Source organism: Onychostruthus taczanowskii, unplaced genomic scaffold, assembly GCF_017590055.1.
Source record: "Onychostruthus taczanowskii isolate IOZ18803 unplaced genomic scaffold, ASM1759005v1 scaffold74, whole genome shotgun sequence".
NCBI lineage: Eukaryota > Metazoa > Chordata > Aves > Passeriformes > Passeridae > Onychostruthus > Onychostruthus taczanowskii.
In genome coordinates this window covers 2235126-2296073 of record NW_024505229.1, presented here as the reverse complement: position 1 = coordinate 2296073, position 60948 = coordinate 2235126, and the positions used below count along the sequence as shown (strand labels likewise).

The 60948-nt window shown below is 56.8% G+C and overlaps 2 protein-coding genes across 4 annotated transcripts; both read left to right on the top strand.

Moving 5' to 3' along the window:
- The first annotated feature begins 9438 nt into the window (after window positions 1-9438).
- Window positions 9439-21763, top strand: SLC6A17 (solute carrier family 6 member 17). Of its 2 annotated transcripts, none has more exons than XM_041422687.1 (11): window positions 9439-9724; window positions 14721-14878; window positions 15158-15284; window positions 15922-16103; window positions 17202-17312; window positions 18305-18546; window positions 18821-19013; window positions 19353-19545; window positions 20157-20316; window positions 20814-20976; window positions 21395-21763. In XM_041422687.1, the coding sequence occupies exons 1-11, from the start codon at window positions 9439-9441 to the stop codon at window positions 21761-21763; spliced, it is 2184 nt and encodes a 727-aa protein (XP_041278621.1). The 2 variants fall into 2 exon arrangements, with proteins under 2 accessions (XP_041278621.1, XP_041278622.1); XM_041422688.1 differs by having other exon boundaries at window positions 18821-19020; window positions 19363-19545.
- Window positions 21764-28779: 7016 nt separating this feature from the next.
- On the top strand, window positions 28780-51930 carry KCNC4 (potassium voltage-gated channel subfamily C member 4). Of its 2 annotated transcripts, none has more exons than XM_041422684.1 (5): window positions 28780-29030; window positions 30743-31489; window positions 35827-36763; window positions 38147-38332; window positions 51190-51930. In XM_041422684.1, the coding sequence occupies exons 1-5, from the start codon at window positions 28857-28859 to the stop codon at window positions 51249-51251; spliced, it is 2106 nt and encodes a 701-aa protein (XP_041278618.1). In that variant the 5' UTR covers window positions 28780-28856; the 3' UTR covers window positions 51252-51930. The 2 variants fall into 2 exon arrangements, with proteins under 2 accessions (XP_041278618.1, XP_041278619.1); XM_041422685.1 differs by lacking the exon at window positions 28780-29030 and adding an exon at window positions 29670-29921.
- Window positions 51931-60948: the final 9018 nt, after the last annotated feature.

Here is a 60948-nt window from a genome sequence, read left to right as displayed (position 1 = left end):
GCAAGCACTGACCACATCCCACCTCACCCAGGTTGTCTTGGTTTGGAAAGACAGGTGTCTGCTAAGGAAGGCAGAGCCTCCCCTAAAATGCAAACCCCCTCCCTCCAAATCGCTAGAAATTTTAGGTCCAAATGTGTTTTTCCTCCTATCAGGGTTTCTCTTGGTACCAGCAAGACCAGCACCAGCAATATACTGGTTGGGAAATTCAACCAGGCTCCATTGCTGAATGTGTGTTTTCAGGACCAGGAGACTTTTCCATGAGATGCTGAACCAGAAATGAGTTCCTCTGAAAACATTTCCCCTGTTTTCCCTGCAGTGAACCAACCCAGCAGCCCTGTGCTTTTCCTGATGAATCTGATTAGAGGTTTTCTGAGGGCAGCACTGAATAGATGGGGAAGGCTGAGCCCTCCTGGTGTCCTGGGCTCTGCTCCCCACACCAAGCATCCTGAGGAGCTGTGGGAAATTTGGCCTAAAAAGCTGGATTTGGGGTTTGCTCACCCTCAAGAGATGTTTGTGCAAGGCATTTCTGCCTTTTCCAGATGTATGTGCTGCTGTATCCCATGTCCTGCTGGGAAGGAAAGGGAAGTGGTGTCCTTTCACCTGAAGAATTTTATTGTCTGCATTAAAGATGGGTTAAAGGTGGAGAGCTCAGAGCAGCCTTCCAGGAGCTGAGGGGGCCTGCAGGGGAACCAGAGGGGGATTATTCCTCAGAAATTGGAGTGACAGGAAAAGGGGAATGGGCTTGCACTGAAAGAAGGGAAATTTTGGTCAGATATTAGAAAAAAATCCTGCCCTGTGAGGGTGTCGAGGCCCTGGCACAGGTGCCCAGAGCAGCTGGGGCTGCCCCTGGGTCCCTGGAAGTGCCCAAGGCCAGGCTGGACTGGGCTTGGAGCAGCCTGGGGCAGTGGGAGGTGTCCCCCATGGTTTGAGGGGGAATGAGAAGGGCTTGAAGGTCCGTTCCCACCCAAACTATTCTATAATAAATGCAAATATCTCCCATATCTCACAGCTGGCTGACACCCCAGCTCAGCCCACTCAGGTCAGTGCTGCTCCCAGGCTCCCCTGGCAGGGGGAACTGCTGTGGCCAGGAATGAGGTGTCCCCTGAGCCCAGTGCTGGCTCTGGGCTGCCCGAGTGTCCCAGGGCTCAGGACCAGCACTGAGCATCCTCACACTGAAGGGGCAGCTTAAGGATTCACACCTGAGTGAGGGGGAGCAGAATTTGGGGCCTGGCCACTCCTCCTGCCTCCCTCCTGTGTGGTCCCAGCCAAAGAAAATCCTCTGAAACACCAAATAATAAAAGAGATATGAAATACCTCTTTCAAATAACAAAATATAGTGGGTTTAGATTAGATTTTAGAAAAAAATTCCTCCCCTGTGAAGGTGAGCAGGCCCTGGCACAGGGTGGCCAGAGCAGCTGTGGCTGCCCCATCCCTGGGAGCATCCAAGGCCAGGATGGACGGGGCTGGGAGCTGCCTGGGACAGTGGAAGTGTCCCTGCCATGGCAGGGGTGGGACGAGGTGATCATCAAAGTCCCTTCCAATACAAACCATCCTACAAGTCTCTGACAATACATCAGGGGAAAGGGGTGCCCAAACCCCCCAAACACTCCCTCCCCCAGGGGAAGCAGCAGCCAGCAGGGCCCTCCGGGGGCTGCTCTTTCGGGGCATTTTAAAGGGGTTTTGTTTTCCCCGCAGCAAAACCAGACCCACCCCTTTGTGTCAGGACTCGATGCTACTTTTCTTTGCCTGCGAGAGCCTCCCTCGGAGCAGGGGGGGTGGCCCGGCACCCCAGCTTTGACGCGCAGCCCTGGTGACTCAAGCCTGCGTCAGGGGCTGCGTGTCCCTTCGCGTTGATTTTTTTTTTAATTCCTTCTTATTTATTTTTTTTTTTTTCATTTGCTATCCCCTTTCGTTGATTTCCCGGAGCCGCGCGGAGTTACCTCCCTCCGGCGAAGGCGAGCGGGGCCGGGCGAGCCCAGCGCGCATCCACCGGGCGGCGGCGGGGCGGGGGGGCACCGGCAGCGGAGCGGAGCCGCCGCTACCTCGGAGCTTCACCGCGGAGCCCTTCCCGAGCGCTGCTCGCCTTTCCCGGCCGCCGCTGCTCCCGTTTGCCCGGCTCCCTGCAGCACCGGCAGCCTCGGAGCGGCCCCGCCGCCGCCCGCACTCGCCCCTGGTGATTTCTGCCGGGAACCTGGGGATTTCTGCCCGGAATTTGCGCCGTTTCCTCCGGGACCGGGCCAGTTTCTCCTGGAATCGGGTTGGTTTCGTCCTCCCAGGGAGCCGCAGCAGCGCCGAGGTGAGGATGCTCCCCCCATCCCCGCCCCACCGGTGGCTGCCGGCCCCGGGTGCCCCCTCCCCAGCGGGGTCTTTTGGGGGGAAGATGCTGCACCCCCATAACCGGGGTGAGGTTAATGCAGGGGACAGCCCAGCCTGGAGGCATCAGGCGTGGCCCTCAGGGTGGTGTTATCCAGGGCTGGGGGGCATTTGGAGGCAGCAGACGGCTTGAGGTACTCCTGGGGCTGGGGGGTCACTGCCAGGGGTGGCTCTGGGTTCCTGCCCGGCTCCTGCTGCTGGGGGGCTCATCCCGTTTGAGGATGGGTGGGAATGCAGCCTCCAGGTTGACCTTGACAATAACATTAGGAGAGGAGAAAGCGTTGGGTTGCAATGAATATTTCAGTCCTGGTCCCTGGAGTGGTGGGGGGTTTTGTCCTTTCTTTTATTTTTATGCTGCTTCTTAAGTGTGGATGGTTGGGTTTGAGGTAGAAAATAGGGCTTGGGGTCCTGGTTTTGTGAAATTCCCAGGATTGGGTGTGGGGAGCCCTTGGCCACCTCTGTGCACTCTGGATACACCCAAAGGTGTGTTTTTTCAGCTGGCCTCTCGGCCAGGTCCAAATTTCCATCATTCTGGGAATGTGTGGCTCAAACCAGCTGAGAAATCTGCTCCCAGCTCTTTGTAGAGGACCCAGAAGGTGAAATCCTGCTTCCTGGATCACGCCTTGTGTCTGAAGTACCTGAGGCTGGAATCCATCAGGAGCTGATGTAACTATTTCTGGTCTTGATAGGAAAAAAACCTGAAGCACCGCGGCAGCTGAGCTACTCTCGGCAGGGTGGAGAGTTCCTTGTGAATATTTCTCCAGAGGTGTCAGGACCAGGTCAAGGAACCTGGCTGGGGGTGTGACTGCTCCAAGGGAAATAAAATGTGGGTCTGAGCTGTCCGCTGGGATGGATTGGAGATGGCTCTGCTGAAACCAGCAGGGATAAAAGGGTTCAGTTTAAATCTGGAGTGACTTCAGCCTTGCAGAGAGCAGGAATCTGGAGTTAAACCAGAGCTGGAGTCACGAGGATCAGATTTACCCCAAATCAGATGCTGACCTGCCCACGTCCAGGTGAAATCATTGCCTTGGGAGGAGCAGTCCTGCTTTTACCCATCCCGGGCTGGGTTTGGATTTGTTTGTTTACAAACGTAGCAGCAGCTTCATGAATTACAACAGGGAAAAGCAGCAGTCACGGCGGGCTTTGGATGCTGCCAGTTCGTTGCTTTTCAGGGTAAATCCTGGCTGGTTTGGGGCTCGTTCAGTAACCTTTGGCTGGAGTGGGTGAGTTACAATGGATCGCTGAGGTCTAAGTGCAAAACGATCATCTGGTGAATCAAACCGAGCCCTGAAGGGATCATATGATGGTTGTCTTTGCTCTGGTGTCACGTTATTGCAGCTGTGTGTGTTTTCATGCTACTGAATGAGACATGAAAGGAGCCCTGAGCCCATGAACCCCCGGGCTCAGCTTCGTGACAAACCCGAGTGCCAGGGCTGCTCCTCCCATGCCCGTCTTGTGACCCATCAGTAAAACCCTTCCGGAGGTTTCCTGGCACCTCCTGGGGACAAGAGACCCTGTAACGTCCCAGCTGTGTCCCTGTGAGGTGGGACAGGCCAGCCTGGGCTGGGCACAGCAGGCAGCGGAGGAGCAGGGGCTGGTGCAGCCCCAGCCTGCTTTCCTCTAGAGGAATTGGGGTTATTTATAACATCTGGGCGCTCACAGCCGCTGGGGTGGGTGTAAGGCAGAAGCGGGGGCAGCTCTGATTCATCAGCTCTCCTGTGTCACGATGCTAAAGCAGGACGGGAAGGACCCGGAGCGGCTCCAGCCCCGCGGGGGAAATGCCGGGCTGCCCTCAGCCCCAGCTGGCCCTGGGATGCTTCTCGCAGGTGTCCCGTGCTCTGTCACCTTCTGACACCGACCCCATCTGCAGTTTGTGCCTCCCCAAGGGTGGATGTGAGGAGGGGAGAGTCATCCCGTGTGCTTTGGCACGGGGTGGGAGCTGGGTGCTGATTAGCAGGGTTCATTTTAACGAAGGGACAATGAGAGCAGCCCTAATGAGCCTAGATGGTAAAACCCTTCCCCTGTGGAGCAGCAGGCTGAGCAGGGAGGAGCAAACCCCAGCATGGAGCAGATTTAAGATGGAGGTGTCTTGGGCCAGCCTGGGCTGGTGGGAAAGGCAGGTTTGTGTGCTGGGGGCCGTGGGAAGGTCCTCGGAGCAGGGCAGGGGTGGGCAGAGCTGCAAAAACTCTGCCTTGGGCAAAAATATCTTCTTGGGGCTTTGAAGAGAAGTTTGGATGCTGCTGGGAGGGTCCTGCCCTTGGTTTCCTGTGGCTTGGAAGAGCGGGACACTTCCCAAAGGACCAGCTCTGCCAGGGCCATCCCCGTCCCACCACAGAGGCTCTCCTGAGCTCAGGGAGCAGCAGGAAGGGCCTGGGCTGGTTTCCTCATGACTTGGACCAAAGTGGATGTGCATCCAGGTCTCCTTCCCTTGGCTCTTGGCTGTGCACCACAGAAGGAGGACGGGAGGGATCCGTGTCCTTCCCTCCCCCTCTGCTTCCCGGTGACCTTGGATCTGTCCCTTCCCCTCCCTGGTCCAGTGTCCCCATCTCACCGAGCAGCCTTGCCCTGGGTGCAGTATTTCCCTGGCTCTGTGTGTGTCAGGGAGGATGAGGAGCTGCAAATTGATGCTCAGATCTCCCAGCCCCAAGCTGAGAGTAGATTTCCACCTCCCGAAATCCCTCGGTCCCCACTCCTCCCTCCTTTCCCTGCTCTGTGACCTTGATGGGGTGAGCTGGACCTTTCCAGGCCTACTGAGCTGGGTGCTTCACCAGGAACATCTCTCCCCTCTCCTTTAGGAGCTGTGGGGGATTTCTGTGGAAGCGGAAGGGAGAGAAATGGTAATGGTGGGGCAGGGAGGGACCAGCAGAGTCCCCAGGGGTTGAAATGCTAATTTTTAATTCACCCAATCTCATCTGGTGGCTTTTCCTGCCTCACTTTCTCCTTTCTGAACCCAAACAAGGGATAAATGTAGAATTTGGACACAGGAGAGGAGCAATTCCACTGCACCCCATCATTTGGACCCAGAGCACGTTTGCTGCCAGTGGCTGCTCTCCTTGGGTTCTGCTGTAAATCCCCATCTCCTCCCTGCCTTCCCCTGCTCTCCCAGGCCCAGCTGAAAGCTTTGCTGACACATTTCCAGCCTGTTTATTGCTCCCCAGCTGCCTTCCTGAGAAAGCAAGGATGGGCAGAGCCGGGACACGTGGCTCGGAGTCTCCCTCCTCCCTTGGCGATGCTGCTGGCAGGGCTGGGGGTCTGGGGGGTCTTCACTCATCCCAAATAACAGCATTTCCCCCATGGCTGCTTTTGGGATCAGTGGGAGCCTCTGAGCAGGGATTAATCCCCTGGGTGTGACAAGGCAGGAGCTTCTCCATCCCGGCCCTTTCCCTGGTGGGTTAAATCCAGTTGGTCCCGTGACAAACCTGTCCCACGTGCCTTGGATCTGCTGCTGTGGTGGTTCCCACGCCAGTCCAAAGGGATGGGGTGCTTGGAGTCCCCCTGTGCCACGGGGACATGGATGGGGACTGTCACTTTGTGCCAGCAGGAGCCCTGGGCACAGGGCTCAGGGAATGGTGGCTGCTGTCTGAGGAGTTCAATGTGAAGGTTTCCACTGGGACCAGGGAAGTGGGAATCCTGCTGAAGGACACATGGAGCAGGATGAGGTGAGTTATTCCCTCCCCTTGTAATGCCTGTTCAGAGACACCAGCCCTGACCACAGCACAACCTGGTCCTTTCCAGGGTCCTGCTGTGGGCAAAGCCATGTTCCCTCTCTGGCTGGGTGGCACCAGCGCTGGTTTTACCTGGGCAAAGCTGTGGGTGCAAGGGCAGCCCTGGTCTGGCAGCACCAGTGAGGTTCTTGCAAGCCATGGGCTCTGAAAGACCCTAATCTGTCTTCTAAAGAGAGAGAAAAAATGCACATTTAAGAAAATTAAGGTCATGGGGACTAAGTAAACAAGCTGAATCTCCATCTGTCGGTGACAAGGGTTTTCTCTCTCGCTCCAGCCCGGAAAGCTCCTGCTTGTCAGCTGATCTGCCTTGTCTTTCTCACAGGGTGGTTGTTATTTTTGGCAGATGATTTTTTGATTAAATTCCATTTTCTACCAAAGCAATGCACAGAAATACCTTTCTCAGATGGGTTTGGACTGTGCTTTTTCATTTGGGGCTGATGCAAAAGGCTGGGGAAAGGAAAAGGAAGAGCCCTGCTGACCTCGCTTTCCCTGCCCGTGTTCCTGTGCTGTGTGGGTTGGTGGCTTCGTGCAGGCTCAGGCTGGGCTCATCTCCCATTCCCAGCAGGGATGGGGATGGTGGAGGCTGGGTGTGCTCATGGAATTGAGAATGATCCTCTCTCCTTGAGCCTGGATCTCTGCCAGGCAGCACCACCATGCCCAGGCTGAGGCTGAGCCATGGGGAGACAGCAGGAACTCCCCAAACCAGCCATGGGACACTGCCAGAGCCATCCAGGATCAAGATCTGGATCTCTGCTGTGGTTTTCCCCTCTAGCTTAGCTTGGGCACGGGCAGGAAGACTTGTACCTGTCCTTCACCCTCCTGCCATGTTTAGAGAGCCCATCCCCATGCCCTTAAAGCAGCCAAGCAGCCCTGCTGATCCCCCACATCCTTTGGGAATGTTGCTCTCTGGAGTGTCCTCTGAGGCTCTGAGAGCCTCTGGAGCTTTGTAGGCGCTGGAAGGACCCTGCTCCTCCAGGATCTGTGTCCTGGTGCCTCCCAGCTCCTCAGAACAACTCGGGGGGACCTAAACCGAGGAGAGGGACAGGCTGAGAGCCAGCGGGATGCTGTGGGGTCTGTGCTGAGCCCATGGTGCTGGCCTGGCTCAGCGCCACCTGCCCTGGAGCTGGGCACCTCCAAGGGCTTGGAGTGTCCCAGAAAAGCAGTTTGGGTGCCCTCACCGTGGGCCACTGCACTCTGGGGCTTGGCCACTACATCCCGGATCTCCTTAGCTCTCTCCCTAATCCTAAGAGATACTTTAGAGATCCTAAAGAGATACTTTAGAGAATCCTAAGAGATACTTTAGCCCCAAGCCCGACTTCTCCTGGTGCTCTGAAGGAGCTGCTGAGCAGACAGGGAGCAGCAAACAACCCGTGGGTGATTTCGCCAGGTCTGCACAAATCCACGCCGAGCCCGAGCCAACCCCGATGGAAATCCTGCCCTTTCCTGGCTGCCGGGTGGGGCCCTTCCCGTGCTCTGTGCCCGTCCCCAGCCCGGCTGAGGATGCTCCAGCCCCGGGCAGCCACGTGCCGGTAATTGCCACGATTGAGCGCTGCGCGGCTGGTGTGAATGAGCCCTCGTTAGGAAATTAAACATCGCTGGCCTAGGCTTGAAAAAAATAACTCAAGCGGCTTCTCCGGAGGAGCCGGATCCAGGAAAGATGTGGAGCCGAGATGGTTGCCTGGCAACGGATGCAGCCGACAGTTGAAAATAGATTTTTTTTTTTTTTTTCATATAGGAACAGGGCCTGGCAGAGGGGGAACTTCCGTCAGGGGTGAGAAAACACCAAGGTGAGGGTGGGTGAGGGGGAGGTTTCCTGCTCCCGGTGGTTTGCTCCTGGGCTGGGATGGGGATGGGCTTTGCTGCCTGGGCTGAACACACTGCCCTGAAAAGGGACGGGATTGTGGGCTGAGCTGGATCGAAAATGTCCGAGAGGAAAGAAGAGCTGGGAATGGCTCCGGAAAAGCTGGGAATGGCTCCGGAAAAGCCCCCAGGTGGGAGGAGCTGCTGCCCAGCTGGGGTGGGTCAGGTCTCTGAGCACAGCACCACCATGGCCCAGCCTCCAGCCCGGTGTCCCCTGCGAGCAGAGATGGAGAGGACAGGAAAGAAGAAAGTGCAGCTCAGCAGGAGGGTCGCTTTCCAAGCTGAGGGGTTTATTGTGAGAGTTCTGTGTTTTCTCCCCAGCTGGTGTTGCACCATGGTCCAGTCTAGGGTGGGCGTTGCCCATCTGACTCCAGTGCTCCCAGTATGGAGAGGATGGACATGCTGCTTTCCCAGTCTGGGGATCCCCAGCCCAGTGGAGCAGATTTCCACAATGTCCCCAAGATTTCTGAGGCAGGGGGAAATCTGCAGGGCTGGGCTGGGTTCTGAGCACCTCCTGAGGCACTTCTGTGCAGGATTGCTCCTCCTGACCCATGCTGAAGGCTGGAAAGTGAAGGTGCCAGGGTTGATGGCTTTGCCTTGGCTGCTGCTGGTTTTGCAGCTGTTATCTGTTGTAAAGCTGCCTGGGGAGATTTAGCATCAGGCTCCAAGGCTTTTAAGTCACTCCTGATAACTTCGTATGATGCACAGATAGCCTGGGCGTTTGTCACTGCTTCCAAGCTGTCATGGAGCGAAGCCTGGGCTGTGCTGATGGTCAGGAGGGGAAGGAGCAGGACAGGCAGGGCAGAGGCTGGATTTGGTGTCAGGCCTTGTGAGGTTCAGCTGCTGGGCTGGAGGGGTTAGATGGGAGAAAGGTGTCACAGTGATGTGACCTGTCATCACCTGTCACTGTCCCCTGGAGCCCAGGGAAATTCCTCTCTCTGGGACACAGGAGGCTCTTCTCCATGAATGAGAGCAGCTGTGGCTGCCCCTGGATCCCTGGAATTGTTCAAGGTCAGTTGGATGGGGCTCGGAGCATCCTGGTCTATGGAAGGTGTCCCTGGCTTGTTCAAGGTCAGGTTGGATGGGGCTCGGAGCATCCTGGCCTATGGAAGGTGTCCTTGCCCGTGGCAGGGGTGGGGTTGGATGAGATTTAAGGTCCCTTCCCACCCAAACCACCCTGGTACTCTCTAATTCTCAACCAGAACGTGGCTCCTGGTCCATCATTCCTGGAGCAGGAGACCCTCCACGTTCAGGTGAAGGTCCCAGGACACGGTGGGATGGACACCCTTCTCTCCTGGCGCTGCCAGTCCCACCAGCTCACTGGGGGTACGACAAACCCAAGTCACCCCAGCTGACCCCTTCCCCACGCAGGTCCTGCTGATGAAGAGGAGGTGAGTCCCGAGCTGTAGCTCCCACTCTGTGCTGTTCCCTGCGGGACGTTCACCCTCTTCCCTCGCCCGTCGTGCCCCGGGCCGTCCCGATGCCGAAGAACAGCAAGGTGACGCAGCGGGAGCACAGCAGCGAGCATGTCACCGAGTCGGTGGCCGACCTGCTGGCCCACCAGGAGCCCGTGGACTACAAACGCAGCGTCCTCAACGTGACGGGGGAGGCCTGGGACAAGCAGAAGGAGGGAGATGAGGAGCTGGACGCCGAGAACCGGCCGGCCTGGAACAGCAAGCTGCAGTACATCCTGGCGCAGATCGGCTACTCCGTGGGGCTGGGCAACGTCTGGCGCTTCCCCTACCTCTGCCAGAAGAATGGAGGAGGTGAGAGAGGGGCAGGGACGGGATCAGCCCTTGGAGAAGGGGGTGTGACCCAATCCTGCCTCGCTGCGTGTTGGGGTGTGGATCCCCGGAGAGGACAGGGGTGATTTGGGCTCTAAAATGGGTTATTTGGTATTGGTGCTACGATGCCCAATGGGTGAGAAGACTGCTGTGCAGAACTCCATGATATCAGAGGTTAAGTAATTATTTTATTATATACTATGTTACACTATATTACATTATATACTATATATATACACTATATATACTATATTACACTAACAAGAGCTATTACTAACTAACAAACTAAAAAACCAGTGACTCTCTGCCCAAGAGTCCTGACAAACACACGTGGATCCAGTTGGTCAAGGAATCCAAAACACCATCACCAGAATCCAATCAAGCAATCATCTTGAGTAAACAATCTCCAGAAAATTCCACATGGGGACAAACACAGGAGCAGCAAATGAGATAAGAATTGTTTTGATTATTCTTTTCCCTGCTTCTCTCACAGTTTCTCTCAGGAGAAATTCTGAGGAACTGCTCAGAGGGCATGTGAATGCCACAATTTGCACTCTAAAGTGTGTTGTTTGGGCTCTGAAGCGGGAAAGGGCTGCCAGAAGTTGTGCTGAGATGTGGAGATCTCCAGGATGGCCTCTTCCTAAAGATTGTCCACCTCCAAAGTCATGGTGAACCCCAGGTTGGGAGCCAGGATTTCTGGCTGCTCCCCCTGATTCCTGTTGGGAATATTTAGTTGCAAGGAACATCAGCCCCAGTATCCCTAGAGCTGTAGGCTTTGTGGTTCTCTGATCCCTCACCCCAGCCCTAGTGGCAGCTTGGGGCTGTGGCTGAGGTCCCCAGCGTCACGAATGACCCAGATTGCAGTGATGGGTACATGGCAGTTTTGGCACAGTGCTGTGCTCCCTTTGGTGTGCTGTTTTCAGCCCCACCACTCTAGAGCTGTGTGGTTCTCTGACCCCTAACCCTAACCCTAGTGCCTAATTTGGAAATTAGGGCTAAAAATGGAAGAGGGAGCTGCTCCATTCCTCTGGGTCGTCAAAGCCACATTTTGTGGTTCCATCCCATTCCCAAATCCTCCTTGCAGCCAGCCCATTCTCTCATCCCACTCCATGCCTCCTCCTTGGGTTTCCAAGAGCAGCCCAGAGGGTCAGGTCTCTCCAGCTGTGCTGAGCCCCACCACCCTTCATGACACTGAAGAGAGGGTGGGCTCCTCATCACTAATCCAACCCCAGTCCCTTCCCAGGCCTTTTGGGGGAGCCAGGACAGTGCCCCCATCCCCTGAGCTCTCTGTTCCCAGTGTTCCATCCTTTGCGTGGCCCCAGCCCTGCAGCTGCCGAACCTGCGGCGCCCTCAATAATTCAAACATCTCCGGTGTCACTGTCAGGATGAGTCACTCTGCCCTGTGCAGTCAGCACTCCCCTCCTGGGGCTGCTCAGCCCCATTCCCTTCCCTCCCATCTGGGATGGAGCCAGCTGTGCCTGGCTCCTGCATCCCAGCACTTCCCAGTGCCCTGCTTCAGCTCCAGCTCGGCTCGGTTTTGGCACAGCACAGCTCTTCACCCCAAATTCAGGGCTGGGAGAGGTTGGTACAGCCCAGCTCCTGCATCCCAGCACTTCCCAGTGCCCTGCTTCAGCTCCAGCTCGGCTCGGTTTTGGCACAGCACAGCTCTTCACCCCAAATTCAGGGCTGGGAGAGGTTGGTACAGCCCAGCTCCTGCATCCCAGCACTTCCCAGTGCCCTGCTTCAGCTCCAGCTCGGCTCGGTTTTGGCACAGCACAGCTCTTCACCCCAAATTCAGGGCTGGGAGAGGTTGGTACAGCCCAGCTCCTGCATCCCAGCACTTCCCAGTGCCCTGCTTCAGCTCCAGCTCGGCTCGGTTTTGGCACAGCACAGCTCTTCACCCCAAATTCAGGGCTGGGAGAGGTCAGTACAGCCCTGCTGGCTTCATTACAGCCCACAGCTGGCCTCTGATTGCCAAGAAAGTTTTCCCCACTAAATGAGATTTAGAACCAGATTTCCCCATTAAATGAGATTTTTTAAACCAGATTTAGAACCAGAGATTGGAGAACCAGCATCCTTCTTCTCTACAAGGATTAGCCCAGCTGTGCTTCAGTTTCCCCATGCCACAGCAATCCTTAATTAACCATAATTAGTGCACTCAATGAAAAATCCTCAGCTTAGGCTGAGCTCTCTGCTGTCCTGGGTATTTGGGGGGCTTTGGCCTCAGCTGAGCAGTGCTGGGTGATGGGAGGTGCCACTGGTACTCCCAGGCTGGTGTATTCCTCAATTCTGGGGCTGAACTTGCTGTCTGTATGTGGGGAGCATTAAAGGAGTGGTTTTGGACACAAGACCAGATGGGATGTGGAATGGGGATGGGGGCTGAGGCAGCACAGCCCTGGCACTGCTGCAGCAGAGGAGATGAGCAGTGGGTTTGACCCACCCTGTGCTGGGACCCAGGGGCACCGAGCCAGGCAGGGACTGGGACAAGCAGCTGCTTTTAGGAGCTCCTTGCTGCAATAGAACATCTTTCTGCAGCAGGACTTCAAATAAAAGCTTTACAAGCTGCCCCAGCCATTACCACTATTCCATGGATGGGGAAACTGAGGCACACAGCTGGGAACTGGCTTGAGCTTTAGATTGCTGGGCTTTGCTGGGTTTTTCTTTTGCCCAGGTAGCACCATCTGTCTGTCCCGCGGGGCAGGCACCGGTTCTCTGCCTTTTCCTCCTGCCATGTTTAACCCTCTTGGCTGGGGCTCCCACCAGGCCGTGAGCTGCTGCCAGCAGGAGTTTGGGAGGGTTGGACAGACCTTTCCTGGCACTCTGAGCAGCTCCAGGATGCGATGGCGGTGGCTGCTTTCTCTCCTGCTCCCCCAGCAGGTGTCTGCGGGGGAGAACGGCTGCGTGCTGGAGGCAGGATGGGCTGGAGCCAAATTCCCAGGACTCGGAGTGCCGGGAGCCAGCAGGGACTGGCAGCTCTGCTCTGGTGCTGCACAGCCGTGAGCTGCTGCTCACCTTTCCAGGCATCCTGGCAAGAAAATCTCCAATACTGGACAAATTTGCATCTGAATCTGTCTGGTGTCCAGCTATCTGTAGGTTGAGATAGCCAGGAGAGTGCTGCAGAGGTGGGATGCTCGTGGTCCTTCCTGAACTTCCCTGAGCTCCAGCTCTGCTCTCTGCCTCTCCTTTTACCCTCCCACTCACCCTGGGCTGCTGCACCTCAATTCCTCTCCCTACCCCCATTTTTAACACACCATTCCCCCCATGCTGGGGCTGATCTGCTTTGCAGAGTCTCTGCTTGGAGCAGCACCCCCTGCCCCAGGTCCTGCCTGGGCCCAGCTGTCACCGGGCTGTCAATCCAGGCAGGAATTTCGGTTGTCTTTGGACCGTCTGCTACCCTGCAGGAGCCAGGCACATTCTCCTGAGCCCATTCCTCAGCTCCTGGCAGGAGCTGGAGCCGTTCCTCAGCCGGGCTGCAGCGTGAGTCATCGCATCCCTCACGGTCATCGGCTCTGCTTCGGGAAGCACCAGCTCCCCTCCAGCCCCAGCGTCAGGTCATCGCATCCCTCACGGTCATCGGCTGTGCTTCGGGAAACAGGCATTAACCGAGTTTCTAATCCGAGTTGTTTCCAGTCCTTGGCCGTGCAGGGTGGCACATGGCACGGTGTTGCTGCAGCTGGGAATGTGGGATGTGCTGGGATAGGGGGCTGGGCTGTGTCTGGGGGAACAGGATGGCTCAGGAATGTGGCCGTGTCCCCAGGGGTCAGCTAATGGGGGTGGTCATTTGCACATGGTGTCTGGGTTTGGAGAGACAGGTGTCTGCTAAGGAAGGCAGGAGCCTCCCCTGAAATAGAAAATGCAAACCCCCTCCCTCCAAATTGTTATAAATTTGAAATTAAGGGGCTCTCAGGCAAAAATAAGGGAGCAGGAATAACAGCTCTTTAATAGGGAAGAAAATAAAAAGATAAAATAAACAATGCAGTAAACCAAAACAACACTGCCAGAGTCAGAACACACCTGACACCCTGTGGGTCAGGGTGCTGGCAGCAGTCCCATTGGAATTGTGGCTGCAGCCCTCCTGCAGTGCCAGGGGTGGTTCTGCTGGAGCAGGGATCCTGCAGAAGGGTGGAGTCTTCCTCTGAAGATCCAGTGGAAGAGGCAGCTGCTCCTCTGGGAATGCAGTGGAAAAGCTGCTCTCCTGTCCCAAAATATTAGATTGGATCCAGGTAGGAATGCTTGGCTCCTGCCCTGGGCGGAGCATCTCCCCATGGGATGCTGGAATTTGATCAGCCCTGCAGGGACACTCAGTGGCCATGGACAGCAGAGATCTGCTGGAGGGAGGATTGGCTGTGGGAGAGATAAAGAAAACTGCCCCATGAACAGAAGAGAACTGCCCCAGCTCTGACAGATGGGAAATAGAATACACATTGCCTTGCAATCCAGGACACGTGGAGATTTGTCTGTGTGGATTGAGGGAGTCCTTGGAGGCCTTGGTGTGAATCCCACATGATCTACACTGGCAGGGAATGCCACAGCCTTTGCTTCCACACACATGTTTGCTCCTCTTCACAGCTTCTGCTCTGGCCAAGCTCTGATCTGCATTCCTGGATCACAAAATCATGGAACATTTAGGTTGGAAAAGCTCTCTAAGATCATTGAGTCCAAACATCAGCCCAGCACAAGGCCACCACTAGCCCCTGTCCCCACCTGGCACACCCACACGGTTTTTAAACCCTTGCAGGGATGGGGATTCCCTGCTGCCCTGGACAGCATGTGCCAGTGCCTGACCATCCTTCCCATGAAGAAATTTGTCCCAATATCCAATCTCAGCCTCCCCTGGTACAACTTGAGGCTGTTTGCAAATGAACTGATTGACCAGGCAGAGCGTGCCCCAGCTCTGTCCTGCTTGTCCGCCCTTGTCCATCTGTCCTTGGCTGCACTGGAGCAGGGAGATGTAGAATGGCCTTTCTCTCCCTTCCAGGTGCCTACCTGGTCCCTTACCTGGTCCTGCTCATCATCATCGGGCTGCCCCTGTTCTTCCTGGAGCTGGCAGTGGGGCAGCGCATCCGCCGGGGCAGCATCGGCGTCTGGAATTACATCTGTCCCCGCCTGGGAGGCATCGGCTACGCCAGCTGCCTGGTGAGCGTGCCCAGGGACCCTCCAGCCCTGCCCTGGGGACCTTCCAGCCCTGCCCGGGGACCGTCCAGCCCTGCCCCGGGGTCAGCGGGGTGAGGCAAACCCCGAGGAGCCCCAGCGGGAGGTTCGAGGGGCCAGGAGTTGTTGTTCCAGCTCCATCCATGGCTAGAGGGCTGGTTTGGGGATGCGCCCACCCCCTGATTCCTGCAGCCCCGGAGGTGCCCTGGGGATATTTCACTGCCCTGTGGTTTGATGCCATGTCCTCCTCCTTGCTCCCCCCAGGTCTGTTTTTTTGTTGGTCTCTATTACAACGTCATCATCGGCTGGAGCATCTTTTACTTCTTCAAGTCCTTCCAGTACCCCCTGCCCTGGAGCGAGTGCCCCATCGTGAAGAACGGCTCCGTGGCCGGTGAGGCACAGGGGTCGGCTGGGAGGGAGCAGCTCCAAGGGAAGGGGGGCTGTGGGGCCCTGTGGGACTCATCTTCACCCCAAGAGATGGTGGGGCCACAGCAGGCAGAAGTTCCTCTCTGGCCCAGCTGTCCTGACCATATGAAGAGCTTCCCCTTGGGTTGGATGAGTCTCTCCGGTGCTCTCTCTCCCCACTGATGGGATTTGATGCCAGTTTGGGAATCCAGAGTCTCCACTGATGGGATTTCCAGGCTGCCTCAGTGCTTGAGGCCAGGATCTGACCCAGGACCATGGAGGGAGGCAGCGAGAGTCAGGCAGGGGCTGCTCCACTCCCTGCCTGAGACACGGATGGAGCTAATGCTGTTTTAGAACATCTGAGCATCGGCTTGGGACTCTCTGAGAGGTTTTATAGCAAACGAAAATGTCTCTCCCCGTATTTAACATCTCATTTTCACCTGGCAGTAGTTTTATGTCCTGTCTCTTCTTTTCCCTGCTAAGAATGAGCCCCATTAATTTCTGCCCCTCAGTTTCCAGAGGTGTCTCCCTGTCCTGGCTGGCTCCAGCAGGTCTTTGATGTTTGATCAGCCCAGGAGACAGTGGATGACTCCCCCTCATGCTCTCCTGCCTCTCTCCTGCAGTTGTGGAGACCGAATGCGAGAGGAGCTCAGCCACCACCTACTTCTGGTACCGGGAGACCCTGGACATCTCCAACTCCATCTCTGAGAGCGGGGGGCTCAACTGGAAGATGACCCTGTGTCTGCTGGTGGCCTGGAGCCTTGTTGGCCTGGCCATGATCAAAGGCATCCAGTCCTCAGGGAAGGTGGGTGTTGGTGGCCACCTGAGCCTGGCTGGGCTCTGTCCTGGAAGCAGGAACCTGCTGGACACACTATCCTGCCCTGCTCTGGGGTACCAGTGGAATGCTGTGTCCCCTGGGATGGTCACACCCGCTCCACAGCTGGGGTCACCTCTGGAAGAATGCAGAATAAGATCAAAAGAGGGTGTAGGGAAGAGGTTTAGTTCAACTGACACGTGCAGCCAGGCCTTGGCCACACCAGCACAGAGAAGCCTGAGCTCCAGCACTTCACAGAATCAGTTAGGTTGGAAAAGGCCTTTGAGGTCATCAAGTCCAACCTGTGACCCAACACCACCCTGCCAGCCAGGCCATGGCACTGAGAGCCACATCCAGCCTTTTATTAAGCACTCCTGGAATGGTGACTCCACCAGCTCCCTGGGCAGCCCCTTGTGATGCCCAGTCACTCCTCCTGTGAAGATCTTCCTACTGTCCAGCCTGAAGCTCCCTTGGAGCAGCTTAAAGCTGTTTTCTCTTGTCTTGGGAGCAGAGCCCGACCCCCCTGGCAGGGCCCTCCTGTCAAGGAGCTGTAGAGAGGGATGAGGTCACCCCCGAGCCCCCTCTTCTCCAGGCTGAGCTCCCTCAGCCCCTCCTCACAGCACTTGTGCTCCAGACCCTTCCTCAGCCTTGTTGCCCTTCTCTGGCACACCCCAGCACCCCAGCATCTTTCCTAAATTGGGGACCTGTAACAGGACACAGCACTCGAGGTGCTGCCCAACCAGTGCTGAGCACAGGGGAAGAATCACTGCCCTGCTCCTGCTGGCCACACCATTCCTGATCCACGCCAGGAGCCATTGGCCTTCTTGGCCACCAGGGCACACTGCTGGCTCATGTCCAGCCTACTGTCCATCAGTGTCCCCAGGTCCCTTTCTGCCTGGGCAGTGCCCAGCCACCTGTACCATGCTGCCCCGAGGGGTCCCACAGTTCATCCCTGGGGAGCCAGCCCCATCCTGGGGAAGGAAGCGCTCCCTTCTCCCCGCTGTGGGCTGTCCATAGGTTGGATGGGAGGGTGGCTGGGCGCAGGGGGCAGGAGCTGAGGCTGTGCTGTGTTCATCCCTCTCGCTCCAGGTGATGTACTTCAGCTCCCTCTTCCCATACCTGGTGCTTGTTTGCTTCTTGGTGCGGGGGCTGCTGCTGCGTGGGGCAGTGGATGGGATCATGCACATGTTCACACCCAAGGTGAGAGTTCCAAGCCCAGCAGACTCCAAGCAGGTTCCCCTCCTGGCTGGTCATGTCCTATTTTCCCTTATTCTCTTACTATTCCCCTTATTTTGCTCCCCACCCCGAAAATCAAAGTACCAGCCCCAAACATGGGGATCCTGATAGATCATCAGGATGTGGAATGGTTCCCAAAATTCAGGGTGTGGCCAGGACAGCCATGAGCCTCACAAGCTCACCATCCTCAGCTACCCAGATGCCAGGGTGGGGGCCACAGAGGTGCCCAAGGCAATATGTAAATACAAAGATTTAATGGAGAGCTGCTGGCTGGCAGAAAAACCTCTGCTGGTGGTATGCACTTATTAATTAAGCAGCTAATTAATTAATTAAGCAGAGATGTAGATGCATCAGCTCAGCCGGCGAGGCTGTTAGAAGACATTAATTATGGTCTCTTGATGAATGATGCTGGGAGGTCTCCAGGCTGCAGCTCTGGCTCCCAGGATGGGGAGTGTGGCTTGGAGGGGACCACAGCTCAAACACCCCCCAGCCAGGATGTTTGATTTCAGTGCTCCAGGTGCTCTGGAAGCAGGAGATGGCCAGGGGAGGATGGAGACCCATCCCTGGGAATGTGGTGGTGCCCTGGGCTGGGGGGACACGGACTGGGGAGCTGCACAGAGAGAGATGGAACCCCCAGTTAGGCCTCCGGGGCAGGTGGAGCAGGCAGAGACGTGGTCAGGTCAAACCTTGTCCTGGCCTCTCTGTGCCTGTTTCTCCCTCTGTGTGAATGAGGAGAAGGACCTGTGAGTGCTGGGTAAAGCCAGACCTGAGCACGGCAGATCATGGAATCATGCAGTGGTTTGGATTGGATGGGGTTTTAGAGATCATTTCCTTCCACTGCCCCACCAAAGCAGCTCACAGCTGCCCCAAAACCAGCTCAGCCCTTTTAATGTAGCTCTGGGATGGGCTGTGGGGCCACCAGGCCACCTAACTTCTTCTTCTGTCTTCCCTCCAAGCTGGACAAGATGCTGGACCCCCAGGTGTGGCGTGAAGCAGCCACACAGGTTTTCTTCGCCTTGGGCCTGGGTTTTGGGGGGGTCATTGCCTTCTCCAGCTACAACAAGCAGGACAACAACTGCCACTTCGATGCCACCCTTGTCTCCTTCATCAACTTCTTCACGTCTGTGCTGGCCACTCTCGTTGTGTTTGCTGTGCTGGGCTTCAAGGCCAACATCATGAATGAGAAATGCGTGGTGGAGTAAGATTTGCTTTTTCTCTGTTTGGGGCAGGTCTTTACTGCTGCCACTTGTGGTGGGTCTGAAGCTGGATGATCCTGGGGTTTGGTGGACCCAAGTCCCTGATGGTCAGGCCCTGGATTTCCAGGGATGTACCTCTGTAGCTGAGGGAGTTGGACATTCAGCTCCTCCGAGCTAAAATCCAGCCCCAAGATGGGCTCTTAATCTGCAGCTTGGGTGTGAATCCAATGTGTCTCAGGTGCCCTGCATCACCTGAGAGGTTCTGCTCTCCCTTAGGAACGCTGAGAAGATCTTGGGCTACCTGAACACCAATGTGCTGAGCCATGACCTCATCCCACCCCACGTGAACTTCTCCCACCTCACTGCCAAGGACTACCACGAGATGTACAGGGTGATCATGACGGTGAAGGAGGGGCACTTCAAAGAGCTGGGCCTGGATGCCTGCCTGTTGGAGGATGAACTCAACAAGGTACCTGGTGGCACTCCTGGTGGGACCAGCAGGTCACCCGCCCCATTGCCTCTCCCTGTGTCAATCCTGGGCACATGGATCTGGAAAAACAACTTTAGAGACCCTCCAGGGATGGAGAATCTGAGTCCCTATGGTTTTACCAGCAGGCAGGGGTCCTCCTGGGGTGGGAGAAGCTCTGTCTAGTACAGGTTGAGCAGGGTCATCACCAGTTCATCTCCAGTACCAGACTGGGGTTTTCTTTCCTTGAAGAGGGTTTGGTGAGGGAAACCTGAGAGGGGCCGAATTCTGTGTCCCTGACAAGTTTCTTCCCATGTTTTGGTCCTCTTCCCATCTCAACAGTCGGTGCAAGGGACTGGCCTGGCCTTCATTGCCTTCACAGAAGCCATGACCCACTTCCCAGCCTCGCCCTTCTGGTCCGTCATGTTCTTCTTGATGCTGATCAACCTGGGCCTGGGGAGCATGATCGGGACCATGTCAGGCATCACCACGCCCATCATCGATACCTTCAAGGTGCGGAAGGAAGTGTTCACAGGTGAGGTCTCTTCTCCTGCCACCTCCTTGGGAAGGGGTGGGAGGTCCCCATTGCCTTGAGGAGTCACTCCAGAAAAGTGTGGACATGGTGGGGGGTGAACTGAGCCGTGCCCATGCAGGGAATGAACCTTCTAGAGGTCCTGGTGTACCTCAGGAGGCTCTGCTGACCATGCCCATGCAGGCAATGAACCTTCTGGAGGTCCTGGTGTACCTCAGGAGGCTGTGCTGACCATGCCCATGCAGGGAATGAACCTTCTGGAGGTCCCGGTGTCCCTCAGGAGGCTCCATTGATCATGCCCACGCAGGGAATGAACCTTCTGGAGGTCTTGGTGTCCCTCAGGAGGCTCCACTGACCATGCAGTGAATTAACCTTCTGGAGGTCCTGGTGTCCCTCAGGAGGCTGTGCTGACCATGCCCATGCAGGGAATGAACCTTCTGGAGGTCTTGGTGTCCCTCAGGAGGCTCCACTGACCATGCAGTGAATTAACCTTCTGGAGGTCCTGGTGTACCTCAGGAGGCTGTGCTGACCATGCCCATGCAGGGAATGGACCTTCTGGAGGTCTTGGTGTCCCTCTGGAGGCTCTGCTGACCAGGCCCATTTGCTCCCCACAGTTGGTTGCTGCATCTTCGCCTTCGTAGTGGGGCTGATCTTTGTGCAGCGCTCTGGAAACTACTTTGTCACCATGTTTGATGATTACTCAGCCACGCTGCCGCTCACCGTCGTGGTCATCCTGGAGAACATCGCTGTGGCCTGGATTTATGGCACCAAGAAGTAAGGAATTTCTACAGCAAAAGGAGTAACTGTGGTGTAACTCTTTCCACCTCTTTTCCATATGGGCTTTTTCTCCAGGAGAAAATGTTCCAAGGGCAGTTATAGAGGCAGGAATTTGTTTCACTTTGATCCTCCTGCCCTGTCCTGGTGTAATGCAGCCCCAGGAGTGGATCCTTCTTGTGGGTATCTCCTCTTGGTTGTGATGCTCTGTTACTTGTGATGACCCTTTTTTTCTGAGGTTTCCAGGTCCTTCTGGAAGGGGAGGCTGTTCCCCAACAGTTCTCCTTGTTCAGAAGTTGTCCAGAGCAAAGACAGCTCTGGATAATGCTCAGATGGTCTTGTCCTGAGGAGTTTTGCACAAGTTCTTCAGGCTTGAGGGATGCTGAGATGGTCAGCTGGGTTCTTCAGGCTCTACCTTGAGCAACAGTGGGGCTCCTGGGAGGTTGTTTCTCACTGGAAGCTGGGGGATATCACAATTCCAAGTCTTTCCTCGGCAGGTTCATGCAGGAGCTGACGGAAATGCTGGGTTTCCGGCCCTACCAGTTCTACTACTACGCCTGGAAGTACGTGTCCCCCATCTGCATGGCCGTGCTCATGACAGCCAGCATCATCCAGCTGGGAGTCAGCCCCCCGGGATACAGTGCGTGGATCAGAGAGGAGGTGAGCACAGCTCCCTCCCCTTCCCCACCCATGCCCCAGCACAGCACGGGCAGCTCAGAGCTGCAGACCACTCTGGTCATCCCAGCTCTGCTCATTCCTCCTTCCTCTCCTGCTGGGTGACATTCCCACCCTGCTCATCCTCTGGGAGCAGTTTGTTCACACTGCCCAGATATCTCCAGGTAGATATTTCAGCCCTGCCCGTGGGCTGAAATTTGTGTTGATTTTGGTTGGCTCCCACAGCTCCATGCTGTGCCCAGCATTCCGTGTGAGGATCCTTTCCCTCGACCTGAGCCCACCTTCACGTGGTGTCCCTGGTCTGGCAGGAGGCAGCAGGAGCTGTCTGGTGTTTTGGAGACGTTGTACCTGATGGGCATCACTGCTGCAGCAGCCTCGAGACGTTAATGTCTGTCTCTTCCAGGCTGCTGAAAAGTTCCTGTTCTACCCAACATGGGCCATGGCCATCCTCATCTCCCTGATCATCCTGGCATCCCTCCCTCTGCCTCTGGTCTTCATCCTCCGGCAGTTCCACCTGGTGTCGGACGGCTCCAACGCGCTCTCCGTCACCTACAAGAAGGGTCGCATGATGAAGGACATCTCCAACTTGGAAGACAACGACGAGACCCGCTTCATCCTGAGCAAAGTGCCCAGCGAGACGCCATCCCCCATGCCCACGCACCGCTCCTACCTGGGCCCCGGGAGCAGCTCCCCCATGGAAATGAGCAGCGCTCCCAACGGACGGTACGGGAGCGGCTACCTGCTGGCCAGCACCCCCGAGTCTGAACTGTGAGGGTTGCCTGCCCACCACCCCCACCGGGAGAGGAGGGCACTGGGGAGTGGATCCTGGCTGTCCAGGCAACAGGAAAATTAATTACTAAGGGTGGAGAAGAATTTATTACTAAGATGAAGAAGAAACCCCTCTTAAAATCGTAAGCAAAGCAGCCATTTCTGAGATGACATCCGGAAGAAGGGATTGCAGGAGGGGCAGGACTCCTCTGACAACCCTCGGTGGAAAGGCAGGACCCCTGGACTCACCTCTGGGGAAGGAACGAGGAGTAAGAGACGCTGCAATACCTTTTCAAGAGTTGTTCTCGTGCAGCTCAAATCCGAAGCAAAGAATCTCTCTCTTTTCTAAGCAGCTGATGGTTGGAACAAGGACCTGGCAGCAGGTGGGAAGCCAATCACACTTCCTCCTGTCACCCAGAGCTCTTCCCTCCCCGTCTGTTGTCCTTTAGCTGGGAAGAGTCATGGCCTTATTCCAACGAGCACAATTAATCATCGATGTTCATAGCACAAAAAGGTGCTCTTGTTGTCACCATCGTTGTTGTTGTTGTATCTCCTGTAGGTTTTTATAGCTGTGGACACACCCAAATAACCCCCCAAATTCTGACCAGGGTTGGCAGGGAGCAGCATGGGGCTGGCTGTGGTGTTGGAATGTGTGAGACAGGGCAGGGTGAATCCCTGGAATCTTTGTTGCCACCAGCACAGGGACGGTGGCTGGGAGTTCTTTGGAAGCACGGAGATGTCACAGCCATGGGATGGAGTAGCTGGGATGCTCCATGGGTTGGTGGTGATGGTGCTGAGTGGCAGGAGGACCCCTGAAGTGACAGTGGTTTGGGGGTGTGAGGCTGTGTGGGGTCTGGGTGGGGTTGGTGTGATGGGGGTCAGGAGTGCTCTCCTGGAATTACTCCTGATGTGGGGGATGCTCTGCTGAACCAAAATCCCTGGCATGGTGATCATCTCCTCTCACTCCTCTCTCTTCAGATGTCCCAGAGGGACAAGCAGAGGAGCTGTGGGACATGCAGTCCTACCACACTCCTGGTTTAGCTCTCAGGAAACCACCCCTGACTTCCCACCCGTGCCCCCCTGCCGAGGTGAGCTGGGCAGTGGTTCTCTCTGGATGTGCCTCCTCATTTCTCCTCGTGTCCCCTCCGAGCCAGGGGTTTGGCATTGCCTCCTGTCACACCCCACAGGGGCTCAGCAGCCTTTGGATGGGGGTGACCAGCTCTTGGGGACCACAGGCATCCGAGGGGCAGTGGCTCCTGGGAGCCAGTGCCGGTCCCCACTAGCTCTTGATCCAGGCTGGGGAGCCCTTGTGAGAGTCCAGGGGCCTCTATTGTGCCCATCCGTGTTTTTGGGGGATCTGACTGATGTGACCTCATGTTGTTTCTCCCCCAGCTGTTTGGAAAGGTGGGATCTTCTAGCTCTAAGTCCCACTGGGACTGAGGGTCATGTCCCTGCATCCTACCTGTAACCAAGCACTTTCTGCCAAGGGTGTCAGGATAGCCTGGCATCGTCCCCCTTTTCCTTTGGGACACGGAAGCAGCACACTCTCTCTCCTCTGTTGCCTCCAAAGGCTGGGGGAGTGCCTCACCCTGGGTCCTGCTGGGCTTAGGTTGTGCAGGAAGACCTTTGAGGCCGCTCTGAAGGCCACGTTTGTGGGTGCTGGTTCATGAGCCCTTCTCTCCTCTGCTTTTCTGTCAATTGCTTTTCTTTCACCTTGGTTCTCCTTTTGGCTGGAGGTGAAGGCAGGAAGCAGCTGGTCCATTCACCACACCCCTGACATCCATGGGGCCAGCAGGTTCCCACAGTGACATCTCTTGTGGGTGTGATCCTTCATTCACAGTCTGCTCCATGGACTTGGCTGGTGACCTGGAGACTCTTCCAGGACAATTAGCTCAAGCCCTTCGTTAACTGTTTTTCTGGGGGGAAGATGGAGGAGTAGAATGAACCAAAGCAGCTCAGTGATGGTTCCAAGATCTGTGAGTCAGGATCAGCCATGCTCCTCCAGAAGTTCCCCCTTCCTCATCCCCTCCCATCTCTTTCTCCTTCCTCTGCCCATGCAAGAGGGACACAGAAATGTCCCTATGGCATCATCTCTGGAAGGGAGAGCCCCAAATCCGGTGGCATTTCCCCATCATTAGGCAACATTTTCCCTCCCATTTCTTATGGGGTCCATCCTCACTGACCAGCAGGACAGAGGATGAGTCAAATCCTTGCCCAGCATCACCTCCCCAACGCCCCCGAGCCTGGGGCTGGATTCCCACCGTAGCTCCCATGGAGTTAATGGAGCAGGACACCTCCCGTAGCCAGAACGCTCAGTCCCATGTGCTCCCATGGCATGATGCTCCTTGAACCCCGGGGCGAAGGATCCAGCCCTCCCTCTCTCCCACCCCTGCTCCCAAACCAGCCGGGGAGGAGCTCGCTTTCCTCTCTTCTTGCAGCATCAATAAGAGGCAAAGTCAATAAGAAGGTAACAAAGAAGCTATATTATATATATATATAAAATATATACTGAGAGAGGAGATGGAATAATAACCTAGAGATTCTCTATTTCTATTGTATATTTATTCTGTAAATGTCACTGTAAATGCTGTTAAATGACAAATCGTATTCCAAAGTGGCCCATGACCTATTTTCATTCCCAGTGCTGTACAGATCAATTCTCATTCTATAGCAGGGCATATTTTTACCTTTTTATTTCTTGTGTCTGGTGGGTGCACGCCCCCTTCTCCCCCCAGCCCCATGGTGCCCAGCTGCCCTGGGGATCCAGCAGAGAGGAGGAGGAGGGACGACACCTTTACTTTTATCTGTGGAAATACTCGTGTTTTGTCGTGGCATTTGCTCGGTGTGACACACGGGGTTTTGGGGGGTGTGTGTGTGTGTGTTAGGTGTTAGGAGCTCCGTGTTGTCGCCGTGGCAGCGTGCGCGTGTTCGTCCGTAGATGCCGTGCGTGGGGTGCGCGTGTCCGTGTGCGTGGCTGCCTTTAGCATTCACTTCTGGCTCTACTCGCTCACTTTTGGAGCCTGTGTGGGGCTGTGGGGGTTTCTCCCGCTCGCCGGGGCAGGTTCTCCCTCCACACACCTTCTCGGGGTGCCAGGCTGCGGATTGGGCCGACCCCCAGTGGCTTTTAGCCCTAAAAATCACTTCTTTTCCTCTTTTTCTGCACAGAGGCACAGGGAATAGCTGCTAGTTGTGAGCACAGGCACTTTTCAGTTTTCCTTCAGGCGGTGGGACAAAGAGGGGGGAACCGCTGCCGATATCCCTGTCCCCCCACATCAGCTCCTGGAGGGGTTCCCAGCCCGGATCCTGCTGCTCAGAGCAGCGGGGTGTCCCTGCGAGGGGTCCGAACCCGTTCCCTCTCAGGGGAAGGGTGTTCAGTGGGTCTGCAGAGGGCACAAAGGAGGTCGCTGGGGGCACACCCTGTGCTGCTGGAGCTGCAGGTCCGGCCTGCAGGGCTGGAGTTGGGGTGCTCTGTTCCCCAGCACCGGCCTCTGCTGCAGGGAGCTTGGCCCCGGTGCAAGGCAGAGGGCACGACTGGAGCTGGGTCCCCAGGGTGTCCCACGGCTCCTTCCCCCCAATCCCTCCAGAACAGCCCCTTCCTCACCTCTCAGCTCCTGCCCAGACCCTGACAGGTCACGTTCAGCCCCAGCACCTCCCAGAAGCAGCTCCCACTGCCTTCTAATGGCCCCCACCCTTCCCGACGCGGGTCTCGCTGGCAGGAGCGGGGCCGGGTGGCCTCGGCGGCCGGGAGGGACATGGCACAGCACGGGAACACGCAGGATGCGGCTGCTTCCCCTGGGACAAGCACAACACTGGCGAAACCCTCCTGTACAGTAAAGCACAGAGCTGGTAGTGGCGTGTCCCGTGTCCCCGGTAGCCGCAGTAGTTCCCACGTGTGCCGGGCGGGGCCGGGCTGCGCCGCCCGGGCTCCTCGGACACCGAGAGAAACCCTGTAAGAGCTGTATCAGAGTCTGATTAAAAGTCTCTTCTTACCAAGTCTCTCCTCACCGAGTCTCTTCTGTGCCTCTGTTTCCTTCCTTGGGTGGGCTTTGGGGTCTCTCTGAGGTTTAGGGTGGCAGAGACAGAAAGCGAAGGGCCCACGGGTGTCGAGGTCTGTCCTTCCCTGTCTGTCCCACTGTTGTCCTTCTGTCTCCCCTCATCCCTTCCTCCACCCAGCATCTGCCTCTGCCTGGGCCTTGCTCAGAGCCAGCTGTGTGTGGGTGCTTCAGGAGCGTGTGGAGGTTCTTTTCCCTGCTGGGCCAGTTTAACCAGTAGCCCTTGGCTTTCCAGGGCACTGGGACTGGTCTGCTCCTCTGCACAGTGCCCTGCTAGCAGTGCTGCTGGCTTATCCTGAGTGCTGGGAGTCTGGAGAAGGACCTGGGGTTTCCAGCAATCCCAGATGACTCCAGCTGCTGGGAATTAGCTCAGGTTAGCTGGGAAGCAGAGCTGCTTCTTCCCTTCCCTCCCATCTCTGCTGGCTTGTTTGGCTTTGCCGGGGCTGCTTCAGAGAGCATGAGGAAGGAGGGAAGAGATGGATGCAGAGGAGATCCCTGCCCTGGGGATGCCACCACACATGGGGACACTGCCACGGCCATGAGCTGAGCCTGTCCCCACGCAGGGGCAGCTGTGGGGAGGCAGGGAAGGTCTTTTGGGCACCATCTGGAGATGTTGGTGCAGCACTGACAGAACCAAAGGTCACAGCCTCAAGCTGCAGCAAGGGAAATTTAGGTTGGATATTAGGAAAAAGTTTTTCATGCAAAGGATGATAAAGCTCTGCAGTGGCTGCCCGGGGAGGTGGTGCAGTCCCCATCCCTGGGTGTGTTTAACAAAGCCTGGATGTGGCACTGGGTGCCAGGGTTTAGTTGAGGTGTTGGGGCTGGGCTGGACTCAGTGATCTTGAAGGTCTCTTCAACCTGGTAATTCTGTGATTCTGTGAATTCTGTGACTGGGGTAAGTGTCTGACATGGCTGGAGGAGCAGCACTGCCCAGGGAGGGGACAGGAGGTGGCAGAATGTTCTCCGTGTCCCAGAGGACATCCAGGACCCAGCTCTGAGGGAAACATCCCCCAGGAGTGTTGACCAGGACAGTGGGACACGTGGGGCAGCTCTGACCCCAGCACAGCCCAGGTCTGGGGGAGCAGGGATGGAGATCCCAGCTCAGGGCAATGCCAAGTGCTCCATGGGACACGTGTGGTGTCACTGCTGTGCTGAACCAGCTGAACTCAGCCCATCCTGTGCTCCCAGGGGCTCAGAGGGGCCAGAAAATCCCAGCACCAGGGCCTTCCTGAAAACAGGTGAGAAAAACAAACTGGAGGGGTGATTCTGGCCCCTGGGGGATGGAAAATGACACAGAAATGGGCCCAAATGTGGGACTTAAGCCAAATACACTCTATTTTAAAAACCCCACAAATACTGAACTTCCTGTGACAGTGAGGGAGAGAGGTTTCAGAGCCTGCTGGGAGGTGAAGGACATTGCTGTGGATGTGGGGGTGGGTTTTTGGGTCTCCCATCTCAAAACAACTCTGGACCAGGCTCCGGGCACGAGGTGTGTTCGGACACGAGGTGGAGCTGCTACAGCAGCATCTGCTGTGATTCCCTTGGCACCTCGGGAAGGAAAGGACATCCTGATGCTTCCAGACAGGGAAACCGAGGCACGGCCCCCCCGCACGAACCGCTCTGGCTCATTCCAAAGCCGGACCATGCCCACCGCTGTCCTCGCTCCAGCCCAGCCCCCTCCCGGTCCCAAGCCGCTTTTACGGAGTGAAATTGCGTCAGCGATGCCGAGGATGGAGCCAGATTCTCCCCAGACCCCGCCAGGCTCCGGCGCCCGTGTTTTGCCTGCCGGGGCTCCAGGCGGAGCGCAGGACACGAGGTGGCACTGTGTGACAGAGCAAGGGACGCGCCAGCAATTCGGGGAGCGCTCCCCACCCGGGAATGGTGCGAGCTGCCCTTCCAGGCTGAGCTCAGGGAGGGATGGGGCTGCAAACTCTGTCAGTGTAACCTGCACTGCTGAAATGAGGAATTGTAGCTGAAAAATTCACCTGGCAGAGGCAGAGAGGAGAGACAGAGCTTGTCCATGGCTTGTGACAGCTTTTTTGGGAAGAGCCAGCTCCAAGAGAGAGACTAGAGAGGTTTCTTGGGGATCACACCCTGGGGAGGGAAGTGCTGTGGGTGCCACGCACACAGATCAGAGATGAATCTGTCCCACCAAAAACCCGAGGGCAGAGAGCTCGTTTGGAGCATCCAGGGGTTCCTGAGGACAACATGTCTTTCATTAATGAGATTCTGGCCTAGAAGGACCTGGAGAGTTTGGTTTGGCTATTTCTGCACCAAAACAGGATTGTCTGTCCCTAAACTGCTGCACTCCACCCTCCTCCTCTGTCCTTCCATGGACAGAGACCTTGAGGGGTCCCAGTGTGCCCCCAGCCTCTCTGTGGGGCCACTCAGCCCCCTGAGCATCCCGTGCTCTCTCCTGCTGCTCTCTCCCCACCTCTGGGGATGTGCCTGATGTGCAGGACCTTGGGCCAGGCTCAGGTGCTGTGCTGGGTCAGGGGAAGAGGCCATGGTGACCCAGAGACCCCTTCTCATGTCCTCAGGACCCATCCAAGGCTTTCCAGGCTAGAGCTGATCCTCCTCGAGATCTTCCAGGTCCTGCTCTTCATTCCATCCTTTAGATGTTATCTGAGATGCCTTGAGCCTTGCAGGACATCACTGCAGAAGTGACTCCTTGCTCCAAAAAGCCCCTTATTTATCCAGCTCTTTCCAATTTTTTCTCTCCTTCTCTCTCTCTATTTTCTTTTCTTTTTTTTTTCTTTTCTTTTTTTCCCATGGACATTAAAAATCAGAAGGCATATTTAGAGAGCAGACAGCTTTGGGCGGGTGTTGCTGGCTAAAAGATCTCTTCCTTCCCCAGAAACAACTCATTTGTCTGCTTGGCCACCTCCTCCCACCCCAGGAACGGCCGCGCTTGGGTGCACGGAGCTCTTCCTGGCGGGATGAAAGTCGGCAGATAAAATATTAGCCTCAGGTCGCAGCATTCCTCCCTCCTGGCCAAACCGGCATGACGGCGATGAGGAGCCGAGCCGCGATGCCTGGCCGGTGATGCAAGGCTCGATCTTTCCAGCACGCTTTTCCCTCGGGCTCCAGGCTCTCCCGCGGGGGCAGCTCGGGCTGCTTTGGGTGTGGAGCTCCGGCAGCCTCCACCCGCTCAGGATCCGGCCCTGGAAGCCGTGGAGTTGCAGCCACACTTGGAGCTTTCTTGGGGCTTTCTTGGTGGTAAGATTGCAGCGTGGCTCTCGTGCCTCGTGGGTTTTTTTAGGTGGAGCATTTCCCCCCAGTGCTCCCTGGATTTTGGGGACACATCACAAACAGAGGGGACAAACCTGGGCAGGGGGTGAGGAGGGCCCTGGTGGGGTGACAGTGCACAGCCCAGGGAGGGGTGCTGAGGCAGCATCCCCACTCCTGTCCCCTCACCCTGCACCAAGAACTCCCTTATCCAAGTGCTGCCCCTCCTGGATGAGCCCCCACCCCAATACCAGGCCTGTGCTGGGCTTGGATCCCTTCTATGGCCCCAAAGCATCCCCCACGCCCTCGGTGCAGCAGCACCGGCAGTGCCGGTGCAGAGGTAAACAGCGGTGAGTGCCTCAGGTCTCCACCTGGGGGGCAGCCTCGGCCCCGGGGCACCACAGCCCTTCACCCCCTCCCCAGCCCCGGGAGCCGGGGCTGAGCACCGCCAGCGTCCCGGGGGGCGCGGAGCCCCCCAGGAAGGGGGTTTAGGGGAAGGGCCCCGGGGGCTGGGGTGGTTGGTGCCCCCAGCCCCGGCAGCCGCTGCGGGAAAGGGGCATCTCGCACGCAGGAGCAGAAACAGGGCGGAGAGATGCTCGGGGAGGGCGGTGGGAGGGAAGGGGGGTCAGCTCCGAGTGCAGCCTCCCAGCTCCCCACCGGCCCCGGGGTCGGTCTCTCCTGACCTCTCGGTGAGCGAGGGATTGCGAGCCAGGGAGGGATGGGATCTGCGGGAGCCTCTGCCAAGAGCTGGCTCCAGATCCGCAGGCAGCTCTGGGCTGCATTTCCCCTCCGGCGCGAAGAGGAGCTGGGGTGTCCGGGGTTCACTCCTCGCTGACACCGACCCCCCGAGACCCTCACCGGCACGTCGGGCCCCGCGGGGAGGTGAGCCGGTGCCGGGGGGTGCGGGGGACCCGGGGGTAGGCGGAGGGTTGGGCTGGGGGTGGAGGGGATGAAGGGATGGATGGAGGGAAGGGAGGATGGAGGGGAGGGATTGCTGGGGCGGGGGGTCCCCGGCCCCCCGGCGGGGCGGCGCCGGTTCTCGTAACCCCACCGCTCGCTCCCAGCCCTATAAAATCCCCGCCGAGCCCCGCAGCCGCTCCCGCCGCCTCCCTCCCGCAGAGCCACGCGGGGAGGCACCGCCGGGGCGCAACAGGCCCCCCCGGGCCGGCCACGCGTGAACGGGGACCGCCGGGGAGGGAGAGCGGGAGGGGAGGCCGAGAGGGCGCATCCATACCCCCTTCTCTGCCGGCAACCGGGGAAGAGCCCCCCGGCCGCCGCCTCCTCCCCGAGCCCGGCCCGGGGGGGCGGAGGGAGCGCAGAGCCGCCGGAGCGGGAGGGGCGGGCGGCGGGGCCCCCCCGCGCCTGGCGCTGCAGGTACCGGGAGGGGGGGACACACCGCCCGGCCGGGCTCAGCATCCCCCATCCCTTCTCCGGCATCCTCCCGGCCGGGCCCGCATCCCCCCCGGCTGCCGCACCCCCCCGCCCACTGCTGGCCCCCTCCATCCCGCACTTGTTGCTGCCCGGCGGGGCTGGGCTGGCTCCAGGTTTAGGGCGGTTTTATTTGGGGGGGGGTGGCTTTGGAGGGGGTGGAGGTTGCAGCCTCCCCTGCTGTCCCCCCGGCAGCCAGCGGTGTCCGGCGCGGCTCCAGCTTGCTCCCCCCGAGGCCAGGGCCAAGGCTGAGCCCCCCCTTTTCCCCTCCCCAGTCCCATCTCTGTCCTCCCCTCCCGCCTTCGCTGAGCCCCAGCTCCTCGCCCGGAGGAAGGGTGCACGTTGTGGGCATCTCCCATCCACCGAAATCTATGATCAGCTCGGTGTGTGTCTCCTCCTACCGTGGACGCAAGTCTGGGAACAAACCACCCTCCAAAACATGCCTGAAGGAAGAGATGGGCAAAGGGGAAGAGTCGGACAAGATCACCATCAACGTAGGTGGCACCCGGCATGAGACCTACAAAAGCACCCTGCGGACTTTGCCGGGCACCCGCCTGGCCTGGCTGGCCGACCCCGATGCCCAGAGCAACTTTGACTTTGATGGCAAAAGCAACGAGTTCTTCTTCGACCGGCACCCCGGGATCTTCTCCTACGTGCTCAACTACTACCGCACCGGGAAGCTGCACTGCCCCGCGGACATCTGCGGGCCCCTCTTCGAGGAGGAGCTGACCTACTGGGGCATCGACGAGACCGACGTGGAGCCCTGCTGCTGGATGACCTACCGCCAGCACCGCGACGCCGAGGAGGCCCTGGACATCTTTGAGAGTCCCGAGCCTGGCGGAGGGGCTGGTGGAGAGGAGCCTGAAGAGGAAGGGGGCAGGGAGATGGCCCTTCAGCGCCTGGGCATGGATGACAGGCCCCCAGGGGCGGCAGGGGCGGCTGGAGGGGGTGGCTGCTGCCGGAACTGGCAGCCCAAGATGTGGGCGCTCTTTGAGGATCCCTACTCGTCCAAGGCGGCAAGGGTAAGCTCCCGAAAGGCGGCGGAGGGAGGTGGGATGGATGGGGCTGTGCTGGGGTTGTGTCTTCACCTCCCATCCCCGAGGGCAAGGCCCATCCTGGTGGGTTATATGAGGCCCTCCCATAACTGTCCCACTCCGACTGTGGGGCACGTGAGCCATGTCCCATCCTACAGGACATCTCTTCCATTGTCTCCCAATCGCCTCCCAACTCATCCCATCTGGGAGAGCTGGGCTGAAACTGGGGGCAAGAACAATCCCTGCCCCCTTTGCACCCTCAAGCACTCCCTAGGCACCTCCTGGGCACACGGAGATGAGGGATTGTCCTTGGCAGGGCTGACTCCTGGCAGAGTTCCAGGATGCTCTAGGATAGAATGTTTGGGTTCCTCCTGCTGGGCTGCATGATGCCAAAACCCACACTGAACAGCCCAGGTGTGGAGTGGAGGTCCGGGCTGGGGGTTGGGTTCTGCAGCAAACGGGATCCTCACGGCTGTCCCCAAGCAGCTCGTCCTCCTCACGTGTAGGGCCCACAGCCCCAAAGGACACCCCGTGCCCCTGCACCCCACCAGGGCCACCCCCACGTCTCACAGAGCCCATCAGGCACTGCTGACACCCCAGCATGGTCCCACAGCCCCCTCCCCACACATGGTCCTAGTACCGTGTGTGTGCACACAGGAGCTCATCCACACACCAGAGACCCCCCCACCCTCCCTGGGCACTTGGGCTGTCCCTCCCCACAGGCACTGACATGCCCAGGATGTGTCCCCCAAAACCCAGGCCACCCACCCTCCCTGGGCACGCTGGCTGTCCCTCCCCATGGGCACCGACGTGCCCAGGACGTGCCAGGATCCCAGCCCGGCGCTCCGGCGCTGCTCTGCGCATGTGTGTCCTCTCCCAGCTCCTCACAGATCATCCCCAAAGCTCTGCCCTGACCCCCCAATACCCACCCAGCCCCTGGCACGCCCAGTTTATAAATCTGCCACACACACCCAGGCAGGCAGTTGGGAAGGAGATGAATCCTGGATGCATTTAGAGGTGTAAAAAAACCCCATCAATGGTAAGAAATTCTGCAGGCATTTCACACCCACGAGCAGCACACAGGGCAGGGGTCAGTTTGGCAAGGAGCTGTTTTTGCAGCAAATGTTAGAGCAACATACACAGAGAATGCTCGGGCAGCAAGAGCTGAACCTATTTTAAAAGGGTACCCCCTCCTCTGCCCATCCCTGAGGGCTCTTCACCTTGGAGAGATGCTCTGAGTGGTGTAAAGCTCCAAATAAAAAATTAAACAAAAGTAAAAATAAACCCAAGCACAATAATTCAACTCCTTTTTTTCCCCCTGGTGTCATTTGGTTCTGCTTTTCCTGTGTGCTGAGCTGGTCCTGGAAAGGCTTTAGCAGGAGGAATGTACTGGAGGGAGCAGAGATGGTGGTGATTGAGGCCCCGCTGGGGCTGGAGTGGGACCAGTTTGCACTGGGATCTCCCTGCTTCCTTCTCAGTGCTCTAGATAAGTGTTCAGCTCAGCAGTGCCATGGGAACGATCAACTTCCAGAGGCAACAGGAAAAAATACCAGTGTAGTTTTGCCACAGCTTAGGAGAACTGCTCTGGCAAGAGGGGAAACTGAGGCACAGAGCAACGCAACCAGCCCAAGTTCCTGAGTGCACCCAGTTCCTGGCTGGAGTCATCATCCAGCACCAGGATGCTGCAGGACTCGTGTGGGTACAACATTCCTGGTGCTGCCCTGCCTTTGGTGGTGGGTGAGGTTTGCAGTGGTTGGGATTTCTTTGACACCCCATTTTGGGGTCTCCCCCTTGTCAGAGCCACAAACAGGGTGCTGCTGGCTGAGGGAATGTGCTGGAGCAGCTGAACAGCAGGTTGCCAGACCTTGGGAAGCAGCAGTCCCAGGCTGTCCATACAAACTCTCTCCTCTCTGTGTGCCAGCCGTGACTAAGAGTCTCAAGAGCTGAATTTCTCTGGTCAGTCGTCGCTCCTCCTCTCCATGGAGCAGCCCCTCGGGCCCTGACTCAGTTGGCTCCTCGTTATTTCCATCTTTCCCTCCCTCCAGCACTTCTCCTGAGCTGGCAGCAGTGTGAGCACATGGTTGGAAATCTCTCCCATGTTTTAGCCTCTTTGCCATGCACCATCGATGGCCACGGGGTCCCTGGCTCCTCACTCAGGGAATGTTTGGTCCCTGGTGCAACTGCTGTCCCAGCTGGAGCCTGACACTTTTCCTCCCCATGGGAAGCTGCCCTGGCTGTGATTTTACCTCTATGTCCAAACTCTTCTTACATGCAGCTCCTCATTGTTTTTTCCCTTTGCAGCCCAACTCGGAGAGTCCTGACCTCACTTTCATGGGGACTTTCAGGCTCATGACCCTCTGTAGGGTCATGGATTTTTTGGTGACACCTATGGCAAGCTGTTGAGTGCAGGACAATATTGTGTAGAACATCAGCAGGTTCTGGAGGACTTGTTTGGTGTGTATTGGTGGTACTGGATTTATACATAGATTTTATTTCATTTTAAAGACAGTTTTGGAAAAGGACTTGAGTTTGGAGCAGAGACTGTGGCTGAGGTGAGACATCTTGGGTCAGACACAGAAGTGGAGCAGCACTCTGGGGGGGACACGATGTTTGGCACTGGCTGTGAACCCAACTTCTATTTTTAAAGGCTGATTTTGCTCCTTGGGCTAAATCAGGTCTCACCTCACACCCAGCAGCAGGGCTGCTTCATTACTCAAGTGTTTTCATGGTCTCACTCCCTTCCTGGGTGAGTTTTTTCTTTCTACTTTTCTTTAAGTCTAAATTTTTACTCTTCAGGTTTTCCCAAGATTCCCCATACAGGGAAGCTCAGGAACGTGACTCAGCCCTCAGCTGAAAAGCAGATTATTTTGGCTGTGCCACCACTGTGTAGAGACACTTGTCTGGTTAAGCTGGCCTTGCTTTAAGATCCCAGTTTTTCTGGATTTGTTTCCCAAGTTGCACTCACAGGTCAGCCTTCAGAGCCGAATCCCCAAGCGCGGTTCAAAGGGGTCTGACTGAGGGGTGAGGAGCATCTCACTCCATCCCCGAGCAGGTGTCCCTCACTGGGGCAGGAGAATCATCTTCCACAGGTTTCTCCATCATTTAATTCCTGGTTTAAATGTCACACCAAACTCCTGCAGGGCTGGCGCTCTGTGGCGGACCCACGCGGGTCTGCCCTTGGGGACAGCCCTCAAGGACGCTCCTGGCAGGCTCGGGGCTGCTGGCAGGGCACGGCCGGTGGCGGGGGTCGGGTGTTTCTCCAGCGTGACTCAGGCTGCCTCTGCTGCTGATTCACTCCGGCCGAGGATCAGGGCTGTCGCCCGAGCAGCCTCGCGGTGCGGCTCCGCCGGGCGCGGCCCTTGGGTGGCTTTGACTGCAGAAGGTCACGTCCTGCTCGGGGCAAAGGGGCTGCAGCAGGACCTGCTCCCGGGAAGCTGAAACCACCGTGCTGTTGTGCTGCAGGGAGGTAGAACAGGAGTTTTTCTGCTCCGAGGCTTTTTTGTTTTTGGGGGGGGTTGGCTCTTGGAAACATGCTCCAGGTAATGGGCTCGCGAGGAAGGGAGGCGGGGAGCTGAGCAGGGTCAATGGGAGCACAAGGTGGAACGTTGTGACACAGCCTGTGACTTCCAGTGCGTGCTGCTGGCCCTTCCTCACCCACATCCGAGGCGAGGAGAAGGGAGGAGGAGGTGGCATGAGGGGGACAACGATCTCCCTTCTTGGGCAGTGTGGAGAAATGGGAAGATCTGGGTGCCACCAGCTCCAGGCATCAGCAGGAGGCTGAGCTGTGCCTGCTCCTCTCCTCATCCACCCTAGCAGTCCTGAAGCTTCTGTGGGCACATCACCCACCACTGACCCTCAGGGAGGGAGTGAATGATGTCTCTGACACATCCAGACCCCAAAGCTCATGGCTGTGAACAGTGTGAACCTGTCATCTGGAGGGGTTTGTGATGAGTGTGGGGGAAAGCCCTTTGAATTTGTCCTGTCAAAATTCCCTTTTCATGTCAGTTCCCATTGGAAGATTGCTCCAGTCCCAGACTGTCCCAGTTGTCCCTCATCCCCACCACTGCACATCTCCAGGCACAGCTGGAGCCCAGCTCCACACATTCTCCTGCACAGATCATAGCACTTGGAGAAAGGTCCTGGACTGACAGCCCCAGGCACTGAGGTTTGCTGTCAACCCATGGGAGAGGTCATGGGGTCCCTCCTCATTCTCCACCCTTGGTTTTGGGGCAGTGGGTGGCAGCATCCGGAATGTTTTGTCCTCCTCCAAACAGAAGAAGTTGCCCCACATCAGCTCATGGCCGCTGTAACTTTGACTTTCACAGGTGGTTGCTTTCGCCTCGCTTTTCTTCATCCTGGTCTCCATCACAACCTTCTGCCTGGAGACACACGAGGCCTTCAACATCGACGTCAACGTGACGGAGACCCTGGTGGTTGGCAACACCACGACGGTGCTGCTGACCCACAAAGTGGAGACGGAACCCATCCTCACCTACATCGAAGGGGTCTGCGTGCTGTGGTTTACCCTCGAGTTCCTGGTTCGCATCATCTGCTGCCCAGATAAGCTTCTCTTCATTAAAAACCTGCTCAACATCATTGACTTCGTGGCCATCTTGCCCTTCTACCTGGAGGTGGGTCTCAGTGGCCTGTCCTCCAAAGCTGCCCGGGACGTGCTGGGCTTCCTGCGGGTGGTGCGCTTCGTCCGCATCCTCCGGATCTTCAAGCTGACGCGGCACTTTGTGGGTCTCCGGGTGCTGGGCCACACGCTGCGGGCCAGCACCAACGAATTCCTGCTGCTCATCATCTTCCTCGCCTTGGGGGTCTTGATTTTCGCCACCATGATCTACTACGCCGAACGGATCGGAGCCAAGACGTCCGACCCCACCGGGAGTGACCACACTCACTTTAAGAACATCCCCATCGGCTTCTGGTGGGCCGTGGTGACGATGACGACCCTGGGCTATGGTGACATGTACCCCAAGACCTGGTCGGGGATGGTGGTGGGGGCCCTGTGCGCCCTGGCCGGGGTGCTGACCATCGCCATGCCCGTGCCCGTCATCGTCAATAACTTTGGGATGTACTATTCCTTGGCCATGGCCAAGCAGAAGCTGCCAAAGAAGAAGAAAAAGCATATACCCCGTCCGGCCCCGCTGGACTCCCCCACCTACGGCAAATCCGAGGAGAACTCGCCCCGGAACAGCACCCAGAGCGACACCTGCCCACTGGCAGTAGAGGAGGGGGCGACTGAGCGGAAACGGTCAGGTGAGACCCCAAAGGTGGGGCCGAGGGAGGGGGAGACCTCCGGGAGCCCTCAGGGCAATTTGTTTGGTCCCCGAGTCCCCGGGGATGGTGCAGGATGTGGCCCCCAGCTCTGGGTGGGGCCCCTCAGGTGTGAGGGTGGTGGGGGCCATGCTGGTGGAGCAGGGCACTGCAGGTCAAATCCCCCACCCAGGCAGGGGGGAAAGGCCACCTGCTTTCCCAAAAGCCATATCCTTCCCTCCTAATGGCACAGATCAAGTCACTGTGGTGGCTTTCAAGGTGTCCCTGCCTAACCCACCTCCCTCACAGTGACAGAGGTAAGGCCACTCGCCCTACTCTCATGTTAGCCTGGTCATGCCCTTGGCACAGATTTTTCCTTTGCTTCCTCCCACCATAAATCAGGGTAACTTTCACCAAAATTGATAAATCCAGGAGCATTCCCTGGGGCTTGACCCCACGTCCTCATTCATCTGCTGGTAGACAGAATCCCTGCACTGCTGCTCCAAATCCTGAGCAAAACCAATCCCTGGACATTTCTCTTTCTTTTGGTCTCATGCATTGAGCTGAAGTTTGGGGGTTGGCCAGTTTTTCCTTAGGATCAGCAGAAGGCACAGCCCCAGCCGTGGGCAGCTGTGGGCAGCACCCCTTGGGCTACCTTTGGGGGTCTGTGTGAGCCCTGCCCCACTGTCAGTGCTGGCCATGGTGGCTGCTCTGCCCATTTTGCCTTGCTTTGCTGCCAGTGGCACCTCTGGGGTGTCTGGAACACCATGGTGGGGTTGTGTCCTGCACCAGCACTGAGGGGTTTAACAGGGATGGGGATTTCCCTGCTGAGGAAACAGGGAGCTCTGGGTGCCCCAAAGAGCTCTTTCCCTTTATAAATCCTTTTCCACATGCCTGCGAATCCCATCTGCCCAGGAGCCCTGGCAGCAGGGAGCCGTTAGAGCCAGGAGCCCAGGCCAGGCCCTCACATGGCAGAGCATCCTCTCAGCCAAGCAACCAGGGAGCCAGGGGACATAAATTAGCACTTCCCACCACCCTGAGCAGCCCGTTCCTCAGCAGTGTGAATTTTGGAGAGCTAATTCCCTCCGATTAGGTGGGTGGATCTCAAAAACCTGGGGTGTTTCATCCCCAGCTTTGGCTTCATGCAGGTTTTATATCCCTCAGCAGGACTAGAGCTGCTTGGAATCATATCTGTGTTTGTCCTGCTCCCCTGGCTGCTCTAAATGAGCATGTCCAGGCTGGGATCAGCACCTGAATTGGTCGGTGTTGCTCACCTGCAGCCTGCTCTTGTGCTTCCTTGCACGGTCTGGCCAGCCCCTCCTGGCCACCCTGAGCACTTTCTGCTGTGGCTTTGTCAGCTGCTGATGGGTCTCTGCCTCCCTGCAGACTCCAAGCAGAACGGCGAGGCCAACGTGGTGCTGTCGGACGAGGAGCAGCCGCTGTCCCCGACGGACGAGGAGAAGCGGCCGATGCGGCGCTCCAGCACCCGGGACAAGAACAAGAAATCCTCCACGTGCTTCCTGCTGGCCACGGGGGACTTCTCCTGTGCAGCAGACGGAGGCATCCAGAAAGGTACGGCTGGAGGGTGGGAGCAGGACCTGGCTGGGGAGGGAGAGGTGGAGGCTGAGGGCGGCTTTGTTGGGCTGATCCAAGGCTGGTTCATCTCCATCCATCTGCCTGGCTGTCCTCTGCTCCCCAAACCCACATCTTCCTGCCCCTCCATCTGCTTCACCTCCATCCAACACATTTCTCCCCGTGACGGCTCCACATTTTGTGTTCTCCTCCCCAGTCACCCCTATTTGGGGTCTGTGACCCCCATTTGGGTTCTATGACTGCCATTTGGGGTCTATGACTCACATTTGGGGTCTATGACCCCCATTTGGGGTCTGTGATCTGTGTTTAGGGTCTATGACTCCCATTTGGGGCCTGTGACTCCCATTTGCATTCTGCAATCCGTGTTTAGGGTCTGTGTTCCCCATTTGGGGTCTGTGTTCCCCATTTGGGGTCTATGACTCCCATTTGGGGTCTGTGACTCCCATTTGCGTTCTCTGATCCGTGTTTAGGGTCTGTGATGCCCATTTGGGGTCTATGACTGCCATTTGGGGTCTATGACTCACATTTGGGGTCTATGACTCCCATTTGGGGTCTGTGAATCCCGTTTGGGGTCTGTGATCCCCATTTGGGGTCTGTGATCCCTGTTTGGGGTCTGTGATCCCCATTTGGGGTCTGTGACTCCCCATTTGGGGTCTGTGACCCCGTGCTGGCTGCACTGCCCTCCCGGGGGGCAGAGTGCTCCAATCTCCCATTTGGGGTCTATGACTCCCATTTGGGGTCTGTGACTCCCATTTGCGTTCTCTGATCCGTGTTTAGGGTCTGTGATGCCCATTTGGGGTCTATGACTGCCATTTGGGGTCTATGACTCACATTTGGGGTCTATGACTCCCATTTGGGGTCTGTGAATCCCGTTTGGGGTCTGTGATCCCCATTTGGGGTCTGTGATCCCTGTTTGGGGTCTGTGATCCCCATTTGGGGTCTGTGACTCCCCATTTGGGGTCTGTGACCCCGTGCTGGCTGCACTGCCCTCCCGGGGGGCAGAGTGCTCCAATCTCTGTCCCTGCAGCTCTCCTCCCTGGGTTTCAACACCCCATCTCTGTCTGGTGTGAGTGGGACATCTCTCCTGGGGACATGGTGGGGTTGTGACTGAAGGTGACCAAAAGGTTTTCAGTAGGGAAAAAGAAATCCAGAGGCTTTTCCCCTGCTCTCCCCTGTGGTGGCTTTCGGCGGGTTCGAGTGTGGGGAGCTGCGATGTGTCAGGTGCTGCCTTGCCAGCAGCTCAGGGCTGCCAGAAAGGCTCCTCTGGCTTTGGAACAGGAGCTGTGCTAAGTGTTGAGGCTTTCCATGGGAAACTGAGGGGGAGATGAGTCAGGAAAACACAAAACTCTTCTCCCCGTGACAAAACAAAATCTTTTTCAACCTGGTCCCAGAGTTCTCTGCTCCTTTGCTCATATCTCAGCACTCCAGCCCCAGAGAGGGTAAATCCAGTGCCCCAAAATCCAGCTGCACCCTCGATTGCTGGGATAACTCTTAGGGCACAGCTCAGTTTCCCAGTTGTGCAGTGTTTTGTGTGTCCAGGGTGGCGTGGGATGCTGTAGCTGCAGAGCTGACCTACTTCTACCTCCCTGGTACCAAGTGCTGCCCGTTGCTCACGGGGAGCTGGCACCAGGCAGGAGCAGGGATAATATGCTGCATCCCTGAGCGCTCCCCAGGACCTGTTGGTGCTCTGGAGAGCCTCAAGGGTTTGTTCCTTTTGGAACTGCTTGGCATGGCACAGACTGAGTGGGACACAGGGACGTGTTTGGGTGCAATCACATTTATCAGTAGTAGAAGCAAGTTGGTTCTTTCCTCCTGGGAAATCAAGGATTCCCTTTGGCATTGCTGCTCAGCCTCAGAAAGAGGACAAAGAGGAAAAGCTTTGCTCATCCTTGGGGTACCATCAAATATCTGCTTGAAATGCCTGATGTTTTTTCCTTGGAAGTGCCTTTTCCTGTGAAGTATGTCCTGTTAATGTGGAGAGGGGAGGGAGGATTAGTCCCATTCCAGACTGGGAGAGGGAATGCTGAACTGGAGGGGTGGAGGAGACGGATGAAAGCCAGAGCTGATTTTCCTCCTCAGAAAATGCTGAAGCCAGGCTTCAGCTGAAGCATTTGAATCTGGTCCCACTGAAGCCAGGAGAAGTGGAGCAGCTCTAAGAGTTGAGGATCCAGAGCTGCTTTCACTCACTCCCAAATCCCATCACTGGATCAAGGAGACCAGGAGATTTCTGTCCTTGTGTGGTGGCACAGCAGCCCTTTGAAAGGGCGCTGTTGGTGATGGTTCTGCGGGGGCTCTGGTGTCTTCCCTGCAAATTTCAGAGTGCCTTTTACACTTTAAAACAGAAGGTGTGCACGGGTCACTCATGCCCATGTTGCTGAAATGATGTTGCACCTGGAGAAAGCTGGATCTGCGGTCCAGAGGGGCTCCAGAGATGCTTGAGACCTTTTGGGAAGGGGAACCTCAGTGTCCTGCTTGGCTGTGGGACAGACGGGTGGGAGGCTGTCCTGGGAGGCTCTGGTGTCTTCCCTGCAAATTTGAGAGTGCCTTTTACACTTTAAAACAGAAGGTGTGCACGGGTCACTCATGCCCATGTTGCTGGAATGATGTTGCACCTGGAGAAAGCTGGATCTGCGGTCCAGAGGGGCTCCAGAGATGCTTGAGACCTTTTGGGAAGGGGAACCTCAGTGTCCTGCTTGGCTGTGGGACAGACATGGGAGGCTGTCCTGGGAGCTCAGGGCTGGCCTAGTGAAATGCTCTGGGTGACCAGAGGTGACCAGAGATGACCAGAGGTGACCAGGGGGCACTGTGGGACAGACGGGTGGGAGGCTGTCCTGGGAGGTCAGGGCTGGCCTAGTGAAATGCTCTACGTGACCAGAGGTGACCAGAGATGACCAGGGATGACCAGAGGTGACCAGGGGGTGAAGCAGCCTCCAGCCAAAATCCGCTGGGAGCCGCAGAGGCGCCTCTTCCCTTGGTCCTGATTTATCTCCTGCTGAGGCTGTTTGTTCTGGTACTGGGATGTTGGCAGCCCTGCAAATTGAGATGAGCTTGGTTCTGAGCCCGACTCTCTGATGGCCATCTGTCAGATCCTGGGACAGGTACTGGTGTCTGTGCAAGCTGTGGAAATCAGGAGAGGGAGCTGGTTTGGGAATAAGCTGCAGATCTCGGTATCCATCGTGGCTTAACCCCAACTCCAGGTCGGTCTTGTTGGGGTAGCTCAGAGAGAAGAGCTGCTCCTGCCCTTGGAGCTGAGCCTGGAGCAGATTGAGCTGGATTGCTGGGGATTCCTATGTGGAATGTGTTTCTTGCTCCTGTAGCTGCCTGCAGTGGTATTGCTCTGCTCCCTGGCTGCCAGGGATGGCTTCAGAGCCTTTATCTCCCCTCAGCCCTGGGGTCCTGCTCAGCCCTTCCCAAAAACGTGTACTGCTGGCTGCAGACACTTGCCATGGGGCTGCCTTGGCACAAAAGCCCTGTCCTCTGCTTGGTGGAGGGATATGGAGGCAGGGTGAGTCCAGCCAGGGAGACTGGTTGGGATGGAACCATGGAATCACTTGGGTTGGAAAAGAGCTCTACGAGTCCAACCTTCCCCCAGCACCTGGCCACTAACCCGCGTCCCCAAGTGCCACATCTGTGTCTCTTAAAGAACTCCACCTCCTTTATCAGCACATTAAAATGGCACAGCAGCAATTTTTGGCTCTGTAGAGCACGGTGCAGCTGATTTTCACTCTGTTTCTTGCTGCCAGTGCAGGGCCATGATCCTGAGCATGTAGGATGGGATCAAACTAGGAACACTCACGGGAGCATCCCCTGGAGCTGCCTGGCTGGGGGGGACCGAGCACCAGCCCACTTTGCACAGGGACACGACCCCACAGGAGCTGTGTGCCAGGACTCTGTCCCCAGCAGCAGCACGCTCCTGGGCTCTGCAGCCTCCCTGCTCTGCCCCATCCCCTCTGGCACATCTCCCAGCCTCACCCTGAGCCTGCAGGAAGCAGGCAGTGCCACGGCCCGGGAGGAGCCCCCGGGGTCACCCAGAGCTCTTTAATTCCTAAAGCAATCCCAGTGGCTCTGGGTAGCCCCTGGGAGAGTTACTGGGGCTCCAGCTCTGTTTATCAGCTGATTAGCAGAGCACAACCCCCTTGTCCAGTTGTGGCTGTATCTGGCCCTGGGTGTGGTGGGAAGCCACGACAGCCGTGAGGGACTGAGTCTGGAGCCCCTTCCCAGGTGCTCCTGCAAGTGTGGCTTGGGATAAATTCATGGACAGAACAAAGTGCTGGGCTTGGGGCAGGTTTGCCCCTGGAGCTCCACTGCAGAGGGTCCCTGGGGAAATCAAACATCTTTATGAAGTTCTGTCCCAAAATGTGATGGTTGAGACTTAATCAGAGTGAGCAGCGGGTTTTGGACCCCGTTTCTGTCCCTGTTGGCACCTTTTCTATTCAGGGTTCGGAGCGGGAGGCAAAGCCCATCCCCACAAACCCCACCAGCCCTGCCTCGCTGGCAGCTCCCAGCAAAGCCCGAGCCCGTAACACCTCCTGCCCCACGGGGCTGCTCGGGGGCTGGGGGCTGCCCCAGGCTTTCAGGGACCACTTGGATCTCAGCACAGCTGCTTCCCACACAGCTCAGGGCAGCGGGAAACGCCTGAGCTCTTCCAAGAGCCTCAGCGCACCCGGAGAAAAGAGCAAGGGGAAGGAAAAAGGAGTTTTTGGGAATGTTGTGGGGAGCAGGGTGGTCTTTGCATCAGCTGCTGTGGGTGGGGAAACTCCCAGCTCCCCCCCAGCTCAGGGCTGTGCTCACTTCCCTCCTCACTCGCTGGGTGGATCCGTGCCAAGATGTAAATAAGGAAATTGCTCTTCTCCTCAGGCCTGCTGCTGCTCCCGCTTCCACTGCAGGGAGGGAAAAGCTTTGCTGGAGTCAGCAACAGGTTGAGGCAGATCCCTCTGTGCCCTGGACCTGCCCCTGTTTCACTGGAGGAGCTGAGTCTCCTCGGGGGGCTGAGGGGTGGGGAGGGGCTGAAGAATCCCTGCTGGCTGCTGGGGCTGGGAAAAGCCACAAACAGGGGACAAGCCCCGGAATTGCAGAGGCAATGCTCTGGAGCCTTTCCCAGGTGATGCTGCTGTCTCAGCACCCACCTTGGGGGTGATGCTGGGACTGCTCTGCTGTGAGTCTTGATCCCTGACCCAAGCCCAAACCAGCGGCAGCAGAACCCAAAGATGTGCCACGAACTCCTGGGGCAGGACGCAGGGAGGGATTCCAAGCCTGGCACTGCTGAAGGAGCCATCCATCACCTTGTTTTTCTGCTGTCAGGAGCTGCCTCCCTCTGCTCCCCCCACACAAACGCTGCTTCCCTGGTCTTTGCTTTCCCTGGATCTCGCTTGGGAAGGCTCAGGCTTGGCTGGGTTTGCTCAGCCAGGTGCTCTCAGGGAAGGTCCAGGCGCAGGGACATTGGGCTCATCACAGCTGGGAACATCATTAATTTTCCATGTTTTGGCAGCAGATCCAGGGAACAGACTCATCCTTAGCAGTTCTGCTTTGTGGATCTAAAAATCCAATTTTCAGTGCAAAGACTTTGTGTCTTCCCAGCAAGAAAAGTGGCTTTTGACCTGCAAGAACATTTCCTCTGGCTGTTGCTTTTTCAATAAAAGCTGGAGAAATTCCTGGCTCTTTGTGGGAGCATGAAGGGTCCCCATGCTTAAAGAAACAGAAATATTTGCTCTTTAATGCAATTTCTTATGGAAAATAATGAGCGTGTCTACCTGCTCCATTCCACACAGAAAGGTGTCAGCAGCAGCCTGCTGCTACAGGGGTGTGAAAACCAGAGCTGGGGGAATCACTCCTTCCAGATCCCATATTTGTTTGAGTTCTGCTGCTTTTCCCCGTCTGCTTCAGCCCACAAAATCCCCAGACTCATTCCTCATTCTGAGCAATTTGGGAAACAGAACCCAACACCCTCCAGGAGCAATTTGGTCTCTTCACTGATGGCTGAGTCCTGCCTTTGGCCGGCGCTGCTCCATGAAGGGAAGCTCTGGAGGAGCCTGCTTGTCCCCAAAAAGCCCTTCCTGCACTTTTTTTGGGGGTTGCTCGGGGTGTGGGGCTCAGCCCGGCGCTGGCAGCCTCCTGAGCCTCGGGCAGAGCTGCTGGGCTCTAACCTGTGTGTTTTGTCCCGCTGCTCCCCCGTGCCCTCCGTCCTCTAAAGGACCTGGCTGTGCCCCGGGTGTCCCTCTGGTCCCCACCACGCCGAGCAGCCCCAGCTGGGACATCTCCATCCCCCAGGAGCTGGTCTGAGCCCCTCCAGCTCCCCCTGTCACGTCTCCGCTGACCTTGTCTCGTGTCCATGTGGATGGGCAGTCCCTGGAGGAGGTGTTGGGGTGCTTTTCCCCTCTTTGAAACCTTATTCATCCTAAATAAACCCTGCAATTCCCTCTGGTGTCGAGCCCTCCCTCCCGTGGGCCGCCTGTGTTGGGCTAAAGGGTGGTGGAAACACAAGGAGGACAAGTTGACTCATAAAATTATATCTCATTGTGCTGGAAATGGCTGAATTCATATATTTTTAGGTTTTATTTTGTTTGGTTTTTTTAAAACCAGCCTCAAGTTTCCGGAGGCAACAGATGAATAAACCTCTATTCCCTGCCCAGCAGTGGCTCCCCTCTTGTTTTGTGCCTCTTTCTGCCTAAATCCTGCTTGTTCTTTCCCAGATTGTGTCTGCTTCTCCTTCCAACATCAGGATGGGCCTGAGGGCCTTGGAAACCAGCCCTAAGATCCCTTGGAGGCTGGAGGGCCCTGGGAGAGGGTTCAGGGAGCACACAGAGGCTGGGATCATAGGGATGGGTACTCCCATGAAGAGCTGGGAAGTGGTGGCAAGAGGAATAAAGGTCCCTGGCAAAGCTGCTGCTGGTGTGGAACAGAGGGGCAGAGAGAGATTTGAGGCAAAATGATGCCTAAATAGATGGGGGATGAATCCTTGTTTGGGATGGACATGAGGTGGTGATTCCAGAACATTCCCACGGGGATGGGAGCTGGGTTTGAGCCAGGCTCTCCCCATCCCTGGGAGGATGAGGCTGGAGAGTCAAACTCCCTGTGGCACTGCTGGTTTTTGCTCACCTGTATTGGTTTTTGGGATGATTTTGGATGATCTCAGGTATCTTCCCAAGCTAGAACAAAACCTTCAGTCCCTGGCTCATTTCAGTTCTGTCCAGCCCAGCCTCCCTGGAGGTGTTTGGACCTTGGGTGGCTGCAAGGGGCTGGTTTGGGGTGTCCAGCCCTGGTCTGGAGTCCCCTCGGTGCTCTCTTGGCCTCTTCCCTCACTCTGAGCAAGTCAGGGCTGGAGCCTGGGGACTTTTCTGGGAGGACAGCTCAGATTTGGATGTGTTTGAAAAGCAAAGAGCCCCAAGAGCTTTCCTGGGATCAGACCCTTCCCCTCCACCATGGCCAGCCTGGATCTGGTGCTCAGGGAATGGTGATGTTGGACTTCATGATCTTGGAGCTCTTTATCAACTTTAAGGATTCTGTGATTCCATGGTCCCTGCACCTGAAAGAAGCTGGGATGGATTTTGGCAGATCCCACAGCCAGGACCCTCCTGCTCCACCCCAGGTTTCCTGTGCCTCAGTTTCCCTTGGTGTGGAGAAGGATCTGCCAAGAGGAGCAGCCAGCACATATCCAAACCAGACCCCTCTGAGTTTATCCTTCCTTCCTCCCTCCCTCCCTCCCAGCTGTGCAGGAGCCAAAGGGAAGCAGAAAAGAGGTGAAAGAACTTGGTGCCTTGGGATGGATGAGAGGAGCTGGTGCCGGAGGCAGAATTGTTGTGGATTTGGGGAGGAATTGGGATGAGCTGCATCCATCCTGTGCTCAAGGTGTGCCATGCTGGGCTCTGGTGCTGATCCATCCCTCACCAGCAGCACCTGGGTTTGTGTGTTGGGTGCAGCTGCATTCCTTGGATTCCTACAACAGATGGAGGGGTAACAGGGCAGGTTCATGAACCCCCCAAAATTCCATGAGCTGGCAAAGGGGTGGGAGCAGCAGCACCATGCAGGTGCTTCTCTAGCTCATCCTTCCCTCTGGAAGCAGGAGGAGCTGGAATATCCCCAGCCCCTGCCAGAGGGAAGGCCACACTCCATGGCTTCATTGTCCTTTGGATCATAAATGATTTATCCAAGGTTGTGAGCTGACTTTGGGATGAGCCAGGTATGAAACCCTTTCTCTTGCAGAAGGATCAGATCAAAATCCTTTGATTTTGACCCCAGACTTTGGGGTTTGAGTCTCTTGGCGGTAGAGGATTAAACCCAGAGCAGCCACAGATCCCAGCAGATCCCATCCTTGCCTTTGCCCCCTCAGCTCCCAGAGCAGCTCATCCCAATGCCAGAGTGGCTGCTTGGGGTGGAAAACCTTTGGTGGACCCCCCAAAATCCCATCCCCACCAGAGCAAGGAGGGTTGGGCAGGAGCTGCCACGGAGCCGGCAGGATGCAATTTTTAGCTGGGGCGTTATGCAACCCAGAGGAGGGATGACTAATGTGCAAAAAGCTCCTCTAAAACAGCCCAGCCCCGAAAGGGAGATGGAGGGATTTCAGTGGGAGGCACCAAACTGCTGCAAAACCCATCGCATCTTCTCCCTCTTCCTCCCCGCCTCCTTCTGAACAGGACTTGGGGGATGCAGGAGGGAGAAAACAGCTTGTTGTTATTTTTAGGTGGGGTCTGGGTTGGTTTTGGGGGCGAGCTAGCACGGGTTAATCCCTGGGTAAGATTAGAAGAGGAGCTGTAGTGGATCAGAGCAGACCTCTAAATATCTCTGGAGCCCAGGTTTTTATCTCAACCAGTGGCCAAAATTGGCAGCCTGGAGAAGAGGATAAGAATAGAGCAGGAATATACGATCCTTCCCCTGAATATCCTCGCAGGACTTATCTGTGTTTAGGGATCTGTAGGAGCTCACGTTCCAGCCCAGGCCAAAGGAACCGAGACAAAGCCAAGTTGTTGGATTTATTCCCAAGAAACTGCATAAATCCACAGGAGTCCAACTGCCCCTGCCCAGCCCCTAAAATGGCATTTAAAAAAGCCCAAAACATCAAGGGGTGTGCAGTGGTCGTGGGGGCACGGCAGCATGGAAAGGAGACCTGGGGATGGGATGGGATGGGATGGGATGGGATGGGATGGGATGGGATGGGATGGGATGGGATGGGTGTGCTGGGTCTCCTTCCTGGCAGGGTGATGGGATTGAGCAGGAATCCAGGGGTGAGCACTGGGTGTGTTATAGGAATGTGTCCCTCACCTGTGGAGCAGGGGATTTGTCCTGGTGGCTGTGAAAAAATAATCACAGAGTCAGGGAATTGTTTGGGTAGGAACAGACCTTAAATTCCATCCCATTCCAGCTCCTGCCATGGCCAGGGACAACTTCCACCATCCCAGGTTGTTCCAAGCCCTGTCCAGCCTGGCCTTGGGCACTGCCAGGGGTCCAGGGGCAGCCCCAGCTGCTCTGGGCACCCGTGCCAGGGCCTGCCCACCCTCCCAGGGACAATGGGTGCTCGGCAGGGTGAGATGCCCCAGAGCTCCAGTGCCCCGTGTCCCTCTCCCCACCATGGGGACACGTGTGATGCTCAGCAGTGGGAATGGGACCAGAGATGATGGAGCCATGGAATGGTTGGGTTGGAAGGGCCGTGGGCAGGGACAGCTTCCTCTAAACCAGGCTGCTCCGAGCTCTGCCCAGCCTGGCCTGGAACACTCCAGAGGTGCTGGGTGACACCGGGCTGTCCTGTGGGGTCCTCGCATCCCTCTGCCCACCTGGGACATGGATCAGCACTGTGGGACATGGATCTGTCACCAACCCCTGTGACCACCCACCCCTCTGCAAGGAGCCAAACCAGAGCAGCCTTGGCTCAGGGGATTTGGGAGCAGTTTCCTGCTCCAGCCTCAGCTCCTTCCTTCTCTTTTCCTGCTGGAAGACTCGCGGTCCAGCACTGCATGGAGGCTGCACCGTGATCCCGGGCTGCTTGCACAGTATTAATTTTTATTGTTGCAACAACTGCTCTGTTTCTTGGGAGATGCCTGAGAGAGCTGAGGAAATAGAAAGGCCTGTCAGGCAGCCGGGCAGGAGGTGAAGATGTCAAGAGAGTAATTGCTCTACCCAGAAGGAGCCTGTTCCTGGCTTCCCCGGCTCTGCCAGGAAAAATCCTCGCTGCTTATTTGATGACAATAAAGAAAAACAGAAAATAAATAGCAACCCCATGGCTTGCCCGTGCTGACGAGGAACAGGGAGAGCAGAGGCAGATGCAAAATAGGATGCAGGGGAGCTTATAAATAGGAGCCTCCCAGCTCCCAGTCTGTTACTTCCTTACCTCCGCCCGGGCAACCGAGCCGAGCGTTTTACCCACGGGAAAGGTAAATGGAGGCTCAGAAAGGATCTGTGAACTCCTGGCAAGAGGGTCACACTTCCTCCTGTGTGGGACAGGCAGGGGCAGGGTTTGTGTCCTGGTGGCTGTGAAAAAATAATCACTGAGTCAGGGAATGGTTTGAGTAGGAAGGAACCTTAAATTCCATTCCATTCCAGCTCCTGCCGTGGCCAGCGACACCTTCCACCATCCCAGGCTGTTCCAAGCCCTGTCCAACCTGGCCTTGGTCACTTCCAGGGATCCAGGGGCAGCCACAGCTGCTCTGGGCAGTGCCAGGGGCTTGTCACCCTCTCAGGGAAGAATTCCTTCCCAATATCCCATCTAACCCTGCCCTGTGGCAGTGGAAAGCCATTCCCCCTTCTCCAAAGTCCCTCTCCAGCTCTCCTGGAGCCCCTTTAGGCACTGGAAGAGGCTCTAAGATCTCCCCAGAACCTTCTCCTATACAGGTGAGCTGTGGCAGTGGAAAGCCATTCCCCCTTCTCCAAAGTCCCTCTCCAGCTCTCCTGGAGCTCCTTTAGGCACTGGAAGAGGCTTTAAGATCTCCCCAGAGCTTTTTCCTCTCCAGATGAACACCCCCATCTCTCTCAGCCTGGCTCCAGAGCAGAGGAGCTCCTCCTGAAGGAGCCCAGGGCTGGGGCAGCTCTGCAGGTGGGGTCTCACCTGAGCAGGGCAGAAATCCTCCTCTGCCCTGCTGCCCAGGCTGGGGGATCACCTGGGGGGTTCTGGGGGGTCAGAAACATGCCTGGGGAAAGTTGAGCTGCTCATCCCCCAACACCCCCACATCCTCCCCCTCAGGGCTGCTGGCAGAGCAGAGCAGAGTCAGCGTGGGACCTACCCAAACATTGTGCTGGCACAGCTGGCACAGCTGGCACAGCTGGCAGCCCCCACAGCAGCACTTCAGGCTGCTTGAGGAGATGCTCACAGTGAGAGGGCAGGACTGGGTGAACCCCCATGAGGAGAAATTTGGGGGTGATGGCTCTGGGAGCAGCACAGCAAACCTTGGGGTGTTTGGAGCTGAGTTGTGCCAGGCTGTGCCAAGCCTCCTGCCTTGCTCAGGGCAGCACTCTGTGGAGGCTGGTGGCAGATCTGCACCCAAAAATAGGCTTGAGGAAAGGATAGCACATCACTGAGGGGCCGTGAGGGCGAAAGCAGAACAGAGCTGGTACCTGTAAGCCAAGACAGGAGGGATGTTTTGATGTTTTCTCATGGTGCCTTTGTCTGGGGGACAAAAAAATAAAAATCTGGGCTGATGTTATTTATTTTTAGTCGTGCTAATTTTTTTCCTAGGCTGGGAAGCTGCTTTCCAAGGCAGGTCCCTGGAGGCTGTGGGCAGCAGGTCTCGAGCTCACACACAAAATGGCTTTGAACAGGGAGGAGGAGATGGGAGTTAAAAGCCAAGTCGTGCCCCTGGTAAATCAATCGACCTGATGGGGAATGTTTCTAGCAGGACACAAACCCTGCCAAGAGCTTTTAGCTGCTTGCAGGAGTGACTGAACCAAGACCTGGGGTGTTTTTCAGCAGCTGCTGCATGTGTGGGCACTGCTGGTCCCCAAATTGCTGCAGGGGGATTGTTGGGTCCCCAAACCCTTTTGTCTTTGGAGGTGGGGAGCTCTCCTGCCAGCTCAGGGAGGAGAACTCCTGTAATCCCTGGGGGTTTTATGGGATGTGAGGTTTGAAAAGCCTCCGTGCCTGGGCATTGCTCACCCAGCCTGTGCAGTGATGCTCAGTGGAGACAAGACCTTTCTTTTGTGGGAAAGGAGGTGTTTTTGGAGCTGTGTTGGGTCTGCAGGGGAGGCAGCTGGGTCAAACTCATGAGCAGGAGCTGGGGATGAGGTTTGAAGCAGAATTCCATGGCTTATCAGGTGGATCAGGCGCTGTCTCCCTGCCTGACAGCCCCTTGCCTGGAAACTGGGCCCTGGCACATGGGGAGAGGCGGTGGGGTGACTCAGAGCTCCAATCAATGATAATTAATTCAATGATAACAAATGAGAGGGAGAGAGGGAGAAGAAAAAACACGGAGAGATTAATGCACCAGGCTTGGCTTTGGGACACCTGGTTTGGGGTTGGCTTGGGAAGTTTTGGGCAAGAGCAATTTTCTGGGAGGAGAGGGTTGAGAGGGATGTGGTGAGGGTGATGTTTTTCCCCCTGCTTTTTATTTATACCCTCAAAATCACCCTGATTCCATGCATGGTTTCTCATGGAGAATCATTTCCCGAGTCTTCATCTCTGCCACCATCCTGAGGCTGTTTTAAACCATTTTTCCCTGACTTACAGATGCAACAGCAGCATTTTATCCCTCTGAAAAAGGCCACTTTACATTGTTTTGTTACTCTGTTTTCTGCATCCTACTAAGTCGGCGTCCCCTGGAAGCTCAGTGTCCCTCTCCCTCTCCTATTTCTCCCCCTACATAGCCATGGGAGCAAATCTCTAATGCTGTGTTTAATGTTTATGTCTTTAATTGCAGATTCCTGCCAGGACACCCTCGCTTCCAGCTACCCCCAGGGTGAGGTGGTCACCTTCTCCTGAGCCCCAGCTGGACGCAGGCACTGCCCTGGCGAGGGATGCCTTCCCCAGGGGATGCCCTCCCCAGGGGATGCCTTCCCCAAGGTGAAGGAGGCTCTTCCTGGGGCCAAGGGATGCTCTTCCTAAGGCTAAAGGATGCATTCCCCCAGGGCTGCTCTCCCCAAAGCCCAGGGATGCTTTCCCTCAGGCTGGGACATGCATTCCTCCAGGGATGCTCTCCCCAGGGCCAAGGGATGCTCTTCCCAAGGGAGATGCTCTCCCCAAGGCTGAGGGATGTCCTCCCCAAAGCCCAGGGATGCTGTCCCCAAGGCTGGGACATGCATTCCTCCAGGGCTGCTCTTCCCAAGGAGCTTTCTCTCCCCAGAGCTCCAGCTCCATCCCCGGGGGGTTGGCAGCTGGGTCCCCCCGAGTGGTGTCACAGAGCAGCAGGGCAGGGAGGGAGGTTGGGGACAGCCCCATTCCCCTTCCTGGTGCCAGCCCTGCCACGGCCACGCTGCCCCTGCACCCCCTGGGCTGCCCCCTCCCCTTGCCCACGCTTCTGGCTGCACCTCACCCTCCACCTCTGGAGATCCAGCTGCTCACCAGGACATCTCTGCCCGTGGCTGCGCCCGTGCCCTGACCCCTCCATCGTCACACGGCCACTGGGAACCTCCTCCAGGCCCTGGAGGCTGCCAAAGGCTCCACTCTGGGTGCCACTCCAGGGTGCCAAAAGCGCCACTCTGGGTGCCACTCCAGGTGCCAAAGGCTCCTCTCTGGTGCCACTCCAGAGTACCAAAGGCTCCAGTCTGGGTGCCACCATCGCCCCCTCCCACAGGTGCTGAGCCCAGGGGCCCAGGGCCCAGCAGGGGGGTTGGGGCAGGGATGGGGATGGGAAGCAATAGGAGACCGAGGTGTGGGGATCCCGGCTGGCCTGGAGGGGTCAGGGTCCTTCCAACGCTGTTCCATATCTCTGTGACCAAGGCAATACTACTCCTGTCTCCGTCTGTCCTGTTCGCATGCCTGTCCAACGTGTAGAGTTCCAATAAAGTCATCCATGAGCTGAGTCAGCTCCCCTACCCCTCCTGCCTCCTTGCCTCTGGCTCTCCATGGAGAACGAGACCTTGTTTTGTGGGAAAAGAGGAGTTTCTGGAGCTGTGTTGGGTCTGCAGGGGAGGCAGCTGGGTCAAACTCGTGAGCAGGAGCTGGGGGTGAGGTTTAAAGCAAAATTCCATGGCCCCTGTTTCCCTGGAGTCCTGTTCCAGCCCCGGGTGTCCCCTGGAATGGGGATTTTGGCCACGGCACTGCCTGGATGTTGCATGGATCACCTTGAGAGAGGTGATTCTTCCTCTCTACTCTGTTCTCATGAGATCCCATCTGGAATGCTGCATCCAGCTCTGGTGCCCCCATCACTAAAAGGATGTGGGACTGTTGGAGTGGGTCCAGGAGAGCCCATGAACTTGATAAAGGAACTGGAGCACCTCCCCTCTGGAGACAGGATGGGATTGTTGGGGCTGTTCAGCCTGGAGAGGAGAAGGTTGTGTGGAGACCTCAGAGCAGCTTCCAGGACCTGAAGGGTCTAAGGGAAGATAGAGGATGACTGTTCATCAGGAACTGGAGTGACAGAACAAGGAGGAATGACTTAAAACAAAAAATGGGAAATTTAAGTTTGATTTTGGGAAGGAATTGTTCCCTGTGAGGGTGGGCAGGCCCTGGCACAGGGTGCCCAGAGCAGCTGTGGCTGCCCCTGGATCCCTAGGAGTGTCCAAGGCCAGGCTGGATGGGGCTTGGGGCAAGCTGGAATAGTGGAAGGTGTCCCTGCCCATGGGGAGGATGGGACTGGATGAGCTCTGAGGTCCCTTTCCACTCAAACTAGTCTGGGATTCTGGGACTCCATGTTGTGGCTGAGCTCCTTGTCATGGCTTGGAGCGGAGCCCACGCTGGAAAGCCCAGGGCAGAATCTTCCCTGTGACCTCCCTGTGACCTCCCCGTGACATCCTTGTGACCTCCCTGTGACCTTCCCATGACCTTCCCATGACCTCCCCGTGACCTCCCTGGCCGGGGAAGTCCCTGCAGAGCTGCCCCCAGCTCTGCCCCCAGCCAGCAGGGAGGACACACCAGCCCTGCGGGGCACCCCTGGCTCTCAGAGGGGACACCAGGACGGGGTGAACGGGCCGGTCCTGCTGAGCTGTGGGGCCACCCTGACCCCATTCCTGACTCCAGGGTTCACCTTTCACACCCTTTTGGGGCTGTACCCTCCCAGAGCCCTTGGAGAACTGCAGGGACCTGGCACAACCCTGGCTGCTCGAATCACCACGGGCTGAGGGGGCTGCAGCTGACACCTCTGGGGAGCTTGGGGCTCCACCTTTGACACCAACAGGAGGTCCTTTATTTGGGAGTGGTGCTGTGGGAAGAGGCTGGGATGGGTAAAACCAGCGAGGGAACTGAAAAGCAGCCCTGAGACTGGAAAGAAAACATTCCCAAATGTGAGCGATCGGTGGCAGGGTGCCAAAGAGCAATTACAGAGAGAAGAGAGAGGAGAGAGGAGAGAGGAGAGCCTTTCTCCGGGAGCCTTCGCTTCCTGCTGCGGCTGCAGAGTCCTCGGGAGAGCCCCATGGTGCTGCCAGCTGTGCCAGGCCCTGCTCTGTGGGCATGGATGGATCACAGGATCGATGCTGGGTGCCAGGGTTGGCTGACAGGGGTGTTGGTCAGGGTGTGCTGAGCCCTGCATCCCTGGGGTCCTGTCAGGGGTGTTGGTCAGGGTGTGCAGAGCCCTGCATGCCCCAGGTCCTGTCAAGGATGTGGTCAGGGTGTGCTGAGCCCTGCATGTCCCAGGTCCTGTCAGGGACAGGGAGTTCTTGGAACATCTCAGCAGAGCTCAGCACCTGCCCAGGGTACCCCCAGGTGACCTCGAGGGGACAGGAGCAGCCCAGTCCTTTGGGAGGGTTGTGGGGACAGGGCAGTGGTGCTGTGGGTGGTTGGGACAGAAGTGGCTGGAGATGATTCCCCAGCAGCAGTGAGAGGTCCCTGCCCCAGCCTGGACAAAGCCTCTTCCCATCACCATTCCAACTGCAACCTGTTCCTCTCTGATCCCTGGGCAAAAAATTAGGGAGGAGGAGCAGATGGGTGACTCTGGGCAGGAATGTGTGAGCACAGATCCCCACAGGCCCCTCTCCTTCCTCCTGCTTTCAGAGAGAACAAAACCCCTCCACGCCTGACCCTGGAGCTGCAGGCTGGGAAATGTGGCCCCAGCCTAAATCTGGGGGCAGGGGATGGTGAATGGCCAAACCTCTCTGAAGCTACACAAAGTGATGTGATCCATGAGCCAGGGAAGGTCCTTCAGCCCAGGACTCCGTGGGGGTGTGGGAATGCAGGAGGGGATGAAGCCCATCCCAAACTCCAACCAGTGCAGGGCTTGCTGGGCTCCACGGGCTGGGCTGGGGCTGCTGGGCAAGGCCGTGGGCAATCCAACTTCCCAGCAGAACACAGAATCACAGGAATGTTGTGGCAGGTGGAGAATGGAGCTGGGGGAGGCCGAACCTCAGGTGGGCCAAAACTCTCTTGGGGGAGCACCAGGATCAGGTGTGGAAGAGTGTCTTGGTTTGGAAAGCCAGGTGTGTACTAAGGAAGGCAGGAGCCTCCCCTGAAATGGAAAATGTAAACCTCCTCCCTCTGAATTGTTATAAATTTTAGATTCGGGGCTCTCAGGTAAAAAATATGGGAGCAGGAATAACAGTTCTTTACTAGGGAAGAAAATAAAAAGATAAAATAAACAATGCAGTAAACCAAAACAACACTGCCAGAGTCAGAACACACCTGACACCCTGTGGGTCAGGGTGCTGGCAGCAGTCCCATTGGAATTGTGGCTGCAGCCCTCCTGCAGTGCCAGGGGGGGTTCTGCTGGAGCAGGGATCCTGTAGAAGGGGGGAGTTTTCCTCTGAAGATCCAGTGGAAGAGGCAGCTGCTGTTCCTCTGGGAAATCCAGTGGAGAAGCCGTGCTGGTGTTCCAGAATGTCACATTCTAACCAGGTACCCATGCTTGGCTCCTCCCCTGGGCTCACATCTCCCATGGATGCTGTAGTTCTTATCAGCCATGCAGGGACATTCCATAGCCTGTTATCAGCAGATGTCCCCCAAGGGAGGAGTGGGTGTGGAAGAGATAAGGAAAACTGCCCACTGAGCAGGAGACAGCTGCCATACAGATGGCAAATAGAACACATTTTGCCTTGCAATCTGGGACAGGAGCAACAGTTCCTGGAGGAAGCAGAAATGCCAAAGGGGAGCAGAAAGGTCGATTTATCAGAGGAGTCCAAACCTCTTCTGGACCCAGGCATCCTCCCCCTCACTGGGCAGTGCTCCTGGCACTCCCACATCCCCACGGAGCAGATGATCCTCACCGGTGGGCAGTGCCAGGCATGCCCAGCCCGGGGCTGGCAGGGATTTTGTCAGTGCCACTGCTTGTTTGGAGCTGCAAGACTTGGATTGCAGCGCTTCTGGCATGACTCTGCTGCTGGCCTGGGTTCCTTGGCTCTCCATCCCTCCTGGTGTAAATCCAGCCAAGTGGGAGAAGGGAGACAAGGGATGAGGACAGAGCCTGGCACACCCTGACACCAGTCCCTTTCTCTTCCAAATAAAAATCACCATTTCCTCCATCATCCCGGAGCATTTTTATTTCCTTTGCTTTATTTTTGAAGCCAAGGAGACACATGGAGCACCTGGGGACACAGGGCTGAGAGGGAGCAGGGCAGAAAGGCCCCATGGAGGGGACAGTGACAGCATCCCTGGCTCGGGCATGGGATTAACCAGCAGGTGCACTTAAAGGAATTTTAATCAACAAAAGATGGGGCTGTCAGTAAAAACAAGTGTGAGGCTCTGGGGCACCACGCCAAGGGATGAGAGCAGGGTTTTTAATCTAGGAAAGTACCTGCTGGGAGGGAACAGCCTGGATGTGGCTGGGGAAGGAGCTGCATGCAGCCAGGGAAAACCTGAGCTGAGAGAGGCTTTCCCCCGGAGCCAGGCTGCCCTGGGGGTGCTCTCGCAGTGGAGGTGGTGGGGAAAGGGGTGGGGTTGTTGGGATTCTCCACAGCTGGTTTGTGCCTCGGTTTCCCCACTCCTAAGCGGAGATGTTTGATCACTCCTTTCAGACGTGGAGATTTGCTGGGGGGGATAAAGAGAGGCTGTTATCCCTCTTATGGGATGTGGGATAAGCCTGGAGCAAAGCCTGGGAGAAGGGCAGCAGGAGCTGAGCATCCAGCTGTAGGATGGGTTTCCAGAGCTTCAGGAAGGGCCAGAGCATGGGGAGCACCCTGGATCCCCTTCAGGGGCAGGTGAATCCCTGCATCCCTCCTCTCAAACTGCACTCCCTGCGGTGTAAGCCTGCCTTGGCCTCACACCCACTACCTCGGGGATGCTGCTGGAGGATTTTGGGAGGGGGAGGTTCCCTGGAGCCAGGTGTGACTCCTCCTTCCCCCTGCATACCTGTGACAGATGAGGAGCTGATTCCCTGCTCTAATCCCAGCTCTGAGCTGAGGCTGCCTGTGCCTGCCACAGCCTGGGGGGCTGCAGGGGGTGGAACTGGGAGCACTGGGCGGGTTCTGAAGCCAGCCCAGAGCAGCTCCCCAGCCCACCAAGTGTGTGGTGCAGTTGATGTCACTGGCCACAGCCTTGGAGCGAGGATGGTGAAGGTAAGGGATGGGATTCAAGGGTCTGTCCTGTTCACTTTGGGATCAGTGGGATCCTATAAAACCCTTTTCCCCTGCAGAGCCCCAGCCTCATGTGCTGGATCTATCTTGGCATCAGGTGGGGCCCCCTCCCCCAGCTCGGGGTGATCAGAGACCCCTGGGTCCAGGCTCAGTCCAGCTTCCTGGAACCTTTATTCATGGAACAGAATTATGGAATGGTTTGGGTTGGAAGAGACCTTAAAGCTCAGCCAGTGCCAGCCCTGCCATGGCAGGGTCGTCTCCCACTGTCCCAGGCTGCTCCAAGCCCTGTCCAGCCTGACCTTGGGCACTGCCAGGGATCCAGGGGCAGCCCCAGCTGCTCTGGGCACCCTGTGCCAGGGCCTGCCCACCCTCACAGGGAGAATTCCTTCCCAATATCCCATCTATCCCTGCCCTCTAGCAGTGCAAGCCGTTCCCCTTGTCCTGTTCTTCCAGGCCCTTGACCAAAGTTCCTCTCCAGCTCCCCTGGAGTCCCGTTAGGCCCTGGAAGAGGCTCTGAGCTGTCCCTGGAGCCTTTCCAGGCTGAGCACCCCCAGCTCTCCCAGCCTGGCTCTGGATCAGAGGGGCTCAGAGCGTCCCTGTGGCCTCCTCTGGACTCATCCAGCAGCTCCAGCATCTCACCCCACGCTTCCCACCATCCCTATTTCCACCAGAGCCTCACCACACTTTACCCCACTGGGACCAGTTTAGTTCAGGGCCTCTCCCCAGTGGTGTTCCTGTGCCCAGTGAGCTCCTGGGCTCTGTCCCAGCACGGCTCTGCCTGCAAACACTGCTCCATGCCCAGGTGCTGGGCCAGCCGTGGGGCTGGGGGGATGAATCCCCTGATCCCAGCCTGGTCCCACGGAGATCTACAGCTGCTGAACTCAGCAGTGCTCCCTGACTGCAACATTCCTGCACGTCCCCTCCCCAGGGATCTCCGGGCTCCCAGCTCCAGTCCTGGAGGATTTCGGAGTGGAGGGGAAGGGCTGGAGGTGCTCAGTGTGCCCAGTTCCCACTCTTCTAACGAGATGCAGTCTCATAAATAACTCAAGCCCCAAACAGAGTTTCTTTATCATCAAGGAATGAACAAGCCTTGCAGCCTGGTTTTGGCCAGGCCATGCCTGCCTTGCACAGATTTATTTTACTGCTCTGGCTACCCAGAGCCAATGGCCTTAATCCCATCCCTGCTGGAGGGAGATCTTAGAGCCCACAAAAACTGGCCTAAGATGTTCTTTTTTTCCTCATCCCTGCTTTGCAGTACTGTAAGATGTGTTGAAAAGCCAGATAAGCTGGGGAGAGGCTTAGGAGGGCTGCCTGGGGTTCTGGGAATGGCTGAGCCCTGAAATGGTTTCTACTGGAAAACAGGCTCTTCCCACACTGAGCAGGGCAGGGGGGAATTTTCCACTGCAAAACCCCATTTATCACCCACCCTAAATCGTCTGACTGCGAGCTGGGGATGGCATTTTTCCTGCTTCCCTAGATCCTGGTAGAAAGGAAGGTTTAGAGCAGCATCCTGGGAATGCTGCCTGTTTTCCCCACAGCTGGAAGAAAAACAAATGCAAAAATTCAGAGTTTCCCTAGAAAAATCAGTCCCAACTCTGCCCCCAGCTGCTGGAGCCGCCACAAAGCCACTGGGATGTGGGTTCACACCTTGCCATGGGCTTCTGAGAGCCTTTTAATTAGGAGGCAGCTCTAATCAGGCTAGGAGAGTTTCCTTGATGGAGTGTTGCAGGGCAATGCCTGATCCTGGCTCCTGGCACAGCTGGGAAACCTGAATTCACTCCCAGCTTGCAGTGAGCTCTTGACCAAGCAGGCTTGTGCCTCAGTTTCCCCATCTGGGTTCTCTCCCGGGGAATGCTGAGCTGCTGGGAGAATGTCTTTTAAAAAAAAATAAATTAAGGAGGTGTTTGTGCATTCTGCAAAAAGCAGCTCTGGGAGTCAGCTGAGGACAGTCCCAGCTAATTGGGAGGGGAGAGTTGGGTTTTATTTCCCTATTAGAGCCCTGGGAAGGCGGGGCTGGCACAGGGCTGTGGGCACGGTGAGGGGCTGGCAGTGCCCACACCCCCAGGCTCCTTTTGCTGGACTCGACGTCTTTTTCTTGGAGAGATGACAGGAGGGAGAAGGAAATACACAGTGCCAGTGTGGCAGCAAGGTTACTCCTCCCCCAATTGTCCCCAACCCCCTTGGTGGGGACAGTTGGCTCCTTCCCAGCCCATGTCAGTGCCACAGAGAACACAGCGCTCCTCCCAGCCAGCTGGGCACCAGGGAAAACCTTGTTTTCCTGCTTTTACACCGGGAAAAGGGCATCTTGGAGAGGTGCAACAAAGCCCCGAGGACCCGTCTGCTGCCTTCAGCGGCTCCTTCTCCATCCCTGGAGCGGGGATTTGCTCTTCCCCACCAAGCTGGTGCTCCTCGAGGGCTGAGACCCCACGGTTACCTCCCCCATCCCTTTTATTTTAGCTGATTCATGGGATTTCTGCTCTGGCAGCAGCGTGTTGCTTTAAGCTGTTTACTCGAGTTCAGGAGGCGACAGCTCACAGGGTATTTTTAGCTCTCCGGGTAGCGGAGCGGGATTAAAATGCAGTCAGTGTTACAGACGCTGGGGCTGAATCAGTATTCCTGCACAAGCCTCTCCGTGCCAGCGTTTTCCATTGAGTGTCTGAAAAACCCAAGTTTCCATGGAGACCCAGCTCCAGGGCAACCCGTTTTCCTTGCAAAAATAATGATAATAATAATAAAAAAAAAACTTAAAAAAAAAAAAAAGGCAGCAGGTAGAGAGCCGGCGCAGGGGCTGGCCATGGGATGGCTCCAGGGGGAGGGTGGTGGCTGTAAATCCCAGTCCCTGCCTGCTGGGATGCTGGGGCAGAAGCAGAGGTGTGGGTGTGGGTGGGAAATGCTGGTAAAGGTGGTTGGGTGTGGGCTGTGGTGCTCCATCCACCCCATGCCCCTTTGGTGGGTTTTGGGGGCTGGGTGTGCTCCGTGTGGGGGTTTTGCTGTGGAGGAAAGGGGCAGTGTGGTGCCAAGGTTGGGTTTGGAATGGTGGAAACAGGAGTTGTTACCCCACCTGCAGGAACTTAATGAGCTAAATCAGGAGATTCTCTTACCCATGTTGGAGCTGTGTTGTCTTCTGCCTCGGGGCATCTCTGAAAGGGCTTTCCTGGGGCAGGTTTGTCTCCAGTCCGATGTGCAGGAGCAGAAATGCCCTCAGAGGACAAAAGGATGAAGGTGGTGGCCCAGGGTGACACCAAAGGACTGTCTTGTCTTTGTTTGCTTGTTGGCCAACATAGAGACATCAACCACGAGACTCTCCCATGGAGAAGAGACCAAAATGTTGAGTTCTCTGTTATTTTCTAGCTTGGCACATTTCCCCCTTGATCCCCACCTCCTGCTGCATCTTCTTTGGACGGAAAAAAGAGAAAATTCTTCATTCTTGCAGGACTTTTCTCTAATTTCTCCAGCCTGTGCCCAGCCCTGTGGTCAGAACTCTCCCCAGCTGGTGCAGTGACAGCGTTGGGTGGCAAAGCAGGAGAAAACCCAGCGTGGCACTGGAGAAGATTCAGCAAGAGGGACCCACCATGAGATGGCTGTTTGGTTTTCCCAACAACCACAGCATGATTGGCCTGGACTTATCCAGAGACACTCTTGGAGGCCCTCCTTGGTGGGGATGAGGGCATGGGTGAGATGCTGAACCCAGGAGCTGATCTCTGCTCTTGCAGCCCTGGCACTGGGGTGGTGCCTGGGGATGATTCCCAAACGAGCCACAGCTGAGATCCAGGCTGGAGCCACAGTATTTCCTGCCACTTGTTTTCCCCCTGCCACTGTGGGACTTTTGCATGTGGTGATCCAGCATGTGCAAACCTTGAAAACCTGACCTGGAGCCACTTGTAGCTGCCCCAAGGGAGGCTGAAAAGCATGGTGAGTTCGAGGACAAAGCAGAGGCTGACTCCTGGTCAGCCCCAGCACTGCCTCCCTGCAAAGGAACGCTGCATCTGTAGGGACAGTGACATGGAAATGTGCAACTGCTG

Coding starts and splice junctions, on each gene's coding strand:
- SLC6A17 (XM_041422687.1), top strand. CDS start 9,439: ATGCCGAAGAACAGCAAGGTGACGCAGCGGGAGCACAGCAGCGAGCAT. Junction 14,879..15,157: donor TCGGCTACGCCAGCTGCCTG/GTGAGCGTGCCC, acceptor TGCTCCCCCCAG/GTCTGTTTTTTTGTTGGTCT. Junction 18,547..18,820: donor AATGAGAAATGCGTGGTGGA/GTAAGATTTGCT, acceptor GCTCTCCCTTAG/GAACGCTGAGAAGATCTTGG.
- KCNC4 (XM_041422684.1), top strand. CDS start 28,857: ATGCAAGGCTCGATCTTTCCAGCACGCTTTTCCCTCGGGCTCCAGGCT. Junction 36,764..38,146: donor GACTGAGCGGAAACGGTCAG/GTGAGACCCCAA, acceptor GCCTCCCTGCAG/ACTCCAAGCAGAACGGCGAG. Junction 38,333..51,189: donor AGACGGAGGCATCCAGAAAG/GTACGGCTGGAG, acceptor CTTTAATTGCAG/ATTCCTGCCAGGACACCCTC.